The 72,089-nt window shown below is 40.8% G+C and overlaps 1 protein-coding gene and 1 pseudogene across 1 annotated transcript; one reads left to right on the top strand and one right to left on the bottom strand.

Moving 5' to 3' along the window:
* Positions 1–18,605: 18,605 nt before the first annotated feature.
* On the bottom strand, positions 18,606–26,629 carry LOC148001559 (protein PRRC2B pseudogene; annotated as a pseudogene).
* On the top strand, positions 25,799–31,772 carry Serpinb3a (serpin family B member 3A). Its single transcript, XM_087581858.1, has 8 exons — positions 25,799–26,021; positions 26,606–26,792; positions 27,329–27,385; positions 28,587–28,709; positions 29,429–29,546; positions 29,757–29,899; positions 30,174–30,329; positions 30,944–31,772. The coding sequence occupies exons 2-8, from the start codon at positions 26,631–26,633 to the stop codon at positions 31,346–31,348; spliced, it is 1,164 nt and encodes a 387-aa protein (XP_087437984.1). The 5' UTR covers positions 25,799–26,021; positions 26,606–26,630; the 3' UTR covers positions 31,349–31,772.
* Positions 31,773–72,089: the final 40,317 nt, after the last annotated feature.

The following is a 72,089-nucleotide window of genomic DNA, read 5'->3' as shown; positions in this document are numbered from 1 at the left end:
ATTGAATACCTATTTGTCAAATATATTTCAGATCCACTCTAGATTCACTGAATTGATCTGAGATTAGATTTCTCTAAACCTTTGCAGTATGAGATTCACAGGACAGGCTTCAGTCACGTAGGGTGTAGGCAGATATCCTGCCTCAAAAGGAAAAGATCATAACACAGTCCATTTCCCCAGTTCCAACACTGGATACCTGGGTGTCATGTCAAACATACATCAAAGCTGAGACAACAAACCTGAGCATATGCATCTGCCATGCAGGAGACTGAACCAGTGAAAAACATCCCTTACTATTTGACTCATTATTTGCATATAAAGAAACTCAGACGTACACATGCCTTCATGTGTACATCCTCCCATTAATGCCCAACAATTCCATCCCCTACTACACATAAGACTGTAGCCGTGGGTCCCTCCCTTTGTACTCTTTGGTTGGTAGTTTAGTCCGTGGGAGCTCTGGGGTGCCTGGTAGGTTGATATTCTTGTTCTTCCTATGGGTCGCAAACCGCTTAAGACCCTTCAGTCCTTTCTCTCACTCCTCCATTCTGGCACCTGTGCTCAGTCCAATGATTGGCTGCAATTATATGCCTCTGTATTTGTCAGGTTCTGGGACAGCCTCTCAAGAGACAGCTATATCAGGCTCCTGTCAGCAAGCACTTCTTGGCAGCTGGAATAGCATCTGGTTTTGGTGACAGCACATGGGATGGATTTCCAGGCAGGACAGTCTCTGGATGGCCTTCCTTCAGTCTCTCCTCCACACTTTGTCTCTTTATTTCCTCCCTTGAGAATTTTGTTCCTCCTTCTAACAGGGGCTGAAGAATCCACAATTTGGTCTGTCTACTCTTTGAGCTTCATGTGGTCTATGAATTGTATCTTGTGTATTCCAAGCTTTTGGGCTAATATCCACTTATCAGTGAGTGCATACCATGTGTGTTTTTTTATGACTTCACTCCAGATGATATTTTCTACTTCCATCCATGTGCCTTAGCAATTCATGAAGTCATTGTTTTTAATAATTGAGTAGTACTCTATTGTGTAAGTGTGTCACATTTTCTGTATCCATTCCTCCAATGAAGGACTTCATGGTTCTTTTCAGTTTCTGGCAACTGTAAACTGAATAAGGCTGCTAAGAACATAATGGGATATAAATCCTTGTTGTGTGTTGGAGCTTCTCTTGGGTATACCCAAGAGTGGTGTATCTGGGTCCTCAGGTAATACTAAGACCAATTTTCTGAGGAATTGACAGACTAATTCTACAGTAGTTGTACCATCTTGAAATCCTACCAACAATAGAAGAGTGCTCCTTTTTTTCCCCATCCTTGCCAACATTTGTTGTCACATGAGTTTTTGATCTTTACCAATCTGAATGGTTTGAGGTGGAATTTCAGAGTTGTTTTGATTTGCATTTCCCTGATGACTAAGAATGTTGATCATTTCTTTAGGTTCTTCTTGGCCATTCAGTATTCCAAAGTTGATAACTCCTTGTTAAGCTCTGTACCCCATTTTTAATAGGGTCATTTGACTCTCTGGAGTCTAACTTCTTGAAATCTTTGTGTATATTGGATATTAGCCCTCTATAGGATGTAAGATTGGTAAAGAACTTTTCCCAATCTGTTGGATGCAGTTTTGTCCTAATGCACAGCTTGCCTTACAGAAGCTTTGCAATTTTATGAGATTCCATTTATCAATTCTTGATCTTAGAGCATAAGCCATTGGTGTTTTGTTCAGGAAAATCTTCCCTATACCCATGTGTCTAAGACTCTTCCCCACTTTCTCTTCTATTAGTTTCAGTGTATCAGATTTTATGTGGAGGTCCTTGGTACATTTGAACTTAAGTTTTGTACAGGGTGATAAGAATGGATTCATTTGCAGTTTTCTACATGACCTCCAATTGAACCAGCACTCTTTGTTGAAATTACTGTCTTTTTCCCATTGGATGGTTTTAGCTCCTTTGTCAAAGATCAAGTGATTACAGGAGTATGGATTCATTTCTGAGGTTTCAATTCTATTCCATTGATCTACCTGCCTCCATGTGTACCAATACCATGTAGTTTTTATAACTATTACTCTATAATGCTGCTTGGGGTCAGGGATGGTTATCGCCCCATATTTTTTTATTATTCAGAATAGTTTTCACTATACTGAGATTTTTGTTATTCAAAATTAAATTGCAAATCGGTCTTTCTGACTCTATGAGACTTTCCTTGATTGCTTTTTTCAGAGACTTGACGTTCTTGTCATACAGATCTTTCACTCACTTGGTTAGAATCACACCAAGGTGATTTATATTGTGACTATTGTGAAGGCTGTCACTTCCCTAGTTTCTTTCTCTGCCTGTTTATCTTTTAATAGAGGAAGGCTACTGATTTGTTTGAGTTAATTTTGTATCTAGCAACTTTGTTGAAGTTGTTTATCAGGTTAGGAGTTCTCTGATGGATTTTTGGGGTCAATGAGGTATACATCTGCAAATGGGGATATTTTGACTACCTCCTATCCAATTTGTATCATTTTGACCTCTTTTTGTTGTCTAATTGCTCTGGCTAGGATTTGAGTACTATAAGGAAAACAAACAGAGAGAGTGGGCAGCCTTGTCTAGTTCTTTATTTTAGTGGGATTACTTCAAGATTCTCTCTGTTTAGTTTAATGTGGGCTAATGGTTTTCTGTATGTTGCTTTTACTATGTTTAGGTATGGATCTTGAATTCCTGATCTTTCCAAGACTTTTAACAAAAAGGGTGGTTGAATTTTGTCAAATGCTTTCTCAGCATCTACCGAAATGTTCATGTGTTCTTTTTTTCTTTTGTTTGTTTATATACTGCATTTTATTGATGGATTTCCATTATTGAACCAACCCAACATCCCACGGATGAACCATACTTGAACATGATAAATGATCATTTTGATGTGTTCTTATATTTAGTTTATGAGAATTTTATTGAGTATTTTGGCATCGATATTAATAAAAGGAATTGATCTGAAGTTCTCTTTCTTTCTTGGGTCTTTTTGTGGTTTAGGTATGAAAATAATTGTCACTTCATAGAAGGAATATGATAGTATTCCTTCTGTTTCTATTTTGAAAAAATAGTTTGAAGAGTAAAGGTATTATGTCTTCTTTGAAGGTTTGATAGAATTCTGCGGTAAACCCATCTGGTTCTGGACTTACTTTGGTTGGGAGGCTTTTAATGACTGCTTCTATATCTTTAGGGGTTATGGGATTGTTTAGATGCTTTATCTGATCCTAATTTAACTTGGTACCTGGTATATGTCTAGAAAATTGTCCATTTCATACAGATTTTCCAGTTTTGTTGAACATAGGCTTTTGTAGTAGGACCTGATAATTTTTTAATTTCCTCAGTTTCTGTTGTTATATCTCCCTTTTCATTTCTGGTTTTGTTAATTTAGACACTGTCTCTGTGTCCTCTGGTTATTCTGGTTGAGAGTTTATCTATTTGTTGATTTTCTCAAAGAACCAGCTCCTGGTTTTGTTGATTTTTTTTTTGTATAGTTCTTTTTGTTTCTACTTGGTTGATTTCAGCTCTGAGTTGATTATTTCCTTCCATCTACAACTCTTAGGTTTATTTACTTTCTTTTCTTCTAGAGCTTTCAGGTGGGCTATCAAGCTATTAGTGTATGCTCTCTCCATTATTTAGAGGCACTTAGAATGATGACTTTTCTTCTTAGCACTGTTTTCATTGTGTCTCATAAGTTTGGGTATGTTGTGCCTTATTTTTATTAAATTCAGAAAAGTCTTTAATTTCTTTCTTTATTTCTTCCTGACCAAATTATCAGTGAGTAAAGAGTTGTTCAGATTCCATGTATATATGAGTTTCTGTTGTTTATGTTGTTATTGAAGACCAGCCTTAGGCTTCAGTGATCTGACAGGATGCATGGGATTATTTCAATCTTCTTGTATCTGTTGAGGCCTGTTTTTTGACCAATTGCATGTTTAATTTTGGAGAAGGTACCTTGAGGTTCTGAGATGAAAGTATATTCTTTTTTAGAATGAAATATTCTACAAATATATGTTATTTCCATTTTGTTCATCTCTTAGTTTCATTGTGTCTGTGTTTAGTTGCTGTTTCCATGATCTGTCCATTGATGAGAGTAGGGTGTTGAAGTCTCCCACTACTATTGTGTAAGTTACAATGTGTGCTTTGAGGCTTAGTAAAGTTTCTTTTATGAATGTGGGTGCCCTTACATTTGAATTATAGATGTTCAGAATTGAGAGTTCATCTTGGTAGACTTTTCCATTGATGAGTATTGTGTCCTTCCTCATCTTTCTGAAAACTTTTGGTTGAAAGTTGATTTCATTTGATATTAGAATGGCTACTCCAGCTTGTTTCTTGGGACCATTTGCTTGGAACATTTTTCCCAGCCTTTTACTATGAGGTAGTGTCTGAACTTGTCTCAGAGGTGAATTTCCTGTATGCAGAAAAATGTGGGTCCCTGTTTACACATCCAGTCTGTCAGTCTGTATCTTTTCATTGAGGTAATGAGTCCATTGATGTTAGGAGAAAAGTGATAGTTGCTTCCTTTTCTGTTATAAGTGGAATTTTGTTTGTGGGCATCTCGTCTTTTTTGGGTTTTTGAAAGAAGCTTACTTTCTTGTTTTTCTAGGGTGTAGTTTCCCTCCTGGTGTTAAGAGTTTTCCATGCATTCTCCTTTGTAGGGTTGGATTTATGGAAAGATAATGTGTAAAATTTGGTTTTGTCATGGAATATCTTGGTTTCTCCATCTATGTCAATTGCGAGTTTTGCTGGGTATTGTAGCCTGGGCTGGCATTTGTGTTCTCTTAGGGTCTGCATGACATCTGCCTAAGATCTCCTGGCCTTTTCCATCTCTGGTGAGAAGTCTGGTGTAATTCTGATAGGTCTGCCTTTATATGTTACTAGACCTTTTTCCCTTACTGCTTTTAATATTGTTTCTTTGTTTCGTGCATTTGGTGTTTTGACTATTATGTGACAGGAGGAGTTTCTTTTCTGGTCCAATCTATTTGGAGTTCTGTAAGCTTCTTGTATGTTTATGGGCATCTTTCTTTAGGTTAGAGAAATTTTCTTCTATGATTTTGTTGAAGATATTTACTGGTCCTTTGAGTGAGGAGTCTTCACTCTCTTCTATACCTATTATCCTTAGGTTTGATCTTCTCATTGTGTCTTGAATTTCCTGTATATTTTGGGCCAGTGTCTTTTTCCGCTTTACATTATCTTTGACAGTTGTGTCAATGATTTCTATGGAACCTTCTGCTCCTGAGATTCTCTCTTCTATCTCTTGCATTCTGTTGGTGATGCTTCTATCTACGGCTCCATGTCTATTCCTTTGGTTTTCTATATCCAGGGTTGTCTCCCTTTGTGCTTTCTTTATTGCTTCTATCTCCATTTTTTAATTCCTTCACCTGGTTGATTGTGTTTTCCTGGAATTCTTTCAGGGATTTTTGTGATTCCTCTCTATAGGCTTCTGCTTGTTTATTTGTATTTTCCTACATTTCTCTAGGAGAGTTCTTTATGTCTTTCTTGAAGTCCTCCATCATCATGATCAAATGTGATTTTAAATCTAGATCTTGCTTTCCTGGTGTGTTTGGATACTCAGTGTTTGCTTTGGTGGGAGAATTGGGCTCCGATGATGCCATTTAGTCTTGCTTTCTGTTGCTTGGGTTCCTGCACTTGCCTCTTGCCATCAGGTTGTCTCTGGTGTTACCTTGTTCTGCTATTTCTCACAGTGGCTAGACCGTCCTATAGGCCTGTGTGTCAGGAGTGCTGTAGACCTGTTTTCCTGTTTTCTTTCAGCCAGTTATGGGAACAGAGTGTTCTGCTTTTGGGTGTGTAGTCTTTCCTGTCTACTGGTCTTCAGCTGTTCCTGTGGCCTGTGACCTGAGTCCACAAGGCAGGTCACTTGGAGCAGAAAAGTTGGTCTTACCTGTGGCCCAGAGGCTCAAGTTCCTCGTGGGTGGCTTCTTTTGAGCTCTCTGTGAGGGCGGCAACTAAGAGGGCGTGTGCCGCCTTTTCTGGGAGCCCCCGTGCACCGGGGTCCCAGATGGCGTTAGGTGTTTTCCTCTGGAGTCAGAAATGTGGGCAGAGTGTAGTCTCTTCTGGCTTCCCAGTCATGTGTGCCCCTCTGAAGGTTTAGTTCTCCCTACCACGGGATTTAGGTGCAGAGAACTGTTGACTGTTTCCCTTCAGGTCAGGGTAGTGTCTGAACTGCTGGAGACCTGCCGCTCCAGTGCCCCGATCTTCCAGTTCCCAGAGGCCATATACAGTTTCCTCTTTGGCCAGGGATGTGGGCAGGGGTGTGCAATTTTGGTGGTCTCTCCAGCTCTGCAGTCTCAGGAGTGCCTACCTGTACCGTTGGTGAGCTCTCTCTCCCAAGGGCTTTGAGAGCAATGAGCTGTGGGCCAGGATCAGCGAGTTTGGGGCTCCAGCTAAAAACCAGAAGTGTCCGGTCCAAGAGGAATTTTGCCTCTGGGTGTCCTGAGATCACCAGGCAGGTTGCTTGGGGCATAAAAGTTGGTATTATCTGTGGTCCCGTGGCTCAAGTTTGCTCGTAGGGGGCTGCTTTTGAGCTCTCCATTTGGGCTGCAACCAGGAGGGCCTGTGCCACCTTTTCCGGGAGCCCCCATGCACCGGGGTCCCATATGGCCTTAGGTGTTTTCCTCTGGATTCAGAAATGTGGGCAGAGTGTAGTCTCTTCTGGCTTCCCAGGCATGTCTGCCCCTCTGAAGGTTTAGCTCTCCTTCCCACGGGATTTGGGTACAGAGAATTGTTGACTGTGTCCCTTCAGGTCCGGGCGGTGTAAGGACTGTGGGGGACCTGCTGCCCCAGTGCCTATTTCCTATTTTTAAATAGATCATTTTGTATTTTTTATTTCAGAACATGGAAGTAAAAGTTAAGCATATAAATCTAAAATTAAGTGTACTGCAAAAAATAACCTAGTATGTTATCTGGATGTACTTTGGATAAAGTTATATATGTTATGATTTAATATCAAGTTATTTATTTATTTATTTATTTATTTATTTATTTATTTATTTATTTATTTATTGCTTGAATCTTTTTTTACACTCCAGGCTTATTCCCCTCCTGGTCTGACCTCTGACTTTTCCCCTTTCCTTACATCCTCCCATGTCTCCAAGATGTCACTGATCCCCACCCCCACCGAACTTGAACAGCCCACTCTTGGAGGCATCAAGTATCTCAAAGTTTAAATGCCTCTTCTCTCCCTGAGTCCAGACAAGTCAGTCAGTCCTCTGATACAAGGGTGTCTGAGACCTCATATTAGCTGCTGCATGCTGCTTTGGTTGGTGATTCAGTGTCTGAGAGGGTCTACCTTAGTCAAGACTGAAGATCTTCCTATGGGGTCACCCTCATCCTCAGCTTCTTTCAGCTTTTCCCTCATACAACCACAAGGGTACCAAGCTTCTGTCATTGGTTGGGTGTAGGCATCTGTATCTGACTCTTTCAGCTACTAAGTAGGCCTCTCAGAAGACAACCAAGCTAGAGTCCTGTCTCTAAGCACACCATAGCATCAGTAATTGTGTCAGACCTTGGAGTCTCTGCTTGAGATGGGTCCCAGTTTGAACCTGTCACTGGAACTCCTTTCTCTCAGGGTCTTCTCCATTTTTGTCCCTGCAGTTCTTTCATATAGGAACAATCCTGGTTAAGAGATTTTGACTAGGGGATGGCAACCCCTTCCCTCCACTTGATAACCTGTCTTTCTACTGGAGGTGAACTCTATAAGTTCCCTCTCCCCACTATAGGGCATTTCATCTAAAGTCCCTCCCTCTGAGTCCTAAGAGGGACCCAGGTTTCTGGTACATTCTAAAGGGTCCCCTTCACCTCCCATCTCTGGAGGTTGCATATTTCCACTCATTCTTCTGGCCCTGAGAGTTTCAGTCATGTTTGCCCCCATACTTGATCATGTTCCCCTTTTGCCCTCCCACTCCTTTCTCCCACCCAGGTCCCTCCCTCTGCCCCCATAATTAATTTCCTCTTCTTCCCTAGTGGGACTGAGACATTCTCACTTTGACTTTTTGACTTGTTAATCTTCTTGAGTTTTACTGATTGTATCCTGGGTATTCTGTATACTTGTGACTAATATCTAATTATTAGTGAGTACATAGCCACTCAGGATGATATTTTCTAGTTCCACCAATTGCCTGCCAAACTCATTGTGCCCTCATTCTTAATAGCTGAGAGTATTATATTGTGTAAATGAACCACACTTTCTGTTTACATTCTTCCATAGTGGGACATCTGGGCTGTTTCCAGCATCTGGTGATCACAAAGAAGGCCTCTATGAGCTATGGAACATACTGAAACACGTGGGCATCTTTTGGGTATATACCAAAAAATGGTATAGCTGAGTCTTCACGCAGATCTATTTCCAATTTTCTGGGGAAGCTCCATACTGATTTTCAGAGTGGTTGTACCAGTTTCCAATCCCTTCAGCAATGGAGGAGTGTTTCTCTTTCTCCACACTATTCCCACCATGTGCTGTCACCTGAGTACTTGATCATAGCCATTCTCATTGATGTAAGGTGGGAACTCAGGTTTGTTTTTATTTGCATGTCCCTAATCCCTAAGGAGTTGAACAATTCTTTAAGTGGTTCTCAACCACTCAAGATTCCTCATTGATAATTCTCTTTTTAATTTCATACTCCATTTTTTTGATAGGGTTGTTTGAATTTTTGGTGGTTAGGTTCTTGTGTTCTTTATATGTTTTGGATATTAGCCCTCTAACTGATGTGGGGTTAGTGAAGATATTTTTCCCAATCTGTAGGTTGCTAATTTCTACTATTGACTATGCCCCTGACTTACAGAAGCTTTTTAGTTCCATGAGGTCGAATTTGTCAATTCTTGATCCTAGGCCCTGAGAACCATTGGAGTTCAGGTTAGGAAATGTCTGCCTGTGTCAATGAGGCTCTTTCTTACTTTATATTCTATTAGATTCAGTGTATGTGGTGTTATATTGATGTCCCTGATCCACTTGTACCTGAGCTTTGTAGAAGGTGACAAATATGTATCTATTTTCATTTTCTACATACAGACTGCCAGTTATAACAGTAGCATTCCTTGAGGATGCTCTCTTTTTGTCACAGTATATTTTTGGATTCTGTGTTAAAGATTAAGTGTGCATAAGTATGTGGTTTTATTACTGGGTCTTCACTTCTATTCCATTGGTCAATCTTTCTGTCTCTGTATCAATACATTGCAACTTTTATCACTAGATTTTTCCAATATTGTTGAGTATAGGCTTTTGTAGTAGGTTCTGATGTTTTTGTTTTTGTTTTTATTTCCTAAGTTTCAGTTTTTATGTCTCACTTTTCATTCTTCTTTTGTTAATTTGGATACTTTCTCTGGGCCATTTACATACTTTGACTAGGGTTTTATCTATTCTGCTGACTTTCTCATGTGATTGATTCTCATGAACTAACTTTCGATGTGATTGATTCTGTGTATCTTGCTTACAATTTAGTTGTTTTGAGCCCAGAATTTGACAACTTCTTGCCCTCTACCCATCTTGGATGAGTTAGCTTCCATTTATTCTACAGCTCTCAGGTGTGCTATTAAGCTGCTAGTGTAGGACCTCTCCAATCCCTTTACCAGGGATTTAGTCCCATGAATTTTCATCTTAGCACTGTTTTCATTGTGTCTCATAAATTTGGGAATGCCGTGTCAAAATTTTTATTGAATTCCAAAAAGCTTTTAATTTCTTTCTTTCTTCTTTGACTCAATTATCATTGAGTAGACAGTTGTTCAGCTTCCACGGGTATCTGCATTTTCTGTTGTTTTTGTTCTTAATGAAGACCAGCCTTAATCCATGGAAATCTAATAGGATGCATGGGATTGTTTCGCTTTTCTTGTACCGGTTAAGGTTTGTTTTATGACCAATTGTATGGTCAATTTTTGAGACAGTGCCATGAAGTATTAAGAAAAAGGTATATTCTTTAATTTTAGGGGGAAATACTCTGAAGATATTTGTTAAATGCATTGGGTTCATAACATCTACAAGTTTCATTGTATCTCTTTTTAGTTTCAACTTCAATTAACTATTCATTAGTGCATATCCAGGGTTTTTAAGTTTCCCCACTGCTTTTCTTTAGAGTTTAATGTGTATTTTGAGCTTTAGTAAAGTTTCAGTTATGAATGTGGGTGCACTTGAATTTGGGTCATAGGTGTTCAAAATCGAGACTTACTCTTGGTGGATTTTTTTCCTTTGATGAATATCAAGTGTCCTTCCACATTGTGCTTGACAGCTTGTGTGTGTGTGTGTGTGTGTGTGTGTGTGTGTGTGTGTGTGTGTGTTTCTTGTTTTTATTTAGGGTGGGAGGCAGGAGGGAAATACAGAGTGAGAAAGGACTGAAAACAGGTGACCTCCTAATTTTTCTTTTTTTTTTTTTTTTATTAACTTGAGTATTTCTTATATGCATTTCGAGTGTTATTCACTTTCCCGGTTTCCGGGCAAACATCCCCCTCCCCCCTCCCCTTCCTTATGGGTGTTCCCCTCCCAACCCTCCCCCCATTGCCACCCTCCCCCCATAGACTAGTTCACTGGGGGTTCAGTCTTAGCAGGACCCAGGGCTTCCCCTTCCACTGGTGCTCTTACTACGATATTCATTGCTACCTAAGGGGTCAGAGTCCAGGGTCAGTCCATGTATAGTCTTTAGGTAGTGGCTTAGTCCCTGGAAGCTCTGGTTGCTTGGCATTGTTGTACTTTTGGGGTCTCGAGCCCCTTCAAGCTCTTCCAGTTCTTTCTCTGATTCCTTCAATAGGGGACTTATTCTCACTTCAGTGGTTTGCTGCTGGCATTCGCCTCTGTATTTGCTGTATTCTGGCTGTGTCTCTCAGGAGCGATCTACATCCGGCTCCTGTCGGTCTGCACTTCTTTGCTTCATCCATCTTGTCTAATTGGGTGGCTGTATATGTATGGGCCACATGTGGGGCAGGCTCTGAATGGGTGTTCCTTCAGTCTCTGTTTTAATCTTTGCCTCTCCCTTCCCTGCCAAGGGTATTCTTTTTCCTCATTTAAAGAAGGAGTGAAGCATTCACCTTTTGATCATCCGTCTTGAGTTTCGTTTGTTCTAGGGATCTAGGGTAATTCAAGCATTTGGGCTAATAGCCACTTATCAATGAGTGCATACCATGTATGTCTTTCTGTGATTGGGTTAGCTCACTCAGGATGATATTTTCCAGTTCCAACCATTTGCCTACGAATTTCATAAACTCATTGTTTTTGATAGCTGAGTAATATTCCATTGTGTAGATGTACCACATTTTCTGTATCCATTCCTCTGTTGAAGGGCATCTGGGTTCTTTCCATTTTCTGGCTATTATAAATAAGGCTGCGGTGAACATAGTGGAGCACGTGTCTCTTTTATATGTTGAGGCATCTTTTGGGTATATGCCCAAGAGAGGTATAGCTGGATCCTCAGGCAGTTCAATGTCCAATTTTCTGAGGAACCTCCAGACTGATTTCCAGAATGGTTGTACCAGTCTGCAATCCCACCAACAATGGAGGAGTGTTCCTCTTTCTCCACATCCTCGCCAGCATCTGCTGTCACCTGAGTTTTTGATCTTAGCCAATCGCACTGGTGTGAGGTGAAATCTCAGGGTTGTTTTGATTTGCATTTCCCTTATGACTAAAGATGTTGAACATTTCTTTAGGTGTTTCTCAGCCATTCGGCATTCCTCAGCTGTGAATTCTTTGTTTAGCTCTGAACCCCATTTTTTAATAGGGATATTTGTTTCCCTGCGGTCTAACTTCTTGAGTTCTTTGTATATTTTGGATATAAGGCCTCTATCTGTTGCAGGATTGGTAAAGATCTTTTCCCAATCTGTTGGTTGCCGTTTTGTCCTAACCACAGTGTCCTTTGCCTTACAGAAGCTTTGCAGTTTTATGAGATCCCATTTGTCGATTCTTGATCGTAGAGCATAAGCCATTGGTGTTTTGTTCAGGAAATTTTTTCCAGTGCCCATGTGTTCCAGATGCTTCCCTAGTTTTTCTTCTATTAGTTTGAGTGTGTCTGGTTTGATGTGGAGGTCCTTGATCCACTTGGACTTAAGCTTTGTACAGGGTGATAAGCATGGATCGATCTGCATTCTTCTACATGTTGCCCTCCAGTTGAACCAGCACCATTTGCTGAAAATGCTATCTTTTTTCCATTGGATGGTTTTGGCTCCTTTGTCAAAAATCAAGTGACCATAGGTGTGTGGGTTCATTTCTGGGTCTTCAATTCTATTCCATTGGTCTATCTGTCTGTCTCTGTACCAATACCATGCAGTTTTTATCGCTATTGCTCTGTAATACTGCTTGAGTTCAGGGATAGTGATTCCCCCTGAAGTCCTTTTATTGTTGAGGATAGCTTTGGCTATCCTGGGTTTTTTGTTATTCCAGATGAATTTGCAAATTGTTCTGTCTAACTCTTTGAAGAATTGGATTGGTATTTTGATGGGGATTGCATTGAATCTGTAGATTGCTTTTGGTAAAATGGCCATTTTTACTATATTAATCCTGCCAATCCATGAGCATGGGAGATCTTTCCATCTTCTGAGGTCTTCTTCAATTTCTTTCCTCAGTGTCTTGAAGTTCTTATTGTACAGATCTTTTACTTGCTTGGTTAAAGTCACACCGAGGTACTTTATATTATTTGGGTCTATTATGAAGGGTATCGTTTCCCTAATTTCTTTCTCGGCTTGTTTCTCTTTTGTATAGAGGAAGGCAACTGATTTATTTGAGTTAATTTTATACCCAGCCACTTTGCTGAAGTTGTTTATCAGCTTTAGTAGTTCTCTGGTGGAAGTTTTGGGATCACTTAAATATACTATCATGTCATCTGCAAATAGTGATATTTTGACCTCTTCTTTTCCGATCTGTATCCCTTTGATCTCCTTTTGTTGTCTGATTGCTCTGGCTAGAACTTCAAGAACTATATTGAATAAGTAGGGAGAGAGTGGGCAGCCTTGTGTAGTCCCTGATTTTAGTGGGATTGCTTCAAGTTACTCTCCATTTAGTTTAATGTTAGCAACTGGTTTGCTGGTTTTACTATGTTTAGGTATGGGCCTTGAATTCCTATTCTTTCCAGGACTTTTATCATGAAGGGGTGTTGAATTTTGTCAAATGCTTTCTCAGCATCTAATGAAATGATCATGTGGTTCTGTTCTTTCAGTTTGTTTATATAATGGATCACGTTGATGGTTTTCCATATATTAAACCATCCCTGCATGCCTGGGATGAAGCCTACTTGATCATGGTGGATGATTGTTTTGATGTGCTCTTGAATTCGGTTTGCCAGAATTTTATTGAGTATTTTTGCGTCGATATTCATAAGGGAAATTGGTCTGAAGTTCTCTTTCTTTGTTGGGTCTTTGTGTGCTTTAGGTATAAGAGTAATTGTGGCTTCATAGAAGGAGTTCGGTAGTGCTCCATCTGTTTCAATTTTGTGGAATAGTTTGGATAATATTGGTATGAGGTCTTCTATGAAGGTTTGATAGAATTCTGCACTAAACCCATCTGGACCTGGGCTCTTTTTGGTTGGGAGACCTTTAATGACTGCTTCTATTTCCTTAGGAGTTATGGGGTTGTTTAAGTGGTTTATCTCTTCCTGATTTAACTTCGATACCTGGTATCTGTCTAGGAAATTGTCCATTTCCTGAAGATTTTCAAATTTTGTTGAATATGGGTTTTTATAGTAAGATTTGATGATTTTTTGAATTTCCTCTGAATCTGTAGTTATGTCTCCCTTTTCATTTCTGATTTTGTTAATTTGGACGCACTCTCTGTGTCCTCTCGTTAGTCTGGCTAAGGGTTTATCTATCTTGTTGATTTTCTCAAAGAACCAACTTTTGGTTCTGTTGATTCTTTCTATGGTCCTTTTTGTTTCTACTTGGTTGATTTCAGCTCTGAGTTTGATTATTTCCTGCCTTCTACTCCTCCTGGGTGTATTTGCTCCTTTTTGTTCTAGAGCTTTTAGGTGTGCTGTCAAGCTGCTGACATATGCTCTTTCCTGTTTCTTTCTGCAGGCACTCAGTGCTATGAGTTTTCCTCTTAGCACAGCTTTCATTGTGTCCCATAAGTTTGGGTATGTTGTACCTTCATTTTCATTAAATTCTAAAAAGTTTTTAATTTCTTTCATTATTTCTTCCTTGACCAGGTTATCATTGAGTAGAGCATTGTTCAATTTCCACGTATATGTGGGCATTCTTCCCTTATTGTTATTGAAGACCAGTTTTAGGCCGTGGTGGTCCGATAGCACGCATGGGATTATTTCTATCTTTCTGTACCTGTTGAGGCCCGTTTTTTGACCAATTATATGGTCAATTTTGGAGAAAGTACCATGAGGAGCTGAGAAGAAGGTATATCCTTTTGCTTTAGGATAGAATGTTCTATAAATATCCGTTAAGTCCATTTGGCTCATGACTTCTCTTAGTCTGTCGACATCACTGTTTAATTTCTGTTTCCATGATCTGTCCATTGATGAGAGTGGTGTGTTGAAATCTCCCACTATTATTGTGTGAGGTGCAATGTGTGTTTTGAGCTTTAGTAAGGTTTCTTTTATGTATGTAGGTGTCCTTGTATTTGGGGCATAGATATTTAGGATTGAGAGTTCATCTTGGTGGATTTTTCCTTTGATGAATATGAAGTGTCCTTCCTTATCTTTTTTGATGACTTTTAGTTGGAAATTGATTTTATTTGATATTAGAATGGCTACTCCTGCTTGCTTCTTCTGACCATTTGCTTGGAAAGTTGTTTTCCAGCCTTTCACTCTGAGGTAGTGTCTGTCTTTGTCTCTGAGGTGTGTTTCCTGTAGGCAGCAGAATGCAGGGTCCTCGTTGCGTATCCAGTTTGTTAATCTATGTCTTTTTATTGGGGAGTTGAGGCCATTGATATTGAGAGATATTAAGGAATAGTGATTATTGTTTCCCTTTATATTCATATTTGGATGTGAGGTTATGTTTGTGTGCTTTCATTCTCTTTGTTTTGTTGCCAAGACGATTACTTTCTTGCTTCTTCTAGTTATAGCTTGCCTCCTTATGTTGGGCTTTACCATTTATTATCCTTTGTAGTGCTGGATTTGTAGAAAGATATTGTGTAAATTTGGTTTTGTCATGGAATATCTTGGTTTCTCCATCAATGTTAATTGAGAGTTTTGCTGGATACAGTAACCTGGGCTGGCATTTGTGTTCTCTTAGGGTCTGTATGACATCAGTCCAGGATCTTCTGGCCTTCATAGTTTCTGGCGAAAAGTCTGGTGTGATTCTGATAGGTCTGCCTTTATATGTTACTTGACCTTTTTCCCTTACTGCTTTTAATATTCTTTCTTTATTTTGTGCGTTTGGTGTTTTGACAATTATGTGACGGGAGGTGTTTCTTTTCTGGTCCAATCTATTTGGAGTTCTGTAGGCTTCTTGTATGTCTATGGGTATCTCTTTTTTTTGGTTAGGGAAGTTTTCTTCTATGATTTTGTTGAAGATATTTACTGGTCCTTTGAGCTGGGAGTCTTCACTCTCTTCTATACCTATTATCCTTAGGTTTGATCTTCTCATTGAGTCCTGAATTTCCTGTATGTTTTGGATCAGTAGCTTTTTCCGCTTTACATTATCTTTGACAGTTGAGTCAATGATTTCTATGGAATCTTCTGCTCCTGAGATTCTCTCTTCCATCTCTTGTATTCTGTTGGTGAAGCTTGTATCTACAGCTCCTTGTCTCTTCTTTTGGTTTTCTATATCCAGGGTTGTTTCCATGTGTTCTTTCTTGATTGCTTCTATTTCCATTTTTAATTCCTTCAACTGTTTGATTGTGTTTTCCTGGAATTCTTTCAGGGATTTTTGCGATTCCTCTCTGTAGGCTTCTACTTGTTTATTAATGTTTTCCTGTGTTTCCCTAAGTGTGTTCATGTCTTTCTTGAAGTCCTCCAGCATCATGATCAAATATGATTTTGAAACTAGATCTTGCTTTTCTGGTGTATTTGGATATTCCATGTTTGTTTTGGTGGGAGAATTGGGCTCCGATGATGGCATGTAGTCTTGGTTTCTGTTGCTTGGGTTCCTGCGCTTGCCTCTCGCCATCAGATTATCTCTAGTGTTACTTTGTTCTGCTATTTCTGACAGTGACTAGACTGTCCTATAAGCCTGTGTGTCAGGAGTGCTGTAGACCTGTTTTCCTCTCTTTCAGTCAGTTATAGGGACAGAGTGTTCTGCTTTCCGGCATGTAGTTTTTCCTCTCTACAGGTCTTCAGCTGTTCCTGTGGGCCTGTGTCTTGAGTTCACCAGGCAGCTTTCTTGCAGCAGAAAAGTTGGTCTTACCTGTGGTCCCGAGGCTCAAGTTCGCTCGTGGGGTGCTGCCCACGGGCTCTCTGCGGCGGCAGCAACCAGGAATACCTGTGCTGCCCCTTCCGGGAGCTTCAGTGCACCAGGGTTCCAGATGGTCTTTGGCTTTTTCCTCTGGCATCCGAGATGTGTGTGCAGGGAGCAGTCTCTTCTGGTTTCCCAGGCTTGTCTGCCTCTCTGAAGGTTTAGCTCTCCCTCCCACGGGATTTGGGTGCAGAGAACTGTTTATCCGGTCTGTTTCTTTCAGGTTCCGGCGGTGTCTCAGGCAGGTGTCCTGCCGCTCCTGGGCCCTCCCCCACGGGAGCCCAGAGGCCTTATACAGTTTCCTCTTGGGCCAGGGATGTGGGCAGGGGTGAGCAGTGTTGGTGGTCTCTTCTGCTCTGCAGCCTCAGGAGTGCCCACCTGACCAGGCGGTTGGGTCTCTCTCTCACCGGGTCTGGGAGCAGAGAGCTGCTGCGGGCCGGGATCCGCGGGTGTGGGACTTCCGGTAAACACAGAACGTGCCCGGTCCTAGAGAAATTTTGCTTCTGTGTGTCCCAAGCTCACCAGGCAGCTTTCTTGCAGCAGAAAAGTTGGTCTTACCTGTGGTCCCGAGGCTCAGGTTCGCTCATGGGGTGCTGCCCAGGGGCTCTCTGCAGCGGCAGCCCTCCTAATTTTTCTTAACAGGGAGTACTGCCATTCTGACAGCAGGCTCACCTAAAGGGCACACTTTGAGTTTGTAACAGCATCCTGTGAAAATTCTGAAGGAGAAAATGTTTGCTTCTTTTGACACATGCCCACCAAGCATTAGGTGAGGTGGGTCTGGCCGCATTTCTAAGGAGGACAGGTAGAGGTGACTGTGTGTGGCTTTTACTGAGTCTTACAGGGTAGAGCTTGGCAGTGTGGCAGAGGACTCAATCACTGGGACAGTAACCAGACACTTCCAGGGGGTGGGAGAGCAGTAGGGGCACAGGCAGATCTGCGTCAGCGACTCCTAAGTGGAGTGCGTTTGAGGAGGGATGCAAGAGAAGAGATGGGACAGAGAGTGGACAAAGGTCGGAGAGCAGAGGTGAGAGGAAGGAGCAGACTGCTGCAGTTACAATGGAACTCTGCACTAAGGCTGCCCTGTCTGGTAATGCTGGGGAGACTTGTGCTTCCTTCCAGCAACCAACTAGACAGGGCGAAGCCACTTCAGAGCTCCTAAGCTGCATTTCTGCTCTCATGCCCCTGGTGACACTTGAGGACAGACCCACACATTTGTCCCAGCCCTTGTCCAACTGCGAGCTCTTTGAAGCAGTCAGTCTTCAGCATCCCCAGGCAGATAATTAAATGGGGATCCCAGACAGCAGCTGAGCACCCTGAAATCCCCCTTCATTCTCCTTTGAGCAACGGGGAAACTTCCTCATTCTTAGTGGAAGCAAGAAGCTTCGCACACAGGAGCTCACACAAACAGCAGCAGTCGAAGACGCCACCCTCTGAGGGAGGCTGTATAGGCTTCTCTGCAGGCCCACTTATACCTTGACCCTGCCCAGTTCTCTAAGGAAGGGTAACACACTTGTTGCTTGGCAACCCTACCCCAACACCCTGCCCTGCTGCCAGGGGTGAAGGACACAAGATGAGTGCCACAGTCTTTCCTGTGGCAAACTTGGCTAACGGGTGTCTACCTGTGTCCTTACATTGATTCTGGTGATAAGCTGTGAGGGGTGGATGGATGGACAGGGATCCAGATGGACACAGCAGGCTGCACAAAGAGGAAAGGAAGTGAGTGGGGAACAAAGCCACCCAAGGGGCTAAAGCACGGAGCCTTAGATGCACAGTCCCTGAGTGGGGCCAATCTGGATTACAAAATGGTGACTAACTCCAACATTCCTCTGGTGTGCAGTACTCAGTGTGCCCCACGACAACAGAAGGGCCCAGAACAGATCATTCTTATTCTGGAACATTAACTCCATGCCAGCGGCTGGAGCTAAACTCAGATACCAACTTCACAGTGCCCAAGATGGCTAGGGGCCAACCAGAGTGTCCATTCACGTCCTCCAAACCCCAAAGATTAGCCAACGTGTGTGTGTGTGTGTGTGTGTGTGTGTGTGTGTGTGTGTGTGTGTGTGACTGTGACTCTTAAGAATCACCTCTTAAGGTAGCGCTGTGACATGTCAAACAGGACAGATAAAAGGCGACCACTGGGGACAGCAGAGCAGAGAGGACAGCGAGGACTGTATAAAAGTTCAGCTATACAGACGTAGCTAGCATTTTGTTCTCATTTCCCCTTTGTAAAAACCTTAGATGCTTTTTAAAACAAAAAAAGCCTCCAGCTAAAATGACCCTGCTGCCAAACCACTGCGCCTAGGGAACGGGGCGGGCAGGCAGGTCTGCACTGCACTGAGGCTCACTCCACAGTCACCGCGCAGAGGGGCAGGAAGGAGGGCGTCTGCTCTTTTGTACCAAAGCAAGCAGGTCAATGCCATATATCCACGATGCGGGATGGCTGATGATGGAACTTTCAGGAGCTTTCGGGAGTGGAAGAGAGCTCTGACCAGGCCAGGTGGTAGGACAGTGGGACGGTGGATCTGGCAAGTCCCAGGTGGTGGCTGTCCAAGCTGGTGTGATGCACCATCTCTGTTAGGGTGAGGCAAGAGATGCCAGGCACCTTCAGGCTTTACTCCCCTCCACCTTGACTGCCCGTGGCTTGATTGCTCCGGTTTGCTTCTTCTGGGAGGTGGCTGAAGAGGCCTCCTGCAGCTTCACGGTTCCCAGACTGGGCTTTTCATCCACTCGCTTGGCCTGTTGAATGTAGTGTCCCTGCACAGAACCCATGTTAACTGCTGATCCAGAGGGCTTCCCACTGGGGCTAGCAGAGCTAGGCCTGTAGGCCTTCGGGGATGGTGCGGAGCCTCCGGTAGAAACATTCTGTTTATTGTCGGCAAAGTGGAAGCCTTTCAACTCCATCTGAGTGGACTCTCTGCTGGTGTTCAGGACTGGTGGTTGGGAGCCAGGTGGAGGAATCCTCCGGGGGGCTCCAACGGAGAGACTCTGACCTGGAGGCAGCTGAATGGACTGTGGCAGGATCAGTGGCTGCTGCCCAGAGCCATACGGAGGCAGTGGCATAGTTTGCTGTGGGAGCTGGGATCCAGCATCTGGGAGGCACCCAGCCCAGCAGCCTGGCCCAGTTGGCCCTCATAGACCAGGGCCTGGTTTCCACTCATGGGCTGGTAGGGTGAGCCAGACTGTGGCTTCACCATCTCCAAGGGCTGTATGCCGGGAAATGCAGAGTATGGGGGTTTCAAGGCCGTGCCCCCAGAGAGGATCATAGTGCTAGGTGGTGACAGGCTGGGGTGCATGTACACCTGAGACCTGAAAGGCTGCAGGGAGCTGAAGATCTCCTGGGACTGGGAGGCAGAGAGTCCACCCCTCAGCCCAAGCTATGCCTGTGCCTGCAGAGACGAGTGAAGGGATATCCAGATCTGCTGGGCAGTGGCAGCCTGCTGGTAACTCTGTTGCTGGTCTGAGGAACCAGTTGGGGCTGACTTGCAAAAACGTGGCCATCCAAGTACCGAGGTGGGAGGTGGCTGCCTGGAATCGAAGCAGAAGGCGCTACAGAAGCCACAGGCATGGGCGGTATTGACACACCACCAAAGGAGCTGTAGTTGACCCCGTTGGAGGCGCCCACAGAGGATGGAGACTGGATGCCCGAGCCTGCACCGCCTGGAGAGTTCTGCTCCTGCAAACTGGGGGAGTTTTCCCAAGCCTTGCGTGTAGACTCCATCTTCAGCGTGAGGTCTGCAGTGGGGAAAGACATGGGGGAGAGGCCGATGGCTCTCTGGATGTGGTGATCCCCCCGAAGGATAGGAATACTCTGTGTCAGTCCTGCATTACTAGCCAAGACATCCTGAAGCTTGGCGACTGGATTCCCCACGGGACCAGAAACAGACCCAGGTGGCAGGCTGAAATCAGAGTCTTTTGGACTGACTCCAAACTCGATGGGCGGCACAGGCAGCACGGAGTCCACATGAATCTCTACCCCATTAACAGGCGGGACAACGGCCCCTTGCAGTCGCTCGGCCCCCTCCGAGCCCTTTCTGTTTTTCAGAGACCACTCATTGCCGATGGGTCCTGGTCTGTGTTCCTTGCTCTGTCCAGAGCCTTGTTCTGAGTCCTTGTGCTCAGACTGCTTCTGAGCTTGGTCCTTGTGGCTGTCGGTCTTGGATTCCGCCAGGCCAGGCCCACTCATCTCATCTGGCTTGAGAGTACCATAAGGGGAACTGCGCTGTGAGGAGGTCGCAGACGACTCCCGATACTCCGCGCTCAAGTCAACACCACTATCTCCCTGGCTGCTCTTAAAACCCTGCTCTGAGGTGCCAGGCTCAGCACTGCTGAAGGCAGTGACAGCTGTCCTCCAAGAGTCGCTGGCGGCGCCCTGCACAGGGAGGGCTTGGCTGCTGCTCTCCCAGATCTCAGTGCCCAGGCTGCTGCCAGGCACGGCCACGTCTCCTTGCTCCAGACACAGGCCATTCTGCTTTTTAGCAAAGCGAGGAGGAATCGGTGAGGAAAGGCCTCGACCTTTGACCTGAGCAGCCTGTTCTTTTTTCCTTCTCTCCTCCTCCAGCAGGCGGCGCTGCTTCTTGGTCAGGACTTCGATGAAGCCTTCGCCCACCATGGAGCCTACTTCATTCTCTTCCCCAGGGCTGGAACCACAGTTGTCAAAGATAGCATTTCCATAGCCCAGATCAAACTGCTTCCGGGCCTCTTCCTGCTCACCAGCCCTCTGGGCAGCCAAAGAAACCTCTTTCTCTGCTTTCTTACTGGTAGTTTCAGAACCGTCAGAGCTGCCATGAGTGGTCCTCTCCAAGGCATAGGGTGAATGGCTTCCAAGGCCTCCAGGCAAGGCCTCATCTGGAGACCTTTTGACTTTCAGAGACGTCCCACTCTGCTGGCTCTCGCAGCGGGGGGAAGTCTCACCCCCACCTGGCCTAACAGGCTTCTCCCCAAACCTTCCCGGCTCCAGCTTGCAGCTCTGTCTGTCAGCCAGGGGCCTCTGGCTGGAGAAGCTCCTCTTGGCCAGCTCTTTCTTTTCACCCAGACTGTCCCCAGAGAGGCCACCATTCCCTTGTGCTTCAGGTTCAGCTGCGAGGCCTTCTCAACGCTCCTTACGCTCGCTAAAGTCCCTACTCTCGGAAGCGGTCTCCCACTCTTCATTGGCATGATCAGAAGAATTCTGGTAGGAAAGCTCTGGGAATCTGTGACCTCCAGGACCACTCTTGTCCCCAGGACAGACTTTGGGCCGGCCTGGCCACTGGCTTGCCAGCAGATGGGACTCCTCCTCAGGTCCCCACAGGCCTAGGGACTCTCGACGGAGGCGATGGAAGCGAGGGGGCTGGTGGCCTCCTCCGACAGAAGGGCCTGTTTTCTGCACCTTCAGAATCTTCCCCGTGGTCATCTTGGAAAAAGGACTTCTTGTCCTCCGTGCGGCTGTCCTCAAAAAGCCTGCTGCCAAATGTGTCAGAGTGTCTGTAGGAGGTTTGACAGCTTTTTGTTGAAAGTCTATTTTTTTGTGTTTTAGGATGGCAACTCCAGCTTGTTTCTTGAAACCAATTTCTTAGAAGACTTTTTCCAGGCTTTCACTCTTAGGCAATATATGTCTTTTTCATTTAGGTGTATTTCTCATTTGCGGCAAAAATGTTGGGTCCTGTTTGACTATCCAGGGGATATTAGACTATTAGATTATGTCTATTGACAGGGGAATTGAGTCCACTGATGTTGAGAGATATTAAAGACAAATGATTTGCTGTTTTGTTGTTATAGGTGGCATTATGTGCACCTATAACACATTTACTCCTTTTGCCTTTGTTGTGAAATGATTAATATCTTGGGTTTTCTTTGGTGCATCTATCCTCCTCCTTTTGTTGGAGTTTTCCTTCTAGAATCCTCTTTTGGACTGGATTGGTAGATAGATATCCTTTAAATTTAGTTTTGTCCTCAAATATTTTGGTTTCTCCATCTATGTTTATTGAGAGTTCTGCTGTGTATAGTAGGCTGGGCTGGCATTTGTGTTCTTCAGAGTCTACATGACTTCTGTCCAGGTTCATGTGACTTCTAGTACCTCTCTTGAAAAATCTGATGTAATTCTTATAGGTCTGCTTTTATGTGTTACTCGGTCTTTTCCCCTCAAAGCTTTTTAACATTCTTTCTTTGTTCTGTGCATTTAGTGTTTGGATTATTAGGTGATGAGAGGATTTTGTTTTTCTGGTCCAATATTTGTAGTTCTATAGGCTCATTGTACCTTTATGGCCATCTTTTTCTTTAGATTTGGGACGTTTTCTTCTATCATTTTGTTCAAGATGTGTTCAGGTCCTCTATTCCTTTTATTCTTAGATTTCTGCTTTTTATTGTGAATTACCAAGATGTGGGGTTTGAATTTTATTGACAGTTGTTTCAATAAGTTGTAAGATGTTACTGCACCTGAGAGTCTCTCTTTTATCTCTTGTATTCTGTTGTTCATGCTTACATCTGTAATTCCTGATCTGTTTCCTAAGTTTTCCATTACAACAGTTCCCTCCATTTTTGTTTACTTTATTGTTTCTACTTCTACTTTTAGGTATTGTACAGCTTTTGTTCAATTCCTTTCCTTGTTTAATAGTGTTTTCCTGTATTTCTTTAAGAAATTTGTTTCCTCTTTAAGGGCTTCTACCTGTTTACAACTGTGTTCTTGTATTTCTTTCAGTGTATTGTTTATATCCTCCCTAAAGGACTCTATTATCATCATGACTCATGATTTTAAGTCTTCTTCCTGATTTTCAGGTTCATTGGTATATCCAGCGCTTTCTGTGTTGGGAGAACCAGGTTCTGATGATGCCAAAGTGTATTGGCTCCTGTAGCTTATGGTCTTAGGCTTGCCTCTCACTATCTGGATATCCCTGATAGCTCTGTTCTTGGTATATCTGTCTGGAGCCTGCCTCTGTGTCCCTGATTGCCGGAGGTCTCCTGGTAGGCCTATGGCCCTGGCTATAGCAGACTTCCTATTAGGCCTTCAGGCTGTGGGTCAGTCCATGTGTAGTCTTTTGGTAATGATTTAGTCCCTGGAAACTGGTTGATTGGCATTGTTGTTTTTATGGGGTTGCAAGCTCCTTCAACTCTTTCAATACTTCCTCTAATTTTCTCCTAGGGGGTCCTGTTCTCAGTTCAGTGGCTTGTTTCTAGCATTGACCACTGTATTGGACATGCTCTGGATGTGTCTCTCAGGGGAGATCTATATCCAGTCCCTTTCAACATGCATTTTTTAGCTTCATCAGTCTTATCTAGTTTGGTGGCTATATATATGGGCCACATGTGGGACAGGCTCTGAATGGCGAGTCCTTGAGTTGCTGCTCTAAACTTTGCTTCCATATCCCCTCCTATGGATATTTTCCCCCTTTTAAGAAGGAGTGGAAGCATTTGCATTTTGGTCATCCTTCTTCTTGAACTTCCTGTGGTCTGTGGATTGCATCTTGGGTAATTCAAGCTTTTTGGCTAATATCCACTTATCGATGAGTGCCTGCCAAGTTTGTTTTTCTGTGATTGAGTTACCTCATTCAGGATGATATTTTCTAGTTCATTCCATTTCGCTATGAATTTCATGAAGTCATTGTTTTTGGTGACTTCACTGACACAATGGACACATTTTTTGAATCCATTCCTCTGTTGAAGGGCTTCTGGGTTGTTTCCAGCTTCTGGCAATTATAAATAAGGCTGCCATGAACATAGTGGAGCATGTGTCTTAGGTGTATGTTGGAGCATCTTTTGGGTACATGCTCAAGAGAGGTATAGCTCAGGCAGTGCAATGTCCAATATTCTGAGGAACTTCCAGACTGATTTCCAGAATGGTTGTACCAGTTTGCAATCCCACCAACAATGCAGGAGTGTTCCTCTTTCTAACGTCCTCGCCAGCATCTGCTGTCACCTGAGTTTTTGATCTTTGCCATTCTCACTGGTGTGAAGTGAAATCTCAGGGTTGTTTTGATTTGCATTTCCCTGATGACTAAGGATGTGGAACATTTCTTTAGGTGCTTTTTGGCCATTCAATAATCCTCAGCTGAGAACATTTTGTTTAGCTCTGTACCCCATTTTTAATAATGTTATTTGGCTCTCTGGAGTCTACCTTCTTGTGTTCTTCCTTTAGCCCTCTATCAGATTTAGGATTGGTAAAGATATTTTCCCAATCTGTTGGTTGCCATTTTGTCCTAAGGACAGTGTCTTTTGACTTACAGAAGCTTTGCAATTTTATGAGGTTCCATTTGTTGACTCTTGACCTTTGAACATGAGCCATTGTTGTTTTGTTCAGGAAATTTTCCCCAGTGCCCATGTGTTCGAGACTCTTCCCCACTTTTTCTTCTGTTAGTTTGAGTGTATCTGGTTTGATGTGGAGGTCCTTGATCCACTTGGACTTAAGCTTTGTACAGGGTGATAAGCATGGATCAATTTGCATTCTTCTACATGCTGACTTCCAGTTGAATCAGTACCATTTGTTGAAAATGCTATCTTTCTTCTATTGGATGGTTTTAGCTACTTTGTGAAAGATCAAGTGACCATAAGTATGTGGGTTCATTTCTGGGTCTTCAATTCTGTTCCACTGATCTATCTGCCTATCCCTGCATCGATACCATATAGTTTTTCTGACTATTGCTCTGTAATACTGCTTGAAGTCAGGGATGATGATGAGGGGATCTGGGGTTCTTACCACTTGACTTGTGTGCAGAGGAATTCCTGCGAGGCCTTCAGCCTTTGGTATCTTCATAGGAGCAGATAAGCTGGTTCCAATATTTATAACCTGTGTTTGGCCCTGACATTCAGTATAAAAACAAAGAAATGAGAAAGAGATTGTGTCTTGACAACTCACATAATTTATTGTATTACACAAAAATAATCACTTTTCTGGTTTTTGTTGTTGTTGTTGTTGTTGTTCATATAAAACATTAGAAAGCTGCCATGCAAATGAACATTTTTGTTTCAATTGTTCTTCTCAATTTAAAAAGATAAGTAATTTTCTAACATTCTTTAAACAACAGAAAAATCCAAGGGAGGATTAGGGAGGATTATAAAGTAACTGTGGCAAGAGAAATTATCATGAAGAAACAAACAAAACAAAACAAACAAACAAAAATAAAAATCAACAACAAATATTCTGAAGAATCTTGGCTATCACTTTGGACTAGAATTAGAACCATTTTTCAATTTACATAGAGTTAGTGATAGACCAATTGAGAGAACTAATGAAATCTTTCTTAAGGAAAAAGTACCAAAGGTAAGTTTTGTACTTGTTCGGTGTCTAAGCTGTTCCTTAAAGGTAATTCCACCGTAATTACCTTTAAGGTAATCAAGGGTGTCATACAGAAGAATAGAGTTGTCAGGAGTGTAACAAGGTTAAAGGTTTAAAGTAATATCTTCACTATTGGAAAAATGCCTATGTGCATTTTAAATGAGTCAGCATCTGAAAAGGGTTACAAAGCAATCCGTCATGTGACTTGTGGCAAAAGGAAGTACAGTGGTAGGATGTAAAGACACCCTTTTCTCACAAATTTGCATACCTAAAAAGACTGGCCTGGTTATGAAATCTGAAGTTGATTTACTTGAAATACAACTGAAGTGACTAGGCAGCAGTGTTAAGACGAGAGGTATAAATCCCAGATCTCAGGATCAACCACACACAGACTCCTATCCTTCCTGCCCACTTCTGCCTTCAGAAAGACAAGTAAGTGCTTCCAGCTATCATTATTGAACAGAATGAACTATGTTTTAGGTTAAAAATGTTGTGTTTTATATCATGTGTATGTGACATTTTGCCTGATTGTACTTCTCTTGATCTGCTGAAGAAAAGATAAATGCCACCTTTATTCAATTTGTTTTTTAATCTAAGTAATTTATTTTGAGTTAAACATATGTATCTTGCCAAGAATGTAGGATTTGTGTCTGGCAACTGTAGAAATTAAAGGAAAAAGTGGACAGGAGATTTTTGGACACCTAACTGCCAGAAAGCTACAGAAATATTTATCTTAGAATTCATTTTAAACCTTTCCCTCAAATTGAACACAAGTGGTAAGGAAGGAAAGATAAAAGGATTATCTATTAGCTGCTTGCAAAGCATTAAAGACACTGACTTCTTACCTTTTAGTTAGGAGATGTACATGGCAGAAGGCTTAAAAAAGTAATAATAAATTTGTTTCCCAGAATCTGATGATAGAGGTCTGTCATTTTCCTTATGAACTGATCATTACTGAGTAATGCTTTATTTAGTGAAGTCATCCTAACCTTTGTGCTGGATTTATGCTGTTCTAGGACTTTAAGGTCACACAAAGCCATCATGCATTTGTTTGCTAAAGCGACTACTCAATTCACACTTGAGCTGTACAGGCAGCTCAGAGACTCAGAGGACAACATCTTCTATTCCCCTCTCAGCATAATGACAGCATTAGCAATGCTCCAGCTCGGAGCCAAGGGAAACACTGAAAAACAAATTGAGAAGGTAGGTCTAAGCTTCATTTTGTTGGCCAGTTTGAACTTGTCTCTCCACCGAGTGGTGGAGTCACTGTGTCAGTGTACAATAAACCCTGATCCCTGGGATGAAGAACAAGATGCTGAGTAGGCATTGCCATGACTGTGAACATGGGACTATGGGAGGGACACACCCTTCCCAAGCACCATCCCGTGCTTGATATCTGCTGGGTTCTAGGCTACGATAACAGCCTTCAAGTGTCCCACAGTAAGAAATTTTCTTAAACTATACAGACTATTGATGCAAGCAATGTGTTGGTTCACATCTTTGGAATATGAATGGATGTGTTCCCAAAACACTGGCAGGATGGACATCTATTTATATGACTGGTGATAGATCAGCTATATGGTGTTGTTTGCAAACTCTTGTACAAACGTTTAGTATATTTTTTCCAAATTTTCAAGTTTTTTTACTTTATTTTTCAGGGGTTGCTTCTGTTTTTATTTCCTTTGATTTAGGCATAATTGTAAGTGAACTTTTCTTGTTGCATTTAATGTGTCTCTCAGGTTATTCAATTCCATGAAACCACAAAGAAGACAACAGAAAAGTCTGCAGACTGTCATGTAAGTGCAGGGTACCTCATGCATAGAAAAGCTTCAGATTTTTGACAGCATTATAATTGGAAGTGAACATTTTACATTTAAAAGAATCAGTCTGTAGTGGAATTTCCAAACAAAAGAGGGTGGGAGGTGAAGTAGTGTCACACTTCTTTCTCAAAGACATTATATTCATTAACTACAGAAGTTCAGTATTGAATGGAGATGAGGATGGCCTAGATTAAGTCTAGCTCTGCCCCTCATACATGGGAAACACGAGGAAAGCTCTGCCCCAGTGTACTGGGACTACAATCTAGCAAAGTGGGAGTAATGAGGATATACACACAAAACATATACCCACCAAAATGTGTGTTGCTAAAAGTAAGATAGCATTTGAAAGTTTGGACAACAGTATTGCAAGACAAGAGTATTTTTCATTATCACAATAATATTATTAAAACAATTTTATCTTAATTCAACAATTGGATTAAGAGAAGTAAGAATATATTCATATACTAAGACAAATAAGCACATCTTGGAAAATGACTGTTATCACACCTCTATGTAGTTAGCGCCTTAACCATGCTACCTTCTGAGCAGGAAAAGATAACTGTTCTGATTCAGACATACTTACATTCGCAATTTGGCTCTGGAGCATCTCTTTAGAGAAATCATTAAATTCTCTGAATCTTTTTGTTTTTTATCTAGACATACTCAGACTGATATTATTGCCATGTAGTCTATCCCCTAGATTAATCGTGGGCATATGCTATCTTACAGTCAGAGAATATCTACTATGAGAGAAGAAAAATAAATCTTAATCAACTTCTCTTACACAATGCCATTAAAGTATATATATATATATATATATATATATATATATAATCATGTCTGACTATAATACCATTTTAAATGGGCAAACAATATAAATATGCATTAGGGATTGTTAGAAATGACATAGAATCTATAGTTTTAAAGAACGTATGCCACAACTCTCTAAAAGTACTACATATTTGGTTCAAAACACAGCTAACCAGATATGTGGAAGACAAAAGTCATTTATGAAAGGAGTTGAATGTAAACTATAGACATTTACAGTAAAATATAACAAACATCAGAAAATGTTCAATAACTTGTCATTGAGATTACAAGTGTTTGGGTATTTATTTTGTGGGTTTAGTATTTATATTAGCAGAGTAAGTTCATGAACATGTGTTTGATATTGAAGGATGAAGAAAGTGTGCATGAACAATTTCAAAAGTTAATGACTCAGTTAAACAAATCCAATGATGCTTATGACCTGAATTCTGCCAACAGTATCTATGGAGCAAAGGGTTTCCCATTTCTCCAGGTAAGTTGCACTTGGTTCTGCATCCATTTAATCTGGATCCTAGGTCCTGCATATCAGAATGGCCATATGTGTAAGTCAATCCAGGCAGATTCAGACAGAAAAAACTTGTTCAGGGAGCACCGACTTCATAGACAAAATTCTAACCCACTGGGTTGTCCAGGAGCCTAGTGATTTTTGTGTGATGCAAAGGCTCTGGAACTCTTCAATGAAACATTGTAGACAACCAGACTTGTCATGAGATGTTAGGAATGACCCAGCACTGACTCACAGAGATGACAGAAAGAGATTATTTCAAGTGGGATATTTCTGGACTAGGCAGGCTTGGGGAAATCCTGGGAAGAACTAGGGAGGTAGCAGATAATATAGCATTTCCTCCATGTGATCAAAGGAGATTGCAATGGTTGAACTGAGTGGTAATATACCTCATCAGTCAAACAGCTCTCTCGGGACAATTTACTATGAAATTTGTGAGTCAGGCTCTTTTCCACCTGTCCTCTGCCAGAGGTATGTTACTGTAAGATTGCCTTCAATCTACTCTGTTCTCACATTGCCTCCATATTACCTGAGTAAAAAAAAAAAAAACAAAAAAAATCTATGTATTCATAGACTAACAGTTGCCATCAGCATCAGAAATCTGATTATACTCTCATCAAAACTAATACAATTTAAATGAGGTTCAAGTTATCTTTAATTCTTTTTGCTTCTTTTACATCTCAAAGACATTTTTGGAAGACATTAAGGAATATTACCAAGCTAATGTGGAATCCCTTGACTTTGCACATGCCGCAGAAGAAAGTGAAAAGAAGATTAATTCCTGGGTGGAAAACCAAACAAACGGTATTGAATGGGAGGGCCACTGGAGATTATGGGGTGGTCTCTGTAAATATGAAGTGAGGCAAGAGGAACTATGGAGAAGTTGGCAGAAAGCCAATCCATTTAAATACAACAGGGTGAACAGTGATAAGTGATCAGTGGTGAACTCTTGTAAAGCATCCTCCAGAAAAGCTCCTTGTACTGATGATAGACACTTTGTTCTTTCCCTTGAAGGAAAAATCAAAGACTTGTTTCCTAAGGGAAGCCTGAACAGTAGCACTATCCTGGTTCTGGTGAATGCAGTGTATTTCAAAGGACAATGGAATCACAAGTTCGATGAAAAGCATACCGAAGAAGACAAGTTTTGGCTGAACAAGGTACTGTTGGCAGTTTATTTACATAATGCCGTTTGGTGATGTGTGAATGATTTAGCTTCAATATAAGTGATGCCACAGAAAGTCTAAAATGAAAACTGCCTTGTGTTTTATTTTTTCATTTAACTAGTAGTAACTAAAAAGACTTTTGTCTAGGCTTCAGAAAACGTCAGTGTTATCCCTTCAAAGGATGCTGATGTGTGTTGTATCTTGAAAATGTCATCTGTGCTGTTCTATGTCACCCTTGATGTGTGTTTGACATGCTGCTTTGTTGCAGAATACAAGTAAACCTGTCCAGATGATGAGGCAAAAAAACGAATTTAACTTCATCTTTCTGGAGGATGTGCAGGCCAAGATGGTGGAAATACCATACAAAGGCAAGGAGCTAAGTATGTTCATCCTGCTGCCAATGGAAATTGATGGTCTGAAGAAGGTAAAGTTTCTGTGTTTTTTCTTCCATTATGTGATTCTTCCTAATGGAGCAAATTCAACCAAGACACTAGGAAACTAATTAAACATGACAATAATGAAAATTTGAAAAGGAGATATTGTACTGCATGCAGGAGTATAAGCATTTTATACAGAGCCTGAATCATACTGCATGCTTGCCTAATCATGAATTAAGCAAAGTTATGAATGTTAAATATCAACAAGATGCCACTAAAGGGAACTAGTCAAACTTTATTGAAAGAAATATATAGCAGTGTAGAAAGTGATTATAACTATTTTGAATAAAAAAAATAAAAATCAAGGAAATTGAATAAAATCAAAAAATGTAATATTATGTACAGGAAAATATAAAGAATCACCTGTTAAAATAAGATAGGTGGCTGGGAGCATAAACAATTATGTATACAATTTATTTTGTACAAAACAATGATTCTGGTTTTGGATATCAGAAATAAAATTTTACTTGAAATTTTCTAAATAAATAATATCTAAACCAAAAGTCAGTACTTATTTATTGCTAACGGTTTCACTTTAAATCATTGTCCATGTAAGTTACAGTCTTTCTGTCAATCATGGCAATGTCTTATACTTTTACAGCTTGAAGAACAGCTCACTGCTGACAAGTTACTAGAGTGGACAAGAGCAGAGAACATGAACATGATCGACTTGTATTTGTCTTTGCCACGGTTCAAAGTGGAAGAGAAGTATGACCTCCCAGGTCCGTTGCAGCACATGGGGATGGTGGACGCCTTTGACTCAAAGAAGGCTGACTTCTCAGGCATGAGCAGCACTCAAGGTCTAGTGGTGTCTAAAGTTTTACACAAGTCCTTTGTGGAGGTAAATGAAGAGGGGACAGAAGCTGCTGCTGCCACGGGGGTAGAAGTCAGTTTAACATCAGCACAGATAACCGAAGACTTCAATTGTGATCACCCTTTCTTATTCCTCATCAAGCACAATGCTACCAACAGCATCCTCTTCTTTGGCAGAATGTCTTCTCCTTAAGTGTGGTGGCTGTGCCTTGTGTCCAGAAAATAAAACAAAGTTGCTGCAGCTACGTTAGCCTGGAAACAAGTTTCTATCGCTTCATTTTCTTTTCTATCTCAGAGTCCCTACTAAGAATGCATTAGTGAGGGAAGGATAGCTCTATTTTCTCTATCCCTTCTTGCTTTCCTTCTTTTTTCTATATATACATACATTATCTGAAGAAAAATTCAACAAACAGATGAAGGGATGATTAAACACAGTTTCTTCTACTGTAACATGAATCTGTGACCTGCGTTAAGTGAGCTGGAGAAAAATCATACCTTCTTTTAAAACTGATTAGTATAATCATCTAATTGCTTTAGGAGATATCTGGACACTTCATAAGCTTATAAATGTTGTGAAGTTACAAATTACATTTTCAATAAAATAATGATCTTTTCTATGTATTCATTCCTTTACTTTCAACTGTAAAATGCCAATTATTCAGGGAGGGAAAGTTCAAAGCAATTTCATCTATGCTAAATCTGGGATCCTGTGCAAATACATTGCTACACATGTTTTTTTTTAATTTTTGACAGCAAGAAAATTTTGTGGATTAATGCCTTATGTATTGCAGTACCAGGGATCCAAATCAAGGCCTCTTGTACACCAGATAAGTTCTCTAACGTTAAGCTCAGCCTCTGGCCCTAATAAAATTTTAAATGCTAAAATGTGGAGGAACAATTTCATCAAAGATGAACAGATTAGAAACTAATTAATATTCACATAATTTCTTATATCAGGATCCTTGGTGAGAGATCCCTAGAGATCCATGTTGTCCAATGCAATAATCATTAGAAAGCTGTTATCCCAAGTAAATTAACTGAAGACACTTTAAGCTAATTAGTCTACTTTCTTCACCATTAGCTGATATGGCTAGCATATGGTACCTTAGACCACAGAATTTTCAACCCTTTTATCATTCTGATTCTATCACCACAGAACACATAACAGTTCAGCTTAAGAATCTAGATAATTCCATGACAAAATTTAACATCAGGACCTTAAGTGGGAACTTAGTAAATAAATATAGAAGGGGTTAAATTTTTCAGAGTTAAAATAGAGCTATCTATGGGGGGAGGGCGGCAATGGGGGAGGGTTGGGAGGGGGACACCCATAAGGAAGGGGAGGGGGGAGGGGGATGTTTGCCCGGAAACCGGGAAAGGGAATAACACTTGAAATGTATATAAGAAATACTCAAGTTAATAAAAAAAAATAATAATAAAAAAAAATAGAGCTATCCAAATTTCAAATCCAACTTTAGTTTGAATAGAAATCACTAGACAGATTAAACTATAAGAGAAAATAAATGGCTTTCATTCTTAACAATAGCAGAGAAAGTAGTTAGCGAGTCAGTCCACCTATAGAGTGTGGCATGGTTTGTGTGTTTAGAAGGAACAAATGATGACCAGAGCACATGTGAATAAAGAGAACCTAACTCTGGAGGAATATTTAAGAAACTGTGTACCTGACCTTCAAGTCTTTCTGGGAATGAGAAAGTTCTGACAGTGTTTTGAGCAAAAGACAGCTCAGCAACTCTATTGATCTACGTTGACAAAGCAGGAAGAGCCTGTTGGCCTTCTCTAACCCTTCTGCTCATCTTTAACCACCCCACTGTGTTCTAAACTTTAAAGAGGAGAGGCCCTTACTTCAACTCACACTCACTGACTTCTAGAAAACTGTAAGACTTGTCAGATATAAGCTGTACAGATATAAGGACCCTAATGCCCAGGTGCTCCCAGATCAGGTTAACTTTGACCTTCAAAAACAGTAGAGGTCAACTTTCTGTTCACTGTTCTGAAAAAAAAAAAAAAAACCTTGTGTACTAGGAACAGGCAGGAATGGGGACACATTTGCTTAGAAGAGAATAAAATCTTAAAAGTAGCAGATATGACTCAAAGTCAGAACACATGTAAAAAATAGATTCTTTCTGTTCTTTAATAGTGCAATGCCCTCAAGAGATTTCAGCTGACAGATGCTGGTAGTGGGACTCATGGGTAGGAAAAGGCCAGTGTCGCATGGGGGCACTCACCTGTTCTGAGATGGAGCATAAGGGGCATCTTCCCTGATTTTGTTTTAAAACAGAGAACAGGTAGAGCTCATCTCTTTTTTTTTTTTTTTTTTATTAACTTGAGTATTTCTTATATACATTTCGAGTGTTATTCCCTTTCCCGGTTTCCGGGCAAACATCCCCCTCCCCCCTCCCCTTCCTAAAGGTGTTCCCCTCCCAACCCTCCCCCCATTGCCGCCCTCCCCCCATAGACTAGTTCACTGGGGGTTCAGTCTTAGCAGGACCCTGGGCTTCCCCTTCCACTGGTGCTCTTACTAGGATATTCATTGCTACCTATGGGGTCAGAGTCCAGGGTCAGTCCATGTATAGTCTTTAGGTAGTGGCTTAGTCCCTGGAAGCTCTGGTTGCTTGGCATTGTTGTACTTTTGGGGTCTCGAGCCCCTTCAAGCTCATCTCTTGACAAGCACTGACCCTGAGACCAGACCAAAGCTATCACTTCCTAAAATACAAATTCTCCCAAACCCAAATGTAAAATTCATGTGATGTTGCCAACTTTGGTTCATAAAATAACATTCTTTGAAAAAATGGTTGATTACAAGCAAGTTGTTGTATAACTTAGAATTTATAGATAATCTCGGGCTTGTTAATACTTCATCTTAAAGGGGTTCAATATACAGTAACTCTAAGTAGACTCCTGTATTTCTTTAAAGAAGCTTTTGGTTTCAATGAGAAATATTAAAATGCAAACAAACCATTAGCCCTTCAAATAGCTGCCTGCTCTGTGTTGAAGATGGCAGTTCACAGAACAAAGAACTGGCTTGCACATGTCATTATCATCTCAGCAATATTCAAGTTTTCTAATGCTTGTGTTACCAAGCAACTTTTCAAACTGTAATTTGTTGCTGAACATACCTGCCTAGCCAGAGGATGTTCCAAGATGACTAAGCACAGCTTTCAACTTAACTTTCCTCTCTTAAGTCAATAAATGCATCTGTGTGTAGTTTGCACACCAGACACATGCCTTTGAGTAAGGTGACACACTGTATTCCAGAAAGTATTTATGATCCATCCCAGTTTATGCTTTCCCTTTTTTAAAGATTTGTTTATTTATTTTATGTTTTGAGTATACTATAGCTCTCTTCAGACACAGCAGAAAAGGGCAACAGATGGTTGTTGGCTTCCAAGTGATTGCTGGGAATTTAACTTGGGACCTCTGGAAAAATAATCAGTGCCCTTAACTAAGAAATCTTTCCAGTCCCAGTTTATGCTCTTTTATACCTTAACCTCTAAGGGAACTGACCACAAGTCTTGGGATCAGCAGCCTCATTGATGTTAATCTTTATTTTTTATCTTTATTAACTTGAGTATTTCTTATTTGCATTTCGATTATTATTCCCCTTCCCTGTTTCCAGGCCAACATCCCCCAACCCCTCCCCTCCCCTTCTATATGGGCTTCCCCTCCCAATCCTCCCCCCATTACCACCCTCAACCCAACAATCATATTCACTGGGGGTTCAGTCTCGGCAGGACCAAGGGCTTCCCCTTCCACTGGTGCTCTTACTAGACTATCCATTGCTACCTATGAGGTTGGAGCCCAGGGTCAGTCCATGTATAGTCTTTGGATAGTGGCTTAGTCCCTGGAAGCTCTGGTTGCTTGGCATTGTTGTTCATATGGGGTCTCGAGCCCCTTCAAGCTCTTCCAGACCTTTCTCTGATTCCTTCAACGGGGGTCCCGATCTCAGTTCAGTGGATTGCTGCTGGCATTCGCCTATGTATTTGCTATATTCTGTCTGTGTCTCTCAGGAGAGATCTACATCCGGTTCCTGTCAGCCTGCACTTCTTTGCTTCATCCATCTTGTCTAATTGGGTGGCTGTATATGTATGGGCCACATGTGGGGCAGGCTCTAAATGGGTGTTCCTTCTGCCTCTGTTCTAAACTTTGCCTCCGTATTCCCTGCCAAGGGTTTTCTTGTTCCCCTTTTAAAGAAGGAGTGAAGCATTCACATTTTGGTCATCCTTCTTGAGTTTCATGTGTTCTGTGCATCTAGGGTAATTCAAGCATTTGTGCTAATAGTCACTTATCAATGAGTGCATACCATGTGTGTTCTTCTGTGATTGGGTTACCTCACTCAGGATGATGTTAATCTTCTTACCTGTCTCTTTCTATTAGAAAACTGGCATCCCTCAAGGCAAGACCTGTCCTGGATCCATGGTGCATTCTATGCAGCAAATGCCTACAGGATATATACTGAATGTAAGTAAGCTAAGTCCATAGGATCTGGTTATCTATGGAAGCAGAAAAATGCAATTGGACCTATAAATTCAAAACTATGTCTTAGAACATTCTGGATCACCACTGGAAAATTTGTCCAACTGTGGGGGAGAATTGTTAAAATTCCTGGATTTTGCACAGCACAAGTAGTGAGACTAATACAACTAAGCGGGAGCTGAAATGTTTGAATATTGAATAGCTATTTGTCAAATATATTTCAGAACCACTCTAGATTCACTGAATTGATATGAGATTAGATTTCTCCAAATCTTTGCAAAGGACAGGCTTCAGTCCAAAAAGGTGTCGGCAGATATCCTTCTTCAAACAAAAGGGTAATGACACAGTCCACTTCCCCAGTTCCAACACTGGATACCTGGGGGTCATGTCAAACATACATCAAAACTGAGACAACAAAGCTGAGCATACCTACCTGCCATGCAAGAGACTGAACCAGTGAAAAACTTCACTTACTAGTTGACTCCTATTATTTGCTTATAAAGTAAATTCACACACACGCATGCCTGTGTGTATAAGCACAGCGCACACAAACACAGGTCATTTCTTAAAGGATAATAATTTGATGGCAATATTAGGAGTTAGTAGCATTAGGAAGTACTGTTGGTATCAAGAAATTGCCGTATAGTATGTATTGAAGAATGTATCCTGTACTCACTCCAGTTTTCTGACCATCATTAGGTAAGCAGCTTTCTTCAGCCATGGCATTTCTGCCTTGTCACAGATTAAAAGCAACAGACCAGGAACCATGGACTGAAACCTAAAGCCAAGAAGAGTCTTTCCATCTTCTCAGTGATATCTGTCAGATATTTCATCTCAATGATAGAAGACTGAGTAACACACAGGAAGAAAACTCCAGGGGTTCTGATCTGAGGGCTACAAAGAGCAGGTGTATGGCACGATGATTAAAGTTGTGTAACCTGAATGTAGACTGAAGTGATTGTAAAGTTTTTCTGCTGTTGTTCTCTCTTGGCTTCTGTGTCTCACTTGAATAAAGGGATTGCAGCAGTGGGTTCCCATTTTGTTTGCTCATTTGGTTCCCTTGTCCCTCTCAGTCTTTGATTTGTACAACATGCACACCTGAAAATTGCAAAGTACTCTCCTGTGGGAACTGCTGCCATCCTGTTTTGGATTACCTTGGTGCTGTTTGTATTTTGATGCTAAGCCTATACTTTCCCCCCAATTCCCCCCATGAGTAGTTGATCGTAAACTCAAGTGATTTCATGTTAACCCTACTCCCATTTTAACTGGTCAAATAAAGGCTAGAGCCTGGAATTCTGCAGTGGAAGAAGAAGGTGGGGATGGAAGTTTTAGAGAGGGGAAGAGGAAGGAGAAAGAAGGGAGATGAGATGGAAAGACAGAGACAGAGAGAGGAAGATGGAGGAGGAAGAGGTTGAAGATTAAAGAGAACCACGTGGCCTGGAGGAGCCACAAGTAGCAAGGGATCTCATAGCTGTGGAATGGAGTAGTGTAGTATATGTCTGCCTAAACTAGGTGGGCTACATATAAATATGAGCTGAGTTGTATTGTCTTTGCACAAGCAAATTGGGGCTGGAGATTTACTGATACAAATCTGGTTGGTATTAAATATTAAGGCTGTTTGCTATTTTCCATTTGCAATGATTAAGGTAGGATAGAGAGAGCACAAAACTGCAGAGGGGCCATTGGTGGTCAGTGTCACAAACCACAGAGAAGACAGTGGAACTCAAGTGGTAGCTCCAGGCATTAACAGGAAGATCAGGTTTGGGTGGATTAGCAAGCTGTCTCTGAGAACCAGGGCTCAAAGCCATTTTCAGCATTGTGCAAGGAGAAAGAGGTGGCTACTTATTCTAGAGACTAGGCAGAGCAAGCATGGATTTGCTAAAATTACACACAACAGATGATGTCCAACATGGTAGGCAAGGATCCACTATTTAGGATTCTAGGACTGATTCAGACACAGTAATGCGGGTCTGAAAGGAGGGAAGAGAGGGTTTCTCACTGAGAGGAGAGGTCATGTGGTAACTCAAACGTAGGGAAACTTAAACAAGGAAGCACAGAGCAGACTCAGACAGGCTTTGAGTTCCCCTGCTGTGAAAAGAAACAGTTAATAGCTCCAGGCACAGAGCCAAAGTAAAAGCTGCCTGCTTCCTACACCAGGTAATAATAAGATAGAATTCTAGGATTGGTTCAATTGTTTTTAAAGATAGACTAGAATACACATTTTGCCCAAGCCACATGGGGAAGTCTCCCCACAGCTCGGAACTAATACTAGAGTTTGGGCCCAGAGGCACTGGGACCCCTGCTGTAGACAGAAAGGCTGCAGCTTCCAAGAAAAGATACAGGGAGATTGTATGAACATAAAAGGCTCTAGGTAAAAGAGGAGGTCTTGCAGGATAATTCATATTCTAGAAATGTGGATACCACACGAATTTTGGGTTAAATATCCTGACATGACAGATTAGGACAAAGGTCTAAGAATAGGCTCATACTGTATTTTTTTAGTTTACTTCGTTTGTTTTGAATTGTGTTAATTATCAAAATGGGTCTGATTTTGAGGTTTGTGGTTATTTTATTATTCCTCTTGGAGAGAGGTAAAGTTAAAATTTTTTTTTGGTTACCGGCTAAAGGAAATTCTCATTGGAGAAAGGCTTTATGTTTGTGTTTATAGAAAAGGCAATTGGGTTCTGGACTCTTCCCAGAGTTATATGTATCAGATATGACAGAGGGAGACTCCCTAAAGAACTAGAAAAGTTCAAGAGAATCAACCAGAAAAGGTAGAGATTCTTTGTGCCATCCTTCACATGACACAAGTAAAGACTTGTGAGTGGTTAGTATTAAAATTGGCTCATAAAAAGACTGTTTTTCACATGCTCAAAAGAGGAACAGAATTTCATTCTTAACTAGTCTGTGCACCCTACAAAGACTAAATCAATCCATGCAGATATCTTGATGGTACTGAAATTCTGTTTTGGGATTTGTACATTACAGAATGTACAGCTTTTGTGAGATTCATCCTCAGACCTGCTGTACCAACCTGCTTGAAATCCCAGTGTCATGGATTCCCGGTGTCTTACCTCATTCAACCCTTCAGAGACATCCAGTCAGAACTTTAGGCATCAAAGCCTGAATAACAATTGTTGACTTGGCCTTCTTAAAGCCTAACAAAATCTCCAATTTTGTAGACCCTTCCCCTCCCCTTTAAAGATATTTCATTACCCGCACTCTGCAGGAAGAAGCTGTGAAGAGACCTTATCCTCATTCCCTGGGTTTCGGTGTCTAGACATGATTAATCCAAAGGTTGTCATTCTAAGGAATTTAGAAATGGTCTTAATTTGAACAGGAAAGAAATAACTGTAATTGGTTGTCTACGTGTAATCTTAATTGGTAGAAAACTTGATAATTGTTACAGAGTTGAAGTTATAATGTACAGAATTTATTTTTGATATTAAGGTTTCATTGGTATGAATTTCTTCTATTGATGCAAAAAGTTAAGAATACAAAGCATAGACCCAGTCTTTCTATACCTGCTATAACAAACTGTTTTTAGATGATTGTGCAATATGACTTAAGGGCCAGATAGCAAACTCATGGTTCTCAGTTAACAATAAAAGGGTCTTTTGAAATATCTCAATGAGAAATGACTGAGAGTAGTTCAAGGGCAACAGTTCAGATATACTTTGCATAGATAGATACTTTTCAAAAAGGCAGAAATTCGTCCCAGACCCCGTGAGAGAGAGAGACCTCACCGCCTGGTCAGGTGGGCACTCCTGAGGCTGCAGAGCGGAAGAGACCAGCACTGCTCACCCCTGCCCACATCCCTGGCCCAAGAGGAAACTGTATAAGGCCTCTGGGCTCCAGTGGGGGAGGGCCCAGGAGCAGGAGGACCCCTGCCTGAGACACCGCTGGAACCTGAAGGAAACAGACCGGATAAACAGTTCTCTGCACCCAAATCCCATGGGAGGGAGAGCTAAACCTTCAGAGAGGCAGACAAGCCTGGGAAACCAGAAGAGACTGCTCCCTGCACACACATCTCGGACGCCAGAGGAAAAAGCCAAAGACCATCTGGAACCCTGGTGCACTGAAGCTCCCGGAAGGGGCGGCACAGGTCTTCCTGGTTGCTGCCGCTGCAGAGAGACGGTGGGCAGCACCCCACGAGCGAACCTGAGCCTCGGGACCACAGGTAAGACCAAATTTTCTGCTGCAAGAAAGCTGCATGGTGAACTCAAGACACAGGCCCACAGGAAGAGCTGAAGACCTGTAGAGAGGAAAAACTACACGCCCGAAAGCAGAACACTCTGTCCCCATAACTGACTGAAAGAGAGGAAAACAGGTCTACAGCACTCCTGACACACAGGTTTATAGTACAGTCTAGCCACTGTCAGAAATAGCAGAACAAAGTAACACCAGAGATATTCTGATGGCAAGAGGCAAGCGCAGGAACCCAAGCAACAGAAACCAAGACTACATGGCACCATTGGAGCCCAATACTCCCATCAAAACAAACATGGAATATCCAAACACACCAGAAAAGCAAGATCTAGTTTCAAAATCATTTTTGATCATGATGCTGGAGGACTTCAAGAAGGACGTGAAGAACTCCCATAGAGAACAAGTAGAAGCCTACAGACAGGAATCGCAAAAATGCCTGAAAGAATTCCAGGAAAACATAAATAAACAAGTAGAAGCCCATAGAGAGGAGACACAAAAATCCCTGAAAGAATTCCAGGAAAACATAAATAAACAAGTAGAAGCCCATAGAGAGGAGACACAAAAATCCCTGAAAGAATTCCAGGAAAACAAAATCAAACAGTTGAAGGAATTAAAAATGGAAATAGAAGCAATCAAGAAAGAACACATGGAAACAACCCTGGATATAGAAAACCAAAAGAAGAGACAAGGAGCTGTAGATACAAGCTTCACCAACAGAATACAAGAGATGGAAGAGAGAATCTCAGGAGCAGAAGATTCCATAGAAATCATTGACTCAACTGCCAAAGACAATGTAAAGCTGAAAAAGCTACTGATCCAAAACATACAGGAAATCCAGGACTCAATGAGAAGATCAAACCTAAGGATAATAGGTATAGAAGAGAGTGAAGACTCCCAGCTCAAAGGACCAGTAAATATCTTCAACAAAATCATAGAAGAAAACTTCCCTAACCTAAAAAAAGAGATACCCATAGGCATACAAGAAGCCTAAAGAACTCCAAATAGATTGGACCAGAAAAGAAACACCTCCCATCACATAATTGTCAAAACACCAAACGCACAAAATAAAGAAAGAATATTAAAAGCAGTAAGGGAAAAAGGTCAAGTAACATATAAAGGCAGACCTATCAGAATCACACCAGACTTCTCACCAGAAACTATGAAGGCCAGAAGATCCTGGACTGATGTCATACAGACCCTAAGAGAACACAAATGCCAGCCCAGGTTACTGTATCCAGCAAAACTCTCAATTAACATTGATGGAGAAACCAAGATATTCCATGACAAAACCAAATTTACACAATATCTTTCTACAAATCCAGCACTACAAAGGATAATAAATGGTAAAGCCCAACATAAGGAGGCAAGCTATACCCTAGAAGAAGCAAGAAACTAATCATCTTGGCAACAAAACAAAGAGAATGAAAGCACACAAACATAACCTCACATCCAAATATGAATATAACGGGAAGCAATAATCACTATTCCTTAATATCTCTCAATATCAATGGCCTCAACTCCCCAATAAAAAGACATAGGTTAACAAACTGGATACGCAACGAGGACCCTGCATTCTGCTGCCTACAGGAAACACACCTCAGAGACAAAGACAGACACTACCTCAGAGTGAAAGGCTGGAAAACAACTTTCCAAGCAAATGGTCAGAAGAAGCAAGCTGGAGTAGCCATTCTAATATCAAATAAAATCAATTTCCAACTAAAAGTCATCAAAAAAGATAAGGAAGGACACTTCATATTCATCAAAGGAAAAATCCACCAAGATGAACTCTCAATCCTAAATATCTATGCCCCAAATGCAAGGGCACCTATATACGTAAAAGAAAGCTTACTAAAGCTCAAAACACACATTGCACCTCACACAATAATAGTGGGAGATTTCAACACCCCACTCTCATCAATGGACAGATCATGGAAACAGAAATTAAACAGTGATGTCGACAGACTAAGAGATGTCATGAGCCAAATGGACTTAACGGATATTTATAGAACATTCTATCCTAAAGCAAAAGGATATACCTTCTTCTCAGCTCCTCATGGTACTTTCTCCAAAATTGACCATATAATTGGTCAAAAAACGGGCCTCAACAGGTACAGAAAGATAGAAATAATCCCATGCGTGCTATCGGACCACCACGGCATAAAATTGGTCTTCAATAACAATAAGGGAAGAATGCCCACATATACGTGGAAATTGAACAATGCTCTACTCAATGATAACCTGGTCAAGGAAGAAATAATGAAAGAAATTAAAAACTTTTTAGAATTTAATGAAAATGAAGGTACAACATACCCAAACTTATGGGACACAATGAAAGCTGTGCTAAGAGGAAAACTCATAGCACTGAGTGCCTGCAGAAAGAAACAGGAAAGAGCATATGTCAGCAGCTTGACAGCACACCTAAAAGCTCTAGAACAAAAAGGAGCAAATACACCCAGGAGGAGTAGAAGGCAGGAAATAATCAAACTCAGAGCTGAAATCAACCAAGTAGAAACAAAAAGGACCATAGAAAGAATCAACAGAACCAAAAGTTGGTTCTTTGAGAAAATCAACAAGATAGATAAACCCTTAGCCAGACTAACGAGAGGACACAGAGAGTGTGTCCAAATTAACAAAATCAGAAATGAAAAGGGAGACATAACTACAGATTCAGAGGAAATTCAAAAAATCATCAGATCTTACTATAAAAACCTATATTCAACAAAACTTGAAAATCTTCAGGAAATGGACAATTTCCTAGACAGATACCAGGTATCGAAGTTAAATCAGGAACAGATAAACCAGTTAAACAACCCCATAACTCCTAAGGAAATAGAAGCAGTCATTAAAGGTCTCCCAACCAAAAAGAGCCCAGGTCCAGACGGGTTTAGTGCAGAATTCTATCAAACCTTCATAGAAGACCTCATACCAATATTATCCAAACTATTCCACAAAATTGAAACAGATGGAGCACTACCGAATTCCTTCTACGAGGCCACAATTACTCTTATACCTAAACCACACAAAGACACAACAAAGAAAGAGAACTTCAGACCAATTTCCCTTATGAATATCGACGCAAAAATACTCAATAAAATTCTGGCAAACCGAATTCAAGAGCACATCAACACAATCATCCACCATGATCAAGTAGGCTTCATCCCAGGCATGCAGGGATGGTTTAATATACGGAAAACCATCAACGTGATCCATTATATAAACAAACTGAAAGAACAGAACCACATGATCATTTCATTAGATGCTGAGAAAGCATTTGACAAAATTCAACACCCCTTCATGATAAAAGTCCTGGAAAGAATAGGAATTCAAGGCCCATACCTAAACATAGTAAAAGCCATATACAGCAAACCAGTTGCTAACATTAAACTAAATGGAGAGAAACTTGAAGCAATCCCACTAAAATCAGGGACTACACAAGGCTGCCCACTCTCTCCCTACTTATTCAATATAGTTCTTGAAGTTCTAGCCAGAGCAATCAGACAACAAAAGGAGATCAAGGTGATACAGATCGGAAAAGAAGAGGTCAAAATAACACTATTTGCAGATGACATGATAGTATATTTAAGTGATCCCAAAAGTTCCACCAGAGAACTACTAAAGCTGATAAACAACTTCAGCAAAGTGGCTGGGTATAAAATTACCTCAAATAAATCAGTTGCCTTCCTCTATACAAAAGAGAAACAAGCCGAGAAAGAAATTAGGGAAACGATACCCTTCATAATAGACCCAAATAATATAAAGTACCTCGGTGTGACTTTAACCAAGCAAGTAAAAGATCTGTACAATAAGAACTTCAAGACACTGAGGAAAGAAATTGAAGAAGACCTCAGAAGATGGAAAGATCTCCCATGCTCATGGATTGGCAGGATTAATATAGTAAAAATGGCCATTTTACCAAAAGCGATCTACAGATTCAATGCAATCCCCATCAAAATACCAATCCAATTCTTCAAAGAGTTAGACAGAACAATTTGCAAATTCATCTGGAATAACAAAAAACCCAGGATAGCTAAAGCTATCCTCAACAATAAAAGGACTTCAGGGGGAATCACTATCCCTGAACTCAAGCAGTATTACAGAGCAATAGTGATAAAAACTGCATGGTATTGGTACAGAGACAGACAGATAGACCAATGGAATAGAATTGAAGACCCAGAAATGAACCCACACACCTATGGGCACTTGATTTTTGACAAAGGAGCCAAAACCATCCAATGGAAAAAAGATAGCATTTTCAGCAAATGGTGCTGGTTCAACTGGAGGTCAACATGTAGAAGAATGCAGATCTATCCATGCTTATCACCCTGTACAAAGCTTAAGTCCAAGTGGATCAAGGACCTCCACATCAAACCAGACACACTCAAGCTAATAGAAGAAAAACTAGGGAAGCATCTGGAACACATGGGCACTGGAAAAAATTTCCTGAACAAAACACCAATGGCTTATGCTCTAAGATCAAGAATCGACAAATGGGATCTCATAAAACTGCAAAGCTTCTGTAAGGCAAAGGACACTGTGGTTAGGACAAAACGGCAACCAACAGATTGGGAAAAGATCTTTACCAATCCTACAACAGATAGCGGCCTTATATCCAAAATATACAAAGAACTCAAGAAGTTAGACTGCAGGGAGACAAATAACCCTATTAAAAAATGGGGTTCAGAGCTAAACAAAGAATTCACAGCTGAGGAATGCCGAATGGCTGAGAAACACCTAAAGAAATGTTCAGCATCTTTAGTCATAAGGGAAATGCAAATCAAAACAACCCTGAGATTTCACCTCACACCAGTGGGATTGGCTAAGATCAAAAACTCAGGTGACAGCAGATGCTGGCGAGGATGTGGAGAAAGAGGAACACTCCTCCATTGTTGGTGGGATTGCAGACTGGTAAAACCATTCTGGAAATCAGTCTGGAGGTTCCTCAGAAAATTGGACATTGAACTGCCTGAGGATCCAGCTATACCTCTCTTGGGCATATACCCAAAAGATGCCTCAACATATAAAAGAGACACGTGCTCCACTATGTTCATCGCAGCCTTATTTATAATAGCCAGGAACTGGAAAGAACCCAGATGCCCTTCAACAGAGGAATGGATACAGAAAATGTGGTACATCTACACAATGGAATATTACTCAGCTATCAAAAACAACGAGTTTATGAAATTCGTAGGCAAATGGTTGGAACTGGAAAATATCATCCTCAGAGAGCTAACCCAATCACAGAAAGACATACATGGTATGCACTCATTGATAAGTGGCTATTAGCCCAAATGCTTGAATTACCCTAGATCCCTAGAACAAACGAAACTCAAGACGGATGATCAAAAGGTGAATGCTTCACTCCTTCTTTAAATGAGGAAAAAGAATACCCTTGGCAGGGAAGGGAGAGGCAAAGATTAAAACAGAGACTGAAGGAACACCCATTCACAGCCTGCCCCACATGTGGCCCATACATATAGAGCCACCCAATTAGACAAGATGGATGAAGCAAAGAAGTGCAGACTGACAGGAGCCGGATGTAGATCGCTCCTGAGAGACACAGCCAGAATACAGAAAACACAGAGGCGAATGCCAGCAGCAAACCACTGAACTGAGAATAGGACCCCCGTTGAAGGAATCAGAGAAAAAACTGGAAGAGCTTGAAGGGGCTCGAGACCCCATATGTACAACAATGCCAAGCAACCAGAGCTTCCAGGGACTAAGCCACTACCTAAAGACTATACATGGACTGACCCTGGACTCTGACCCCATAGGTAGCAATGAATATCCTAGTAAGAGCACCAGTGGAAGGGGAAGCCCTGGGTCCTGCTAAGACTGAACCCCCAGTGAACTAGATTGTTGGGGGGAGGGCGGCAATGGGGGGAGGGTTGGGAGGGGGAACACCCATAAAGAAGGGGAGGGGGGAGGGGGATGTTTGCCCGGAAACCGGGAAAGGGAAATACACTTGAAATGTATATAAGAAATACTCGTTAATTAAAAAAAAAAAAAAAAAAAAAAAAAAACAGGAAAAAGGAAATGCTTTAAAATCTTTGATGTACCAAAGGAGATGCTCAAAATACAAAGAAAAAAAAGGCAGAAATTCACAGTATGTGACATTTAATGTTGTTTAATCACTTGATGTTGAGACATATCTGCTACTGACAGAACCCCCTTTATGGATCAAAGAAGATATTGAGCATCTTCACCTCCAGAAAAGGTTGTTCCTCATGGCAAGGTTGCCACGGGGTAGAAATTGCCTATTTCATCTACACACAAATATTGTCCATGAAAGGACACAAGATGCAGGATAGTTGACAGCTTGGTTCTGCTGAGAAAGAATAAGGTAGTCCTTCATGATGAGGTCTGTCAGAAGTTCTGGACCAGAAGGCTGAAGACAATTGCATGAATATTTTGAGGAGCAGAGGACTATCTAAGTAGACAGCCGTCTCTATGATGTGTTTAGTTTTGGGACCTATGTTAGTGCTTCATATATTTTTTTTCAAGTAATATTTAAGTTGTTCTCAGATTTCAGGCTTGGGATGAAGATTGGTTATAGCTTCATAGCCAATCCAAACTGTTCAGACTGAGAGGTTGGTTTTTAGATGGTATACAAGCTAACCTAGGACATAACTCATATAAAATTGAAGCCATTTAATTTAAAATAGATGGTAGAGTGGTTGTTCTCAATCGAGAAAATTGAGGGACTGGGTATTAAATTAGAATAATGGTGATAGTTGTGATCAATTAATATCTGAGAGAAAAGAGACTTTTGATTGGACAAAAGGGGAAATGTGCATTGTCTTGGCACTCTTTCTATTCTGTTGCTCTTGTAAGCAAAGGGTGTCTAGCCAGCCAGAGCAATGCAAATATGATTCTGCAAGCCTTGCCATTCTCCTAATATCCACCCCCCCACCCCCGCCTCACTAGAGACCATTAGATTGCATTTCTTTTTTTTTTTTATTAACTTGAGTATTTCTTATATACATTTCGAGTGTTATTCCCTTTCCCGGTTTCCGGGCAAACATCCCCCTCCCCCCCTCCCCTTCTTTATGGGTGTTTCCCCTCCCAACCCTCCCCCCATTGCCGCCCTCCCCCCAACAATCTAGTTCACTGGGGGTTCAGTCTTAGCAGGACCCAGGGCTTCCCCTTCCACTGGTGCTCTTACTAGGATATTCATTGCTACCTATGAGGTCAGAGTCCAGGGTCAGTCCATGTATAGTCTTTGGGTAGTGGCTTAGTCCCTGGAAGCTCTGGTTGCTTGGCATTGTTATACATATGGGGTCTCGAGCCCCTTCAAGCTCTTCCAGTTCTTTCTCTGATTCCGTCAACAGGGGTCCTATTCTCAATTCAGGGGTTTGCTGCTGGCATACGCCTCTGTGTTTTCTGTATTCTGGCTGTGTCTCTCAGGAGAGATCTACATCCGGCTCCTGTCGGTCTGCACTTCTTTGCTTCACCCATCTTGTCTAATTGGATGGCTGTATATGCATGGGCCACATGTGGGGCAGGCTCTGAATGGGTGTTCCTTCAGTCTCTGTTTTAATCTTTGCCTCTCTATTCCCTCCCAAGGGTATTCTTGCTCCCCTTTTAAAGAAGGAGTGAAGCAATCACATTTTGATCATCCGTCTTGAGTTTCATTTGTTCTAGGCATCTAGGGTAATTCCAGCATTTGAGCTAATAGCCACTTATCAATGAGTGCATACCATGTGTGTTTTTCTGTGATTGGGTTACCTCACTCAGGATGATATTTTCCAGTTCCAACCATTTGCCTACGAATTTCATAAGGTCATTGTTTTGATAGCTGAGTAATATTCCATTGTGTAGATGTACCACATTTTCTGTATCCATTCCTCTGTTGAAGGGCATCTGGGTTCTTTCCAGCTTCTGGCTATTATAAATAAGGCTGCGATGAACATAGTGGAGCACGGGACTTTTTTATATGTTGGGGCATCTTTTGGGTATATGCCCAAGAGAGGTATAGCTGGATCCTCAAGTAGTTCAATGTCTAATTCTCTGAGGAACCTCCAGACTGATTTCCAGAATGGTTGTACCAGTCTGCAATCCCACCAACAATGGAGGAGTGTTCCTCTTTCTCCACATCCTCGCCAGCATCTGCTGTCACCTGAGTTTTTGATCTTAGCCAATCGCACTGGTGTGAGGTGAAATCTCAGGGTTGTTTTGATTTGCATTTCCCTTATGACTAAAGATGTTGAACATTTCTTTAGGTGTTTCTCAGCCATTCGGCATTCCTCAGCTGTGAATTCTTTGTTTAGCTCTGAACCCCATTTTTTAATAGGGTTATTTGTCTCCCTGCAGTCTAACTTCTTGAGTTCTTTGTATATTTTGGATATAAGGCCGCTATCTGTTGTAGGATTGGTAAAGATCTTTTCCCAATCTGTTGGTTGCTGTTTTGTCCTAACCACAGTGTCCTTTGCCTTACAGAAGCTTTGCAGTTTTATGAGATCCCATTTGTCGATTCTTGATCTTAGAGCATAAGCCATTGGTGTTTTGTTCAGGAAATTTTTTCCAGTGCCCATGTGTTCCAGATGCTTCCCTAGTTTTTCTTCTATTAGTTTGAGTGTGTCTGGTTTGATGTGGAGGTCCTTGATCCACTTGGACTTAAGCTTTGTACAGGGTGATAAGCATGGATAGATCTGCATTCTTCTACATGTTGACCTCCAGTTGAACCAGCACCATTTGCTGAAAATGCTATCTTTTTTCCATTGGATGGTTTTGGCTCCTTTGTCAAAAATCAAGTGCCCATAGGTGTGTGGGTTCATTTCTGGGTCTTCAATTCTATTCCATTGGTCTATCTGTCTGTCTCTGTACCAATACCATGCAGTTTTTATCACTATTGCTCTGTAATACTGCTTGAGTTCAGGGATAGTGATTCCCCCTGAAGTCCTTTTATTGTTGAGGATAGCTTTAGCTATCCTGGGTTTTTTGTTATTCCAGATGAATTTGCAAATTGTTCTGTCTAACTCTTTGAAGAATTGGATTGGTATTTTGATGGGGATTGCATTGAATCTGTAGATCGCTTTTGGTAAAATGGCCATTTTTACTATATTAATCCTGCCAATCCATGAGCATGGGAGATCTTTCCATCTTCTGAGATCTTCAATTTCTTTCTTCAGAGTATTGAAGTTCTTATTGTACAGATCTTTTACTTGCTTGGTTAAAGTCACACCGAGGTACTTTATATTATTTGGGTCTATTATGAAGGGTGTCATTTCCCTAATTTCTTTCTCGGCTTGTTTCTCTTTTGTGTAGAGGAAGGCTACTGATTTATTTGAGGTAATTTTATACCCAGCCACTTTGCTGAAGTTGTCTATCAGCTCTAGATTGCATTTCTAAACCTAGTAATCAAGGACTATTCACTTATTTGGTCACTTCTTCCTCCTGAGGCTGACTACCAAAATCAAGCAATCAAAGTATTGAAGTTCAGGAAACAAAAGTCCCTTTTACACAACTAATTAACAAGCCGAGTGAAAATGAATCACCTCATCCTAACACAGGAATTCCCCTTTTTTAATTGGATATTTTATTGATTTACATTTCAAATATTATCCTCTTTTCTGGTTTTCCCTCCAGAATTCCCCTATAGACTCATGCCCCCCTCTACTTCAAGGAGGGTGCTCCCCCACCACCCAACAACTCCCTGCTCCCTGCACTGGCATTACCCTACACAGGGGCATTGAGCCTTCACAAGACCAATGGCCTTTCCTCTCATTGGTGCCTGACAAGGCTATTCTCTACTACATATGCAGTTAGAGCCATGGGTTGCTTCGTGTGTACTCTTTGGTTGGTAGTTTAGTCCCTGGCAGCTCTAGGGTGTCTGATTGTTTGATATTGTTGTTCTTTGTATGGGTTGCAAACTCATTCAGCCTCTTCAGTCCTTTCTCTAACTCCTCCATTGGGAAAACTGTGCACAGTTCAATGATTGACTGTGAATATAAGCCTCTATATTTGTCAGGCTCTGGCACAACCTCTGAGAAGACAGAGGTTGTCCGGCTCCTGTCTGCAGGCACTTATTGGCAGCTGGAATATTGTTTGTATTTGGTGACAATATATGGGATGGATCCACAAGTGGGACAGTCTTTGGTTGGCCTTCCTTTCAGTCTCTGCTCCACATTTTATATCCTTATTTCCTCCTGTCTTCTAACTAAAAGTGAAGAATACACACTTAGGTATTCCTTCCTTGTGAGCTTCGTGAGGTCTGTGAATTGTATCCTGTGTATTCCAAGCTTTTGGGCTAATATCCACTTATAGTAAGTGCATACCACATGTGTACTTTTGTGACTGGGCTACCTCACTCAGAATGATACTTTCTAGTTCCATCCGTTTGCCTATGAATTTCATGAAGTCATTGTTTTCAATATATGATTAGTACTCCATTGTGTAGATGTACGACATTTTCTGTATCCATTCCTCTGTTGAAGGGCGTTTGGGTTCTTTCCAGCTTCCGGCTATTATAAATAAGGCTGCTATGATAATAGTGGAACATGTGTTTTTGTTCTATGTTTGAGCATTTTTGGGTATATGCCCAGGAGTGGTATAACTGGGTCCTCAGGTAGTACTATGTAGAATTTTCTGAGGAAACTCCAGAATGTTTTCCAGAGTGGTTGTACCAGCTTGAAACCCAACAACAATGGATGAGTGTTTCTCTTTCCTCACATCCTTGCTAGCATCTGCTGTTGCATGGGTTTTTCATCTTTGCAATTTTGTCTGGTTTGGGGTAAAATCCCAGGTTGTTTTGATTTGGAATTCCCTGCAGTCTAAGGATGTTGAACATTTTTAGGAGCTTCTAGGCCATTCAATAATGCTCAGTTGAGAATTCTTTGTTTAACTCTGTACCATATTTATAATAGGGTTATTGGTTCTCTAGACTTTACCTTCTTGAGTTCATTGTATATATGAGATATTAGCCCTGTATCAGATGTAGGATTTGTAAAGATATTTCTCAATCTGTTGGTTGCCATTTTTTCTTTTTTTTTTATCTTTATTAACTTGAGTATTTCTTATTTACATTTCTATTGTTATTCCCCTTCCTGGTTTTCGGGCCAGCATCCCCCTAACCCCTCCCCCTCCCTTTCTATATGGGTGTTCCCCTCCCCAACCTCCCCCCATTACCACCCTCCCCCCAATAGTCATGTTCACTGGGGGTTGAGTCTTGGCAAGACCAAGGGCTGCCACTTCCACTGGTGATCTTACTAGGCTATTCATTGCTACCTATGAGGTTGGAGCCCAGGGTCAGTCCATGTATAGTCTTTGGGCAGTGGTTTAGTCCCTGGAAGCTCTGGTTGGTTGGCATTGTTGTTCATATGGGGCCTCGAGCCCCTTCAAGCTCTTCCAGTCCTTTCTCTGATTCCTTCAACGGGGGTCCCGTTCTCAGTTCAGTGGTTTGCTGCTGGCATTCGCCTCTGTGTTTGCTGTATTTTGGCTGTGTCTCTCAGGAGAGATCTACATCCGGTTCCTGTCGGCCTGCACTTCTTTGCTTCATCCATCTTATCTAATTGGGCGGCTGTATATGTATGGGCCACATGTGGGGCTCTTCCCATTTTTCAATACAGTTTTTTTGATCTGTGGAGTCTAACTTCTTGAGTTTTTTATACATATTGGACATTAGCCCTCTATCAGATATAACATTGGTAAAGCTCTTTCCCCAATCTCTTGGTTGCCGGTTTATCCTAATGACAGTGTCCTTCCCCTTACAGAAGTTTGGCAGTTTTATGAGGTCTTACTTGACAGTTCTTGATCTTAGAGCATAAGCCATGGGTGTTTTGTTAAGAAATTTTCCCCAGTACCCATGTGTTGAAGGCTCTTCCCCACTTTTTCTTCTATTAGCTTGAGTATAACTGGTTTTATGTGGAGGTCCTTGATCCACTTGGACTTAAGCTTTATATGGGGCAATAAGAATGCAATTAATAAGAATAAGATTTGCATTCTTCTACATGCTGACCTACAGTTGAACCAGCAACATTTGTTGAAAATGCTATCATTTATTCACTGGATGGTTTTAGATCCTTTGTCAAAGACCAAGTGACCATATTTGTGTGGGTTCATTACTGGGTCTTCAATTCTATTCCATTGATATACCTGCCTGTCTTCCTGAACCAATTCCATACATTTTTTATCACTATTTCTCTGTAATACTGCTTGAGGTCAGGAATAGTGATTCCCAAGATCTTTTATTGTTGAGGTTAGTTTTCACTATCCTGGGTTTTTTGTTATTCAAGATGAATTTGAAAATTGTTCATTCTAAATTTATGAAGAATTCAGTTGGAATTTTGATGGGGTTTGCACTGAATCTGAAGATTGCTTTTGGCAAAATGGCCATTTTTACTAAACTAATCCTGCCAATCCATGAGCATGGGAGGTCTTTCCATCTTCTGACATAGTTTCTTTTTTCAAAGACTTGAGGTTATTGTCATATAGATATTTCACTTGCTTGGTTAGAGTCACACTGAGGTATGTTATGTTATTTGTGAATATTGTGAAGGGTGTCATTTCCCTAATTTATTCTCAGCTTGTTTATCATTTGCATAGAGGAGGGCTACTTACATGCTTGAGTTAATTTTATACCAAGCAGCTTTGCTGAAGTTGTTTATCAGGATTAGTAGTTCTCTGGGGGAATTTTTGGGGTCATTTATGTATACAACATATCATCTGCAAATAGTGATATTTTGAATTCTTCCTTTCCAATTTGTATCCATTGATGTCCTTCTGTTGTCTGATTGCTTTGGCTAGGACTTCAAGTACTATATTGAATAAGTAGGGAGAGAATGGGCAGTCTTGTCTAGTCTGTGATTTTTCTTGGATTGCTTCAAGTTTTTCTCCATATAGTTTGATGTTGGCTACTGATTTGCTGTATATTGCTTTTACTATGCTTAAGTATGGGTCTTCAATTACTGATCTTTCCAAGACTTTTAACATGAACGGGTATTAAATTTTGTCAAATGCTTTCTCAGAACGACCATGTGGTTTTTATCTTTGAGTGTGTTTACATAGTGGATTACGTTGATGGATTTCCATATATCAAACCATCCCTGCAACCTTGAGATGAAGCCTACTTGATATTGATGGATGATAGTTTTGATATGTTCCTGGATTCAATTTGCAAGAATATTATTGAGTATTTTCATGTCAGTATTCATAAGGGAAATTGGTCTGAAGTTCTCTTTCTTTGTTGGGTTTTTGTGTGGTTTAGGTATAAGCATTTTTATGGCTTCATAGAAGGAATTAGGTAGTTCTCCTTCTGTTTCTATTTCCTGGAAGAGTTTAGAAATATTGGTATGAGGTCTTCTATGAAGTTCTGTAGAATTCTACACTAAATCCATCTTGTCCTAGGCTTTTTTTTTTTGGTTGGGAGATTTTAATAACTGCTTCTTTTTATTTAAGAGTTATGGGACTGTTTAGATGGCTTACCTAATCCTGGTTTAACTTTGGTACCAGGTATCTGTGTAGAAAATTGTCCATTTCCTCCAGATTTTCCAGTTTTGTTGAATATAGGTTTTTCTAGTAGGATCTGATGATTTCTTTTTGAATTTCCTCAGATTCTGTTGTTATGTCTCCCTTTTCATTTCTGATTTTGTTAATTTCCACACATTCTGTGCCCTCTGGTTAATCTGGCTAAGGGTTTAACTATCTTGTTTATTTTCTCATAGAACCAGCTCCTGGTTTTATCTATTCTTTGTATAGTTCTTTTTGCTTCTACTTTGTTGATTTCAGCACTGAGATGATTATTTCCTGCCTTATATTCCTATTTTGTGTATTTGCTTCTTTTTGTTTTAGAGCTTCTAGGTGTGCTGTCAAGTCCCTAATGTATGCTCTCTCCAGTTTCTTTTTGGAGACACTTGGAGTTATGGGTTTTCTTCTTAGCACTACTTTTACTGTGTTCCCTAAGTTTGGGTACATTGTGCATTCATTTTCATTAAATTCTAAAAGGTCTTCAATTTCTTCATATCTTCCTTGACCAAGTTATCATTGAGTAGAGCATTGTTTAACCTCCATGTATATGTGGGCTTTCTCTCACTTTTGTTGCTATTGAAGACCAGCCTACCAATCTGGTAGGATGCATGGGATTATTTCAATCTTCTTGTATCTGTTGAGGCCTGTTTTGTGACCAAGTATATAGTCAATTTTGGAGAAGGTACCATGAGGTGCTGAGAAGAAGGAATATTTTTTTTGTTTTAGGTTGAACTGTTCTTTAATTATATGTTAATCCATTTGGTTCCTAACTTCTGTTTGTTTCTCTATCTCTCTTTTTAGATTGTATTTCCATGATCTGTCCATTGAGAGTAGAGTATTGAAATTTACCACTATTATTGTGTGAAGTGCGATGTGTGCTATGATCTTTAGTCAGGTTTCTTCTATTAATGAAGGTGCCCTTGCATTTGGAGCATAAATATTCAGGATTGAGAGTTCAACTTGGTGGATTTTTCCTTCGATGGATATGAAGTGTCCTTCCTTATCTTTTCTGATAACTCTTGATTGAAAGTCAATTTTACTGGCTATTAGAATGGCTACTCCAGCTGGTGTCTTGGGACTATTTGCTTGGAAAATTGTTTTCCAACTTTGTACTCTGAGGTAGTGTCTGTCTTTGTCACTGACGTATGTTTCCGGTATGCAGCAAAATGCTGGGTCCTCTTTGTGTATCCAGTCTGTTAGCCTATGTCTTTTTATTGGTTAATTGAGTTCATTGATGATCAGAGACATAAAAAAAATGTTGTTCCCTGATATTTTTGTTGTGTGAGGTGGAATTATGTTTGTTTGGCTCTCTTCTTTTGGTTCCATTTCAAGGAAATTACTTTCTTGTTTTCTCTATGGTGTAGTTTCCCTCCTTGTGTTGGAGTTTTCCATCTATTTTCCTTTGTAGGGCTGGATTTGTAGAAAGATATTGTGTAAATTTGGTTTTGTCATGGAATATCTTGGTATCTCTATCTATGTTAATGGACAGTTTTGCTGGATATATTAGCCAGGGCTGGCATTTGTGTTTTGGTATGGTCTGTATGACATCTGCCCAGGATCTTCTGGCTTTCATAGTCTCTGGTGAGAAGTCTGGTGTAACTCTAATAGGTCTGCCTTTATATGTTACTTGACTCTTCTCCCTTACTGCTTTTAATATTCTTTCTTTGTTTTGTGCATTTGGTGTTTTGAATATTATATGATAGGAGGAATTTCTTTTCTGGTTCAATCTGTAGTTCTGAAGGTTTATCGTATGTTTAGGGGCATCTCTTTCTTTAGGTTAAGGAAGTTTTCTTCTATAAATTTTTTTTATTAACTTGAGTATTTCTTATATACATTTCGAGTGTTATTCCCTTTCCCGGTTTCCGGGCAAACATCCCCCTCCCCCTCCCCTTCCTTATGGGTGTTCCCCTCCCAACCCTCCCCCCATTGCCGCCCTCCCCCCATAGACTAGTTCACTGGGGGTTCAGTCTTAGCAGGACCCAGGGCTTCCCCTTCCACTGGTGCTCTTACTAGGATATTCATTGCTACCTATGGGGTCAGAGTCCAGGGTCAGTCCATGTATAGTCTTTAGGTAGTGGCTTAGTCCCTGGAAGCTCTGGTTGCTTGGCATTGTTGTACTTTTGGGGTCTCGAGCCCCTTCAAGCTCTTCCAGTTCTTTCTCTGATTCCTTCAATAGGGGACCTGTTCTCAGTTCAGTGATTTGCTGCTGGCATTCGCCTCTGTATTTGCTGTATTCTGGCTGTGTCTCTCAGGAGCGATCTACATCCGGCTCCTGTCGGTCTGCACTTCTTTGCTTCATCCATCTTGTCTAATTGGGTGGCTGTATATGTATGGGCCACATGTGGGGCAGGCTCTGAATGGGTGTTCCTTCAGTCTCTGTTTTAATCTTTGCCTCTCCCTTCCCTGCCAAGGGTATTCTTTTTCCTCATTTAAAGAAGGAGTGAAGCATTCACCTTTTGATCATCCGTCTTGAGTTTCGTTTGTTCTAGGGATCTAGGGTAATTCAAGCATTTGGGCTAATAGCCACTTATCAATGAGTGCATACCATGTACGTCTTTCTGTGATTGGGTTACCTCACTCAGGATGATATTTTCCAGTTCCAACCATTTGCCTACGAATTTCATAAACTCGTTGTTTTTGATAGCTGAGTAATATTCCATTGTGTAGATGTACCACATTTTCTGTATCCATTCCTCTGTTGAAGGGCATCTGGGTTCTTTCCATTTTCTGGCTATTATAAATAAGGCTGCAATGAACATAGTGGAGCACGTGTCTCTTTTATATGTTGAGGCATCTTTTGGGTATATGCCCAAGAGAGGTATAGCTGGATCCTCAGGCAGTTCAATGTCCAATTTTCTGAGGAACCTCCAGACTGATTTCCAGAATGGTTGTACCAGTCTGCAATCCCACCAACAATGGAGGAGTGTTCCTCTTTCTCCACATCCTCGCCAGCATCTGCTGTCACCTGAGTTTTTGATCTTAGCCAATCGCACTGGTGTGAGGTGAAATCTCAGGGTTGTTTTGATTTGCATTTCCCTTATGACTAAAGATGTTGAACATTTCTTTAGGTGTTTCTCAGCCATTCGGCATTCCTCAGCTGTGAATTCTTTGTTTAGCTCTGAACCCCATTTTTTAATAGGGTTATTTGTTTCCCTGCCGTCTAACTTCTTGAGTTCTTTGTATATTTTGGATATAAGGCCGCTATCTGTTGTAGGATTGGTAAAGATCTTTTCCCAATCTGTTGGTTGCCGTTTTGTCCTAACCACAGTGTCCTTTGCCTTACAGAAGCTTTGCAGTTTTATGAGATCCCATTTGTCGATTCTTGATCTTAGAGCATAAGCCATTGGTGTTTTGTTCAGGAAATTTTTTCCAGTGCCCATGTGTTCCAGATGCTTCCCTAGTTTTTCTTCTATTAGTTTGAGTGTGTCTGGTTTGATGTGGAGGTCCTTGATCCACTTGGACTTAAGCTTTGTACAGGGTGATAAGCATGGATAGATCTGCATTCTTCTACATGTTGACCTCCAGTTGAACCAGCACCATTTGCTGAAAATGCTATCTTTTTTCCATTGGATGGTTTTGGCTCCTTTGTCAAAAATCAAGTGCCCATAGGTGTGTGGGTTCATTTCTGGGTCTTCAATTCTATTCCATTGGTCTATCTGTCTGTCTCTGTACCAATACCATGCAGTTTTTATCACTATTGTTCTGTAATACTGCTTGAGTTCAGGGATAGTGATTCCCCCTGAAGTCCTTTTATTGTTGAGGATAGCTTTAGCTATCCTGGGTTTTTTGTTATTCCAGATGAATTTGCAAATTGTTCTGTCTAACTCTTTGAAGAATTGGATTGGTATTTTGATGGGGATTGCATTGAATCTGTAGATCGCTTTTGGTAAAATGGCCATTTTTACTATATTAATCCTGCCAATCCATGAGCATGGGAGATCTTTCCATCTTCTGAGGTCTTCTTCAATTTCTTTCCTCAGTGTCTTGAAGTTCTTATTGTACAGATCTTTTACTTGCTTGGTTAAAGTCACACCGAGGTACTTTATATTATTTGGGTCTATTATGAAGGGTGTCGTTTCCCTAATTTCTTTCTCGGCTTGTTTCTCTTTTGTATAGAGGAAGGCAACTGATTTATTTGAGTTAATTTTATACCCAGCCACTTTGCTGAAGTTGTTTATCAGCTTTAGTAGTTCTCTGGTGGAACTTTTGGGATCACTTAAATATACTATCATGTCATCTGCAAATAGTGATATTTTGACCTCTTCTTTTCCGATCTGTATCCCTCTGATCTCCTTTTGTTGTCTGATTGCTCTGGCTAGAACTTCAAGAACTATATTGAATAAGTAGGGAGAGAGTGGGCAGCCTTGTGTAGTCCCTGATTTTAGTGGGATTGCTTCAAGTTTCTCTCCATTTAGTTTAATGTTAGCAACTGGTTTGCTGTATATGGCTTTTACTATGTTTAGGTATGGGCCTTGAATTCCTATTCTTTCCAGGACTTTTATCATGAAGGGGTGTTGAATTTTGTCAAATGCTTTCTCAGCATCTAATGAAATGATCATGTGGTTCTGTTCTTTCAGTTTGTTTATATAATGGATCACGTTGATGGTTTTCCGTATATTAAACCATCCCTGCATGCCTGGGATGAAGCCTACTTGATCATGGTGGATGATTGTTTTGATGTGCTCTTGAATTCGGTTTGCCAGAATTTTATTGAGTATTTTTGCGTCGATATTCATAAGGGAAATTGGTCTGAAGTTCTCTTTCTTTGTTGTGTCTTTGTGTGGTTTAGGTATAAGAGTAATTGTGGCTTCGTAGAAGTTCTATAATCTTTTTGAAGATACTTACTGGCCCTTTAAGTTGGGAGACTTTTATCTCTTTCACACCTATTATCCTAAGGTTTGATTTTTCTCATTGTGTCCTGGACTTCCTGGATGTTTCGGGTTAGGAGGTTTTTGTATTATGCATTATTTTTGATGGTTGTGTGCATTTTCCTATGGTATATTTTGTCCCTAAAATTATCTCTTCTATCTCTTGTATTCTGCCGATGATTCTTGCATCTTTGACTCCTGATCTCCTTCCTAGGTATTCTACCTTCAGGGTTGTCTCCCTTCATGCTTTCTTTATCCTATTTCTATTTCCATTCTTAAACCCTGGATGGTTTTCTTCAATTCCTTTACTGGTTTTGTTGTGTTTTCCTGTAATTCTTTAAGGGATGTTTGTGTTTCCCCTTTAAGGACTTGTTTACCTGTGTTGTCCTGTATTTTCTTAAGGGAATTATTTATGTCCTTCTTAAAATCCTCTATCATCATATTGAGATGTGATTTTAAACCAAATCTTGCTTTTCCAGTGTGTTTGGATATCCAGTATTTGCTTTGGTGGGAGAACTGGGCTCTGATGATGCCGGTACTCTTGGTTTCTGTTGCTTACGTTCCTGTGCTTGCCTCTCACCATCAGGTTGTCTCTGGTGTTAGCTTGTTTTGCTGTCTATGACAGTGGCTTGACCCTCCTGTAAGCCTGTGTGTGACACTCCTGTAGACCCTTTTTCTTTGAGCCAGATCTGGGAACGGAGAGCTGCTCCGGTGCTTGTGTCTTAAAGCCTCCAGGTGGGTCACTTGGAGCAGAAGAGTTAGTCTTATCTCTGCTCTCAGGAATATCAGCACTTCAGGTGAATGGCTTTCAGCTCTGGGCTCAGGCAGAAAATGGAAGGGTCCTGCCCCTGACTGCTCCTAGATTGCTGTATGCAGATGGCACTAGGCAGGTTCCTCTTGGGCCAGGAATGTGAGCAGATGTGGCATTCTGCCCTGAGCACTCAGAATTGTCTACACTTCTAAGCATCCGGCTTTCTCCAACCCGTGATTTGGGTACAGTGCACTATGCTAAACCTTTATTTACAGTCCAGAATTTTTCCCCTCTGGTCTGCCTTCTAACAGTTCCTCATTCCATAACTCCATCCTGTCTCCAAGGTATCATTAATGCCCACCCCCAACATACTTGACATCCCTGCTCTCTGGAGCATCAAGTCTCTCAAGTTGTAGGTGCCTCTTCTCTACCTGAGGTCACACCAGGAAGTCAGTCCTCTGATGCACAGGTATCTGAGGTCTCATATTATCTGGTGCATGCTGCCTGGTCCATGGCTCAGTTTGTGAGAGGTCTTGAGGGTCCACCTTAGTCAAGAGTGCTGATGTTCCTATAGGGTTACCCTCATCCTCAGCTTCTTCCAGCTTTTCCTTCATACAACCACAAGGGTACCCAGCTTCTGTTCATTGATTGGGTCTCTTAGAAAAAAGTCAAGCTAGACTCCAATCTGTAAACACACAATAGCATCAGTAATAGTGTTAGGCCTTGGAACCTCTGCATGAGATGGGTCCCAATTTGGAATTGTCACTGGAACCCCTTTCTCTCACGATCTTCTCCATTTTAGTCCCTGCAGTTCTTTCATACAGGAAAAATTGTGGGTAAGAGATTTTGATTGTGGGATGGCAACCCCATCCCTCAGCTTGATAACCTGTTTTTCTACTGGAGGTAGACTCCATAAGTTCCCTCACCCCACTGTAGGGCATTTCATCTAAGGCCCTTCCCTCTGGGTCCTGAGGGGGACCCAGGTCTACGGTATATTCTAAAGGGTACCCCTCTCCTCCCTTCTCCAGAGGTTGTCTATTTCCACTCATTCTTCTAGACCTTGGACTTTCAGTCCTGTCTGCCCCCATACTTGATTATGTTCTCCTTTTCCCCCTCCTCCTCCCTCTTCTCCCATGATTGCTTTCCTCTTCTCCAAGTGGAATCGAGGCATCCTCACTTAGGTTATTTGCCTTGTCAACCTTCTTGAGTTTTGTGGAATGTATCCTGCATATTCTGTACTTGTCTGACTAATATCCACATATTAGTGAGTATATAGTCACTCAGGATGATATTTGCTAGTTCCATCGATTACCTGCAAAGCTCATGATGTCCTCATTCTTAATAGCTAAGGAATATTTCATTGTGTAAATGAACCACATTTTCTGTTTCCATTCTTCCATTGTGGAACATCTGGGTTGTTTTCAGCTTCTGACAATCACAAAGAAGGCCTCAAAGAGCTATGAACATAACAGAACACATGGGCAACTTTTGGGTGTATGCCAAAAAATGGTATAGCTGAGTCTTCAGGTAGGTTTATTTTCAATTTTCTGAAGAACCTACAGATTGATTTCCAGAGTGATTGTACCAGTTTCCAATCCCATCAGCAATGGAGGAGTGTTCCTCTTTCGCCATACCATCCCAACATGTGCCTTCCCTGAATATTAGATCTTAGTCATTCTGTTTGGTGTAAGGTTGAATCTCAGAGTTGCTTGATTTGCATTTCCCTGATCACTAAAGACTGGGGCCATTTCTTTAAGTGCTTCTCAGCCATTAAAAATTCATCTTTGTGAATTCTCTGTTTAGTTCTATACTTCATTTTTTGATAGATTTGTATGCTTTTGGAGGGGGGGTTAGGTTCTTGTGTTCATTATATATTTTGGATATTAGCACTCTGACTGATATGGGCTTAGTGAAGATATTTTTCCCAATCTGTAAGTTGCCAATTTCTACTATTAACTATGTCTTTGACTTGTAAAAGCTTTCAGTTCCTTGAGGTCCAATTTGTCAATTCTTGATCTTAGAGCCTGAGTCACTGGAGTTCTGGTTCAGAAATGTCCTGCAGTGACAGAGTTGGAGGCTCTTTCTTACTTTCTATTCTGTTAGGTTCAGTGTATGTGGTTTTATACTGATGTCCTTGATCCACTTGTACTTGAGCTTTGTAGAAGGTGACAAATATGTATCTATGTTCATTTTTCTACATACAGACTGCCAATAATAACAGTAGCATTCATTGAAGATGCTCTATTTTATTCATAGTGAATTTTTGACTTCTATGTCAAAGATCAAATGGGCATAAGTGGGTGGTTTTATTTCTGGGTCTTCACATCTATTCCATTGATCAATCTTTTTGTATCTGTACCAATACATTGCAATTCTTATAACTATTCCCCTGTAGTATCACTTGAGGTGAGGGATGGAGATTGTTTTATTGTAAAGAATTGTTTTTGCTATTCTGGGTATTTTGTTTTTCCAGATGAACTTGAGAATTGTTCTTTCCATGTCTTTGAAGAATCGTGTTGGGATTATGATAGGGATTTTTTTGAAGCTGTAGATTGCTTTTGGTTGGTTGGTCATTTTCACTATGTTAATTCTAACAATCCATGAGCATGGGAGATCTCTCCAATTTCTGAGGTCTTCTACAATTTCTTTCTTGAGAGTCTTGAAGTTCTTGTCATACAGATTTTCATATGTTTAGTTAGAGTTACTCTCAAATACTTTACATTATTTGTGACTATTGTGAAAGATGTTGTTTCTCTAATTTCTTTCACAGTCCGTTTATCATTTGCATATAGAAAGGCTACTGGTTTATTTGAGTTAATTTTAAACCCAGCCACATTGCGAAAATTGTTTATCAGCTACAGAAGTTCTCTGTAGAATTTTTGGGGCTGCTTATGTATAGTATCATATCATCTGCAAATATTGATACCTTGCCTATTTCTTTATGCATTTGTTTCAACTTGACCTCCTTTTGTTGTCTTTTGGCTCTAGTTAGAAGTTTGAGTCCTATATGGGGATTGTGGGCATCCTTGTCATGTCCCTGATTTTAGTGGGAATGCTTCAAATATCTCTCCATTTCATTTGATGTTGGTTATTAGTTTCCTTTGTGTTGTTCTAATTATATTTGGTTTGGGGCCTTGGATTCCTGATTTCTCCAAGACTTTTAACTTAAGGGGTGTTGTATTTTGTCAAATGTTTTTTCAGGATCTAATGAGATCATGTGTTTTATTTCTTTGAATTTATTTATATAGTGGATTATATTAATGGATTATCTTCCACCAACCTTGCATCACCAGGATGAAGCCTAGTTGATCATAATGAACAAGGGTTTCAATGTGTTCTCGAATTTGGTTTGCAAGAATTTTATTGAGTATTTTTGCATTGATATTCACAAGCAAAACTGGTCTGAAGTTCTCTTTTTTGGTTGAATCCTTGTATGGTTTAGGTATCAGAGTAGTTGTGGCTTTATAGAATGAATTGATATTATTCCTCCTGTTTCTATTTTATGAAGTATTTTTGAAAAGTATTAATATTAATTCTTCTTTGTAGGCCTGGTAGAATTCTGCACTAAATCATTCTGGGTTTTTTTTTTTGTTTGGGAGGTTTTTATAGACTTCTATTTTTTTAGGGGGTATGGGCCAGTTTACATAATTTATCTGCTCCTGATTTACCTTTGGTAATGTGAATCTGTCTAGAAAATCAACCATTTCCTTGTTGAGTAAAGGCTTTTGAATTAGAATGTGAGGATTTTTTTGGATCTCAGTTTCTGTTTTTATGTCTCCATTTTCATTTCTTTTGCTAATTATGGTCTTTCTCTGGGCCATTTAGATACTTAGACTTGGGGTTTATCTATCCTTTAGATTTTCCTCAAAGAACTATCTTTTGATGTGATTGATTCTTTTATATCTCTCTTGCTTTCCATTTGGTTGATTTCAGCCCTGAATTTGACAATTTCTTGCCCTCTACTCCTCTTGTGTGGGTTAGTTTCTTTTGGTTCTACAGCTCTCAGGTGTGCTATTAAGCTGCTCATGTAGGATCTCTGAAATTTCTTTACCAAGGGATTCCGTGGTATGAAATTTCCTCTTAACACTTCTTTCATTGTGTCTCATAAGTTTGGGAATACTGTGTCATCATTTTTATTGAATTACGGAAAATTTTTAATCTCTTTCTTTCTTTATTCTTTGACTCAATTATCATTCACTTGTACAGCTTCCACAGGTATGTGCATTTTCTGTTGTTTTTGTTGTTATTGAAGACCAGCCTTAATTCATGGTGATCCAATAAAATGCATGGGATTATTTCAATCTTCTTGTATCACTTGAGGCTTGTTTTATGACCAATTATATGGACAGTTTTGGAGAAGTCACCATGAGGTGCTGAGAAAAAAGAAGGTATATTCATTCATTTTAGGGGGAAATACTCTGAAGATAAATCCATTGGGTTACTAAAATTTACAAGTTTCATTGTGTCTCATTGTGTCATTTTTCTCTGATTCAATTAACTGTCCATCAGTGAGTGTCCAGGATGTTTAAGTTTCCCTCACATTTTGTTTGTGGTTTGATGTATATTTTTAGCTTTAGTAAAGTTTCAGTCATGAATGTCAGCAAACTTGCATTTGGGTCATAGATGTTCAAAATTAAGACTTACTCTTGGTGGATTTTTTCCTTTGATGAATATCAAGTGTCCTTCCTCATCTTGCTTGATAACTTTTTGTTGAAAGTCTGTTTTATTGTATTTTAGGATGACAACTCTGGCTTGTTTCTTGAAACCAGTTGCTTAGAAGACTTTTTTCCAGGTCTTTACTCTTAGGTAGTATCTGTGTTTTTCATTGAGGTGTATTTCTTCTATATAGCAAAATGCTGGGTCCTGTTTGACTATCCAGTCTGTTAGATTATGTCTATTTATAGGGGAATTGAGTCCACTGATGCTGAGAGATATTAAAGACAAATGATTTGCTGTTTGTTGTTATAGGTGGTATTATGTGCATGTGATTTACTCCTTTTGCCTTTGTTGTAAAATGATTAATATCTTGGTTTTTCTTTGGTGCATCTACCCTCCTCCTTTTGTTAGAGTTTTCCTTTCAGAATCCTCTGTGGAGTGGATAGATATCCTTTAAATTTAATTTTGTCCTCAAGTATTTTGGTTTCTCCATCTATTTTGATTGAGAGTTATGCTGTATATAGTAGACTGGGCTGGCATTTGTGTTCTCTTGCGGTCTGCATGACCTCTGTCCAAGTTCATCTGGCTTCTAGTGTCTTTGTTGAAAAGTCTGGTGTAATTCTGATAGGTCTGCTACTATATGTTACTTGGCCTTTTCCCCCTCAAAGTTTTAACATTCTCTCTTTTTTTCTGTGCATTTAGTATTTTGATTATTATGTGATGAGAATTTTGTTTTTCTGGTCCAATGTATTTATAGTTCTATAGGCTTATTGTATCTTTATAGCCATCTCTTTTTTTAGGTTGGGTAAGTTTTCTCCTATGATTTTGTTCAAGATGTGTTCAGGTCCTCTATTCCTATTATTCTTAGATTTCTGCTTCATATTGTGAATTTCCAGGATGTTTTGAGGTTTGAATTTTATTGACAGTTGTTTCAATAACTTGTAAGGTATCTTCTGCACCTGAGATTCTCTCTTTAATCTCTTGTATTCTGTTGGTGATGCTTACATCTGTAATTCCTGATCTGTTTCTTAGGTTTTTCCATCCCAAGGGTTGCCTCAATATGTGTTTACTTTATTGTTTGTACTTCTACTTTTATGTCTTAGAATGCTTTGCCTTTGCTTAGTTCCTTTCCATATTTGATAATGTTTTCCTGCATTTCCTTAAGAGATTTGTTTGTTTCCTCTTTAAGGGTTTCTACTTCTTTACCTCTGTATTCCCATATTTCTTTCAGTGTATTGTTTATATCCTCTTTAAATGACTTTATTATCTTTATGAGTCATGATTTTAGGTCTGCTTCCTGATTTTCAGGTGCACTGGTATATCCAGAGCTTGCTGTGGGGAGAACTGGGTTCTGATGATGCCAAAGTACATTTGACTTCTATAACTTATGTGCTGGCCTCTGACCACCAGGTTATCTCTGGTGTTAGCTCTGTTCAGGGTATCTCTGTCTGGAGCCTGCATCTTGTATTCTTGTTGCTGCAGGTATCCTGGTAAGCCTATGGTCATGGCTGTAGCAGACCTATCAGGGTTTCAGGCTGTGAGGTTTAGAGAACTTAAGCCAAAACTATATAAAAGTACTATATATATATACATATATATATATATATATATATATGTATATATATATTTCAAAACACAGCAAACCATATTATGGGAAAGAAAAAAAGTCATTTCTGAAAGAAGTTGAATTTAAACTGTAGATATTTAAACTAAAATATAACAAATATCAGAAAATATTCAATACCTTCTCATTGAGATTACAAGTGTTTGGGTATTTATTTAGTGGGTTTAGTACTTACATTAGCAGAGTAATTCGATGAACACATTTTTGACATTGAAGGATGAAGAAAATGTCCATGGACAATTTTAAAAGCTTATGACTCAAACCCCGTGGGAGAGAGACATCACCGCCTGGTCAGGTGGGCACTCCTGAGGCTGCAGAGTGGAGGAGACCACCAACACTGCCCACCCCTGCCCACATCCCTGGCCCAAGAGGCAACTGTATAAGGCCTCTGGGTTCCCGTAGGGGAGGGCCCAGGAGCGGCAGGACCCCTGCGCCTGAGACACCGCCAGAACCTGAAGGAAACAGACCGGATAAACAGTTCTCTGCACCCAAATCCCATGGGAGGGAGAGCTGAACCTTCAGAGAGGCGGGCGCGCCTGGGAGGCCAGAAGAGACTGCACTCTGCGCACGTCCAGACGCCAGAGGAAAACACTAAAAGCCATCTGGAACCCTGGTGCACGGAGGCTCCCGGAAAGAGCAGCACAGATCTTCCCGGTTGCTGCCGCCGCGGAGAGGACTTAGGCAGTACCCCACGAGCAAACTTGAGCCTTGGAACCACAGGTAGGACCAACTTTTCCCCTGCAAGAAACCTGCCTGGTGAACTCAAGACACAGGCCCACCGGAACAGCTGAAGACCTGTAGAGAGGAAAAACTACACGCCCGAAAGCAGAACACTCTGTCCCCATAACTGGCTGAAAGAAAACAGGAAAACAGGTCTACAGCACTCCTGACACACAGGCTTATAGGACAGTCTAGCCACTGTCAGAAATAGCAGAACAAAGTAACACTAGAGATAATCTGATGGCGAGAGGCAAGCGCAGGAACCCAAGCAACAGAAACCAAGACTACATGGCATCATCGGAGCCCAATTCTCCCACCAAAATAAACATGGAATATCCAAACACACCAGAAAAGCAAGATCTAGTTTCAAAATCGTATTTGATCATGATGCTGGAGGACTTCAAGAAAGACGTGGAGAACTCCCTTAGAGAACAAGTAGAAGCCTACAGAGAGGAATCGCAAAAATGCCTGAAAGAATTCCAGGAAAACATAAATAAACAAGTAGAAACCCATAGAGAGGAGACACAAAAATCCCTGAAAGAATTCCAGGAAAACACAATCAAACAATTGAAGGAATTAAAAATGGAAATAGAAGCAATCAAGAAAGAACACATGGAAACAACCCTGGATATAGAAAACCAAAAGAAGAGACAAGGAGCTGTAGATACAAGCTTCACCAACAGAATACAAGAGATGGAAGAGAGAATCTCAGGAGCAGAAGATTCCATAGAAATCATTGACTCAACTGTCAAAGATAATGTAAAGCAGAAAAAAATACTGGTCCAAAACATACAGGAAATCCAGGACTCAATGAGAAGATCAAACCTAAGGATAATAGGTATAGAAGAGAGTGAAGACTCCCAGCTCAAAGGACCAGTAAATATCTTCAACAAAATCATAGAAGAAAACTTCCCTAACCTAAAAAAAGAGATACCCATAGGCATACAAGAAGCCTACAGAACTCCAAATAGATTGGACCAGAAAAGAAACACCTCCCATCACATAATAGTCAAAACACCAAACGCACAAAATAAAGAAAGAATATTAAAAGCAGTAAGGGAAAAAGGTCAAGTAACATATAAAGACAGACCTATCAGAATCACACCAGACTTTTCGCCAGAAACTATGAAGGCCAGAAGATCCTGGACAGATGTCATACAGACCCTAAAAGAACACAAATGCCAGCCCAGGTTACTGTATCCAGCAAAACTCTCAATTAACATAGATGGAGAAACCAAGATATTCCATGACAAAGCCAAATTCACACAATATCTTTCTACAAATCCAGCACTACAAAGGATAATATAGGGTAAAGCCCAACGTAAGGAGGCAAGCTATACCCTAGAAGAAGCAAGAAACTAATCGTCTTGGCAACAAAACAAAGAGAAGAAAAGCACACAAACATAACCTCACATCCAAATATGAATATAACAGGAAGCAATAATCACTATTCCTTAATATCTCTCAACATCAATGGCCTCAACTCCCCAATAAAAAGACATAGATTAACAAACTGGATACGCAATGAGGACCCTGCATTCTGCTGCCTACAGGAAACACACCTCAGAGACAAAGACAGACACTACCTCAGAGTGAAAGGCTGGAAAACAACTTTCCAAGCAAATGGTCAGAAGAAGCAAGCTGGAGTAGCCATTCTAATATCAAATAAAATCAATTTTCAATTAAAAGTCATCAAAAAAGATAAGGAAGGACACTTCATATTCATCAAAGGAAAAATCCACCAAGATGAACTCTCAATCCTCATCTTCGGTTGGTTTATATACAAGTGTGCAATTTCTAGGCTTGAAAGTAAAATGATGCTATCTGGTGCTGGATAGAGGAGCCTTATTTTTTATTATGGCAGCTTGCTATTTTTGTAACATGGTGATTTGGTTGAACAGAATAAAGTACAGTAGTAACTGAAAAAAAAAAAAAAAAAGAACATCCTATTTCAGAGATGGAGTCTAGAGAGGTAGCGCCTAGGTTTAGGGGACTGGCTGCTCTTCCGATTCCCAGCACCCACAAGGCCGCTTGTGCCGTCTGTAACTCCATTTCTAGGTGATGCAACAGATGATGCAGTTCAAGAAAAAATGCATGTAAAATCTGAAAAAGAAATCATTTTTATAAAGGTCATATCGATTATTTTGTGATAAACGTAAGAAAACATTTTTTAAAAATGAAAAAAAAAAAGACAAAAGCTAACAAACTGAACATGCCAACAAGATCCAGCATTTTGCTCTGTACCAGAAACTCACTTCAATAACAAAGACAGACACTATCTCAGCATAAGGGATGGAAAAAGGAATACCAAGCAAACGGTCCTAAGAAACAAGCTGGAGTTGCCATTCTAATATCCAGTAAAATAGACTTTCAATCAAAACTTATCAAGTTTGATGAGGAAGGACACTTCATATTCATCAAAGGGAAAATCCACCAAGAAAAGTCTCAATTCTGAACATTTATCCGCCAAATGCAAGGACACCTACACTCATAAGAGAAACTTTACTAAAGCTCAAAGCACACATTGAACCATGCACAATAGTAGTGGGAGACTTCAGCACCCCACTCTCACTAATGGACAGGTCATTGAAACAGAAACTAAACAAAGACACAGTGAAACTAATAGAAGTTATGAATAAAATGGATATCTACAGAACATTTCACCCTAAAACAAAAGAATACACCTTCTTCTCAGCACTTCATGGTACCTTCTCCAAAACTCACCATATAGTTGGTCCCAAAACAACTCTCAACTAATACAAGAAGATTGAAATAATGCCATGCACCCTGTCAGACCACCATGGCCTAAGACTTGTCTTCAATAACAGCAAAAACAACATGAAGCCCACATGCATGTGGAAATGGAACAAGTCTCTACTCAATGATAATTTGGTCAGAGAAGAAGCAAAGAAAGAAATTAAAGACTTCCTGGAATTTAATGAAACTGTTGACATATCATACCCAAATTTATGGGACACAATGAAACCAGTGCTAAGAGGAAAATTCATAGCACTAAGTGCCCTTGTAAAGAAACTGGAGAGATCTTATCTTAGCAACTCAACAACACTGAGAGCTGTAAAACAAAAAGAAGCAAACTCACCCAAGAGTAGTAGTAGGCAGGAAACAGTTAAACTCAGGATTGAAATCAACCAAATAAAGAGAATGATACAAAGAACCTTTAAAAAAACAAAAACAAAAACAAAAAAAAAGCCTATGACTCAACTAAACAAATCCAGTGATGCTTATGATCTTAAGCCTCCCAACAGTATCTATGAAACAAAGGGTTTCCCATTTCTCCAGGTAAGTTGCACCTGGTTCTGCACCCCTTTAATCTCTACCCTAGGTCCTACATATATGAATGAACATATGTAAAAGTAAGGCCAGGCAGATTCAGATAGGCAGAACTTGATCAGGAAGCGCCAGATTCACAGTAAAAACTATAATGCACTTGTATTGTCCAAGAGCCTAGTGACTAATGTGTGATGCACAAGTTCAGGAACTCTTCAATGAAACACTGTAGGCAACCAGACCTTGTCATTAGATGTTAGTAATGAACCAGCACTTACTCACAGAGATTCCAGAAAGACATTACTTCAAGTGGGAAGTTTCTGGACTGGCAGGCTTGGGGAAATCCTAGAGAGAAATAGGGAGGTAGCAGATAATATAGCATTTCCTCCATTGAACACATGATCAAAGGAGGTTGAAATTAGTTGTAGTATAGCTCATTAGCCAATCAGCTCTCCCAGCACAATTTACTGTGATATTTCATTTGTGCAAAGAAACAAATTATGCCTTGGGTAGAAGGCCAGAAGAGGTAGAAAAAAAGAGTTAAGTTGACAGCATAGATCCAGTGTTTCAGTAGTCAATATGTGTTGGCCATAAAGATCCAGACAGAAAACCTGACAGACTTTCCAATGACAAGAACTGATGTGTCCATCCAAGTTAAATCTCAACGCACATTGAGGAAGTATTTTATACAGAGTCTGAATCATACTTCCTAATCATGAATTAAGCAGACTTATGCATATTAACTATTAACATGATGCCACTAATATAGAAATTGTCATACTTAGCTGAAATAAATATATAGCAGTGTAGAAAATGTTTACAAATATTTTGAATAAAAACCTAACCATTATATAAAAATGGAAAAATATAATACTATGTACAGGAAAATATAAAGAAACATCTGTTGAAATAAAACAGGTGGCTGGCAGCATAAACATTTATGTATACAGCTTATTTTGTACAAAACTGACACGCCCAGCAGGTCCAGTTATTCAGGATCCCAAAGAGGCACTACCTGAGGGTCAAGGGGGGGAGAAAAGAAGGAGTCCAAGCAAGGTTTTGTTGTCAAGGTCTCATTTATTGAGAGGAATGTACACCATTTAAAGCTCTGAAGCAGGAATTGAAGCAGGAACTGAAGCTTAGGGCGGGGGAGTACTGGGAAGTGCCCAAGGACATAAGGTAAATCATTAAACTGCAAGATATTCTCCTTAGACACTGAGGCAACAGTCTTCCGGGCACAAGTTCTTTGAAAGGGTCAACCCCTTCTCAGGAATCTGCTCAGGGCAGGGCTTTAGCTTTACTTAGTTCAGACGTCTGGTCCCCAACATCTCCACCTTTCCTTAACTATCAGTGGTAGGAAGTTCTGTCTATATGGTGTGCATCCTCAACCAGCACCTGGTCAGTGAAGCCCCATGTCTTAGTCTACACAGGTTGCCCCCATGTCTGGCACTCTCACTAAGTTTCATTATTTCTTCCAGAGTGGAAGTAGTGGTCTGAGATAGATCAGACATGCCTCACAGAGTGCCCAGCTCGGCCATGGTGAGCCACTCTTGCAGTTAGGACTGCACCCCAATGGCTAGGAACGATCTTATGCTTTAACACACCGTTCTAGGCTATACATGTGTGTTTTCTGAGAGTGGGTGACCCAGATCATGGACCCGTGCTAATCCCGTCATAGGGTCACTTCACAGCGGTGAGGTGTGCGCCTGGTATGTGGCACCATAATATTCCCGTCATTGACGCTTCCACCAGTGACTGATTTTCAAGCCTGAGTTACAGGCTGTATTCAGGATGGAGAAGCCAAGGCCAGCCACGTGGCAACCCAAGGGGAGTATCACACTCCCCGGTTGTCTCAGCCTACTCACAATGGAGGTGGTAATAATGGACTGAGATGTGCTTGGTGGCTGAATCTACCTGGGCCTTGATAAAATCAGTTAACTTTCCAAGCATCCATGGACCAAAGGAGACAAGTAGCACGAGTCCTATAAAGGGACCCAGGATACTGGGTAGAAGAGTGGTGAGCAGGTGAGAGGCAGAAAACCAGTTTTTATAACAGGCTTCATTCTTTTCTCTTTCTCTTTGTCTCTTTTGTAGACTTTCTCTTACTTTTTTAGGCTGTTTTCTACTAATCCTGTCTTAACAGCATAAAAGCAACACTCCTCCTTGAGGGCCTCACAGAGCCCTCCCTGTTGGAGAAAGAGAAGATCTAATCCCCTTCTATTTTGTAGAACAACCTCAGCCAAGGAAGCGACTGAATCTTTAAGATAGGTTATTCCTTGTTAAAGCTCACTGATGTCCCTGTCTATGGTGGCACTGAGCTGATTATAACTCTGTTGGGAGGTGATCAGGGAGGCAACCCCAGTTCCTGTCCCCACAGCTGGCAGGCCTAGGAGTACTGCAAGAGTGACAGCAGTGATGGGTTCTCTCTTTGTACACGTGGAGGTGCCTTTTTCCCAGAACTGCAGGAACTCAAGATTGTCAGGGAACTCGTGCAGCGGTGGTGGAGTTGGCAGACACCACATCTCTGGCGCCATTAAGAATCACTCAGGGTTAGTTGAAGATCTGGTGAGGCAATATAGCAAGGGCAGACGTGATGATGCTTCCAGGGATCCAGATGAAGGGAAACATGGTCAGCATGATCTGTAATTAAGCATAGTTAGATTTTTCCTCAGGGTTGTCCCCTGGGTGGGTTAAAGGCCTAAACAAGGCGCTTGGTAGGTAACAGGCTCCCCCAGTCTTTGAATCATAAATGCAGGCTGATCAGTGTCCCCAAATGAGGACCAGATCAGGGCCATATCATTGGGATGTTAATGGGTCCTTCCATAGGACTGGTGCATAATCATAAGAATTATGGTGGTGCCAC

Source organism: Rattus norvegicus, chromosome 13 (assembly GCF_021556685.1).
Source record: "Rattus norvegicus strain SHRSP/BbbUtx chromosome 13, alternate assembly SHRSP_T2T, whole genome shotgun sequence".
Taxonomy (NCBI): Eukaryota; Metazoa; Chordata; class Mammalia; order Rodentia; family Muridae; genus Rattus; species Rattus norvegicus.
This window is presented reverse-complemented; position numbering and strand designations above follow the sequence as displayed.

Coding starts and splice junctions, on each gene's coding strand:
- Serpinb3a (XM_087581858.1), top strand. CDS start 26,631: ATGCATTTGTTTGCTAAAGCGACTACTCAATTCACACTTGAGCTGTAC. Junction 28,710..29,428: donor AGGGTTTCCCATTTCTCCAG/GTAAGTTGCACT, acceptor TACATCTCAAAG/ACATTTTTGGAAGACATTAA. Junction 29,900..30,173: donor ACAAGTTTTGGCTGAACAAG/GTACTGTTGGCA, acceptor GCTTTGTTGCAG/AATACAAGTAAACCTGTCCA.